Consider the following 72,089-nt stretch of genomic DNA (forward strand, 5'->3'; position numbering starts at 1 on the left):
TAAGCGATGATTATTGACGAATATGTTGAATAAATAGGATTAATATATAGGTATGTTTACCCACTTTCTGATATTGCGATCTACGATGTGTAAATTATTCTACAAATTGAAGCCAATGAGTAAAGAATTGTGTTTAATAACATCCATTTTTTTGCTAAACGATCTGCGATGATATAATTTTCAGAGTGTAATGATCATTAATTTGATGTTGAATAAGCTTCCAGACGAGGAAATTGTTGTATCTTAACGCTTTAATGTTAACCCAAACGTGACAGCAGATTCAATAATATTATATGCATATTTTCCTAATTTTGCGTTTTTATTACATTTTGTGCCATTTTTTAATAAATTAATGTTAATAAAATACTGTATTTTGATCTATTATAAATTGATTTTCATTTATTTATATGAGAAAGATAAATTACATAAATAGTGTTATACATAAACTATATAATCGCTAAATATAAATAACTATTATCTTAATCGTTTGTTAACATCATATAAAATTTAATTACCAACAAAACTTCAGTTATTGTAATTCAATTTATGATTTCTCATTCTAAACATTCGCTATTATTAGAATTTGAAGATTCTTCTATAAAAGATAAAAGTAATTTGTAAGTAGTTTGAAATAATAAACAAATAAAAAATATTTCATTAAATACCTAAATATATCATATCTGATATATTATCACAATTTTCATAATAATTATCAGAATTTTTTGGTTCAGGAAGATTATTAAAATTAAAAGGTCTACTCGTATATATAGCTCCAGGATGCTCCTTATTTGTTAAGGGTAAATTATTAGTAGTTGAAAAATTATAACTAATTTCTATTTCTTTAATTTGTTTAATTAATTCCGTTTTAATTAATTATGGTCGATCATTTCTATAATTAGCAAAATCTGTTGTCCATTCGTGAAAAGTTCTTGAAAGATCCTTTGCACTTGGTCGATTTGATGGATTTACATCTAGACATCTTTTAATTAAATGCACAATTAATTGTGGTACCTTAATATTAAAATTGGGTCTTAGCCCTTCACAGATGTCTATTGCCAAATGTTCATCATGATTAATATTTGGATATGGAGGTGTTTCTGAAATTATTTCATACATAATTATGCCAAAACTATAAATCTTTCCTCCTATAATTTCAGGAGCCATATAAGGTAAAACACCATAAACCTTATTTTCTAATTCCTCATAATTTACCGGTTTACACAATCCCATATCAGTTATACCAATTCCTCTAACAAAACATACTATATTCCCAGTATGTAAATCTCGATGAATTAATCCTTTTTCATGAATTCTTTTAATTCCGCTTGCAATATGCATTAATTTACTACATCTTTTTTTCAACTCACTAAGTTTAATAAAATTTGGTTTATGCTTTATATTCCTTCTATCCAATGAACTTCTTAAACTTCCATTTTCGGCATATTTCATAACCATTACATAATTATTTGTACTTGGATCTTGGCTTATCCCATAACATCTGACAATTTCATTCGTTGTATTTCTATCAATTATTTTTACATGTGATGTGATCTATATTAATAAATAAATTAATTAGCAAATTAAAACATTTATAGATAAAATTTTAATAATAAATCAAATATATACTTCATCGATAAATTCTGATTTAAGTTTTTGTGATTTTTCTAAAACTTTTAGAGCCACACATTTATTTGCATTATTTCTTTGCCATCGATGTTTAATTACATTCCAATGTGATATATAGCCATCCTTCCAGCATGCCTTATATATTTTTCCAAACCCGCCTTTTGTAATATATTTAACTCCATCATGAAACCTATCATAGGGTATCCACTCTAATAATTGATATTTATTTTTTGCTGATAGTTGATTGTTTTGAATAAATTTATCAACGTCATCATTATTACTAGCCCAATTACTAAAATTTTGTCGAAATCTATCTGAATTACAAGGCTGACACCAATTCTGTCCAGTATTTATTTGTTTGCATTTTATGCATATACCAAATTTTCGTGTTCTTAAATTTAAATCACAAGTCTGACACAAGATTGTCGGACCCAAATGTGACTTACACAAGAGCGTATTCATTTGTCTACATTCCATACACCTTCCATATTCTTCTTGTTCTTCCACGCTTGATTGATACATAGTACGAATATCAATTATTACAGTATGGTTCGGAGAAGAATGTTCTTTTATTCTTTTAAAAAAAATATTAAGATCGGCATGATTGACAAATGAGAATGTACGATGTTTGCAAAGAATAGATCATTATCAACCGAAAACAATATGCTAACTTTTATGGAAGGTATGAGAAGTATGAGAAAACTGAAATGATCATTTATTAATGCAATTAATTCTATTTTTAATTATTATCGGCCGAAACGGGAAAACCTTTTTATGGAAAGAATGACCTTTGTCGCATCAATTTACCATTATTTACACCACTAAAAGATTTGTTGGCTGCCGATCGTATTTAAATAGAAAAGCTTAAATCAAAGTTAATATAAGTGTATTATATAATTACAAATAAATACTAAATATGGGAGCATCTTATGTTAACGTTAACGTTAACGTAAACGTAATGTTAACCTGTCATTCCATTTCAAAACGATGACGTAACGGCGTAATGCGCCACCCAGTCACCCACCCCCTAAGAAATTATGGATATGAAAATTAAACAATAATAAATAATGATTTTTCATCAGAACATATCAGCTGATCAGAAAAGCCTCCCATAATTTTATATGTAATGACAATAAGTAACCCATCAGTTATATACACAGGTCAAATGAAGAAAAATCGGATTTTGGCGATTTTTAATAAAGTGTGCCGATATTAGTATAAACACGCCTATCATAAAATATCTATGGATGATATTAATATATGTATGTCGATACATGTATAAACATGCCGATATATTGAACATGCCGATTTACATATCTTTATAAAAATAGTTTATGCCGATTCTAGTATAGCGTGTACCAAATTTAGCCGATATTCATCAAAGCAAATTTTAACATAGTTGCTATTTTGATATACGAAGTACGATATAAATAATTTAATAATTGATTATGATAATTAGAAATTAGGGTTATTTATTTTCATTTATTATATTTATTATTATAAATTTATTATATATGGCATAAATTTAATATAAAAAATATACATTATCTTTACTATACATAAAAAATAATAACTAGTGGTAAGACTTCGAGGTAGTCATTTACACTGGTGATGCTAACCATAATATGCATACTTTGATTGAACCTACCAAGCGAGAGGTCACACCTTCTATATAATCAGAAGTATGATATTCCTCCGTAGCAGGTCCTATTGACCCCTTCTCCTCGGACTGGTGCTATTCACCACCTGTTAGACTTCATCGAAATATCATGTGCTTCTTCTATAAATTTTGCTTCTCTAAACGCAACCCCTATTTACCTATAAAATAAAGTGTAAAGGCAAAGTAAGAGACTTCATCGGAATATCATGTGCTTCTTCTATAAATTTTGCTTCTCTAAACGCAACCCCTATTTACCTATAAAATAAAGTGTAAAGGCAAAGTAAAAGACCTCTGCTTTATAAGCTCTCTTTAAAAATAAATTCTAATTAATATGAGTCCGTCATATCTTCAAGACCGTCTAAACGTCTAAAAAGGTAAAAAAAGAGAAAATTGAAGCGTTAGTAAATATTTTGTTAAAAAAAAACAATTTACCTGACGTCCTACGCCTAAAAAAAAAAAACGAGTAAAAAATTTTTTTTTTTTTTTTCATATCATGGATGTTGATCGATCACCATTTTAAGTAAAATTTGATATCTTGTGATGGGATCAGAGTAACCGAATCGGTACTACAGCATACCAATTTTGTTGCTTTATAAGTCCATACAACGTATGATTTCTATAATCATGCTCGTGTAAGTTGGAAAAATTTAGAAATATGAAATCTTAAATGATGTATAATCAATCTTCGTAATTTTTTTTTTTTTATATATATATAAATATATAGAAAAAGATTTTCTATTCAACATAATTGTGAATGATGGTCTTCCTAAGGGCGTTATACAACTAGTAAAATTTGAGAACCGGAAGTCCTTCGTGGCCACAGTTTGCGAAAGTTTCCAGTCAGGTAACCAGACCTGGCGTACGGAGGACGGCCTACTGTGAACGTCCTTCTCTATTTGGCTATCCTGGATAAGGCGTTGTATAACTGATAGTTATTCATAATTATTTTTTTGAGTTGCGTTGGTACTGACGTCCTCGTCGTGCAACTTGGGTATCAATGTGATTTTCATTGGTAGCAGACAAGTACCATCTTGCATTGAAATGAGCGAACTTTTCTTAGTCGCAACCAAAGATCTTTATTTTAACTAGTGCTTTTTTTTAAATTTTTGATGCTTTTTACTTTCGGTATGTTTCTATTTTTTAACGTTGTTATTTTATTAATTTATGGCATTGACTAACGTTCTTTTTTTTTGTAGGTGCTTAGGTTTAGGTTATTCTTTTCGGCTTTTAACGGCTTTAGATTTCGGCATCAGGCTCCCAGTAAATGGTAAGTTCAAGACGCTTGAATCTTGAAAAATTTGTCTTCTTTAATTAACCATTTTTTCTTCTTTTCTTTTATTGGTTGGGCTTTTCTTTTATTTGCTTTTGGACTTCGCTTTTTGTATTTCATTCTTTCATTTCGTTCTTATTCCCTTTCGTTTCTTTTGTTTTCTCTTTCATTCTTTATCCGTATCTTTCGCTTCTCTTTCATCCTTGATCGCTCCTTTCATCATTATTTCGTCCTTAATCTTTTTTTTCGTTTCCTTTATCGTTTCTTTTGTTCCCTTTTCGTCCTTGATCGTTCCTTTTATCATTATTTCATCCTTGATCGCCCTTTCGTCATCCTTTTGTTCCTTAAAAACTTTATTATAATAAGAACAATTCGGCATCACAAATAAAGATAATATTTGTATTAAAGTTATTTTTTATAAAAAAGATTTTTTTCCGATATTTGTACTTGTTATTGAAATTTTTTCTTTAATTAATTAAAAAAAAATATTGTATTGTAGTTAATACGTAAAATTATATGATTATCGATATCAGTATCACAGGATTAAATGATTGTATCACGTAAAATAGAATTTTAACTAACATCGTTTTAACACGTCGTAAAAGAGTAAAAAAAAAGTTTAAAATTGACGCGTTTAATTTCTACGTTATCTTGAATTGAGATCACGTTATCTTGAATTAAGAATGTAAATTTAAGAAAAGTTCGAACGAACTTTTCTTGAATTGAGATCACGTTATCTTGAATTAAGAATATAAATTTAAGAAAAGTTCGAGCGAAACTTTTCTTGAGTCATGTTATCTTGTATTACGTTAAAGCTGATCCCAGATCAGATTCAAGAAAAGTTTTCGAGCGAATCAAAATCACGTTATCAAATTTGTATTAAAATAAAATTTTAAGAAAAGTTCGCTCGAACTTTTCTTGAATACACAAAAAAAAAATGATATATAAAATATATAAAATTAAAAATTTAAAAATAAAATCACGTTATCAAATTTGTATTACAATAAAATTTTAAGAAAAGTTCGCTCGAACTTTTCTTGAATCAAGTACACAAAAAAATGATATATAAAATATATAAAATTAAAAATTTAAAAAAATTAAAAAAATTTAACTTCTACTTATGAATAAAAAAACTAAATATTATATAAATTTTCTTGAGGAAATTAAGATACCGTCAAAAGAACTATATGAACGCTGTTTTAAATGTCATTCACATCCTCATCCATAGGATCATCAACATCCGGATAATATCTTGGGGAGTCTTCCAATTCTACATCATCCGGATAGTATCTTGGTGAGTTGGAAGAATCATCTTGAATATTCCCTGAAAATTCATCATCATTATTTAATTCATCATCATTATTTACTAATTGATATACTTTTTTAATATTATCTTTTCTTAATTTATTATCATCATCTTTTTTTTTCAAATATATCTTATGACAATCTTCTTCAGAAAGAATTTGATTCGTTTCGACAATCTTCAACCAACACTCAAATGCGATGACACTTATTGATGTTGATCTAAAAAAATTAATATCTAGGTTTGGAACCATATCAATTACTCGCCAATCACCGTTTGAAAGATTTGTTAGTCTTTCTATTCTTTTCGCTGCTTTGATAATGATTTTTAAATCATTATGTTGAATTTTTTGTTGGGAATATTCAACAATTTTATTGCTAACTTGATTTTTTATCGTCTGGCCTTTTATTCTTATCTTATATAAATTGCAATATATTTCTATTTTTCGATAAATTGATAGAAAATTTATGTAATCTCGGAAACTTTTTCGTCTTTTCATTTCTACATCAATATGCTGTTGGAGAACTTTATCGTAAACTATTACTAATTGCGAAACCAAGGTTTTAATGGTTTCTTCTTTAATTTGGCTAAAAGACGATTCACCAAGTTTTAACAGCTCAACCTCCGAAATAACATCACTTTCGTCAATTTCATCTTCATTTTCGTTCGTATACTCAATTTTTAAAAAAATTTTATTGTTTTCTATTTCAGATTCGAATTCTTCTTTTGTGTTTTTTTCAAGAAGTTTACTTAATAATAATTGAATATACGTTTCTTGCTTTTCGATTTCGAATGGATTCATCATTGGAGGATGATCCGAAAGTTTTTCTATATTTGCTAATAATACATATAGAATTTTCGCCATTTTAACATTTTGTTCTGTCAAGAATGGTCGTTTCTTATTATCCAGATTTATAGATAATTTTGATGATGTATCATCATCTTTTGAGACATCATCATCTTCGTTTTCTTTTATGGCATCATTGTTACTGAGGATCACTTTTAACACTCCAAGTTCATTATTTTCCATCATTATTTCTTTTTCGGTAATATTGAGAGTACTGATGCCCAATTCAAACATCATTCTTTTTGTTTTTATTCCAAATTCTAAGAGCTTTTTTTCTATTTGAAAATAATTAATATAAGTTGTAATTAATAATAATTTGTAATAATTAATAATTTTAATAAATCAATTTTACTATTTATTTAATGAATAAGATGATTTACTTAGCGAATTCTCTTGAGATGAAAAGGTGGTCCCTTGAGATGATGAAGTCGTCTCCATTGAAAACAAAATTCACGATATTATATTTAAAAAAAAAATTCACGATATTATATTTGAAAAAAAAATTCACGATATTATATTTGAAAAAAAAATTTACGGTTTTGAGAAAAAATACAAGAAACAGATCGATCTAATTACGCAAGTCATGTAAAATCAAATGATACATTCCCCCCCCCCCCCCCCCCCTCTTTTTTTCTGAAACATGTTAAATTACATTGTTATGTTATTATTATTTTTTGATATTCTCATGAAGGACTTTTTTGTTGATTGATATTCTCACATGTCAATTATTTTTTTATATTATACATTAAGTTAAGAAAAGTTCGCTCGAACTTTTCTTGGACAATCTATTGTAATACAAATTCTATTATTTTAATTTTCATAATCCTCTCTTGGTACAAAATTTGCTTATGGGATAAATATTAATATTTAATTATTTTTATATTATTATTTACTTATATAAATCGAAGCAAAATCAAACAACAAAAAAAAATATTAAAATATTGTAATAATACATAAATTACAGCGAAAGAACTTAAAAATATTTTAAGAGCTGCAAGACGGATCAAGGTACCGACACGCGAATGTCAATTATTTGGAAATTATATCCGAAATTAATTGGGAAGAAGAAGATTACGAATGAATTTTTTTTTTACAAAAATTATAATAAAAAAAATCCAAACAAAATAATGTTTATAGTACGTGATTCAAAAAAAATTTTATTAAAGTTATTAAACAATATATCATTATAAAAATTAATAAAACTCTCCACAAACTCAATCCAAATCTAAACCTAATATTTAAATTTCCATAGTCTCTATCAAGATCTTTAAAATCCCTCCACAACTTTTCATACCACTCTCTTGGTACAAAATTTGTTTGCGAAATATACATATTATTTACTGCATCAGCAAGTGCGTTATCTAAATTTTGATTTTGTTTCTAATAAATGAATAATAATAAAAAATATATAAATGTTTAATAAAAAAATAAACCATTTTTATATTACTAATTAATAATTACCGATTGCTGCTGCTTTTGACGATGCTGATTACGACTAAAATATTTTATGCGTTTGTTTCTTCTTGAAGTGGAAGTCATTATTTAAAATTTTAATCTTTAAATCATCAAGATTACGTTATTAAATCTATTATAATGCAATGATATTATAAAAAGAAAAAGTTCGTTTCGTTCTAACTTACTTAACGTATCCCAGACAAATTAAAACTATGTGATTAAAGGAACTGAATGAAAAGGATTATTATTATTTATTTATCCCACGGTTCCCTAGTTAAAATTCGTGATTTTTTTTTAAAAAGATTTATCAATTTATCTATATTTTTATATGTAATATAACTAATTAAAGAAATTGATAATGTGATTGAATTATGTAGCTAATTCCCTCGATATGGGGGCAAAAAAAATAATACATGTGCTTCTGAACTGAACATCTGCATCTGAAGAATCGATATTTCATAACTATTAATATACATTCTGATTAAGGAATCGATATTTCATAACTATTAATACACATTCTGATTAAGGAAGTCGGCAATGTGAATGTGTGATTGGATCATTGAATTATTTCTCAAAGAATGGGACGTATTGTTTACAACATATTGTTCTTGTGAATATTTATATTATAAATTAATAAAATGTGTCAAATTAATAAAATGTGGCTTATACAATAAAAAATTAAATGTATGAATGATTGATTAGTTCTGATTTTATATAGTTTATATTGTTAAACTCTATTCGTTAAAAATGTCTTTAAGAACGAGAATTAAAGTGCAATGTTTTTGTGATAAGTGTGAAGGTAATAAATTGGTGGATCCAAGAACGAAAATAAAGCATGAAGAATTTATGTCAAGAAAAATTAAGTATCAAAAAGCTAGACTATCTGTGCTACCGGATGATGAAGAAATGTATGATAACGGACAAGAAACCGGGCCATCTGATGAAATGGGCAATATTGAAATGTATGATAACGGACAAGAAACTGGTCCATCTGGGCTACCTGGGCTACCTGATGAAATAATGCGCGAAGAAATGGATGATGAACAAGAAGCTGGTCCATCCGGGCTACCTGGGCTACCTGATGAAATAATGCGCGAAGAAATGGATGATGATGGAATGGAGTTTCCCAAAAGAAATTATAATTTTTTAACAAAAAAGTTGCCTATGCAAAGCGTAAAAAAAGGAAAAATTTCTAATAGAATTCTTGAAAATTTATTGTTGGACGATAATGATCAAAATAGACATTCGGAGGATCCCGAGGATAATGATCAAAATATCGATTCTGAAAACGAAGTAGATTCTGAAAATGATGAATATGAGGAGATTAACTTTGCATCGCCAAATTTTGACGATAAGCCCAAACGTCCTAATACAGTTAATAACCATCATATGCATTATTGTTGGATTATTCTATGGTTATTAGAATACAAACAACGATTTAAATTACCAAATGTTGCTATTGACTCTTTATTTAAATTTTTAAGTCTCTTACTTTCGACAATTGATAAAAATAAATTTTTGTCCTTTCCTTCATCCTTGTACATGGCAAAAAAGGAACTAGGAATACCCACAGATATAATTCAATATGCCGCCTGCAACAAATGCCATAAACTTTATGACATTAACGAGTTACTGGGCAAAACCGAAGTCCAGACATGTAGTTTCATTAATTTTCCAAATCATACCATACAACGTTTTCGACAACCATGTAATAATCCTTTGACCAAAGAAATAAATAATAATAATCAACAAATATATCGCCCGATTATGACGTACCCAATAGGTAATATTAGGCAACAATTAACTCTTCTTTTTGGTCGCAAAGATTTTGAGACATCGTGTCGAGAGTGGGCAAATAGAAAAAATGATACAGAAGCGTTATTCGACATCTATGATGGTATGATTTGGAAGGAGTTTAAGGACGATAACGATGATCTTTTTTTTACAAAGGAACGCGCCGATACAAATCTTGGTTTAATGATAAATATGGATTGGTTCCAACCATTTCTAAGTTCGTCATATTCTGTCGGTGTGGTTTACGCCGTTATATGTAATTTGCCACGCACCGAACGCTACAAGTCACATAATATCCTGACATTGGCGGTGATCCCCGGTCCGAATGAGCCGAAGCTTCATGAGATAAATAATTATTTGTATCCGATAATAAACCAATTAGTTCATTTATGGAATGGTTACAACATAATAACTCATGAAAGCAACAATGATCGTTTTATACGAGGTGCGATAATCGGCTGTTCCAGTGACGTGCCTGCTACCCGAAAGTTATGCGGATTTATTTCTGCACGTATTGCGTGTTATCGGTGTCATAAGTCCGCAAATTTTGTTGGCAACCAACCGAATTTCGGAGGATTTTCGGATTTGGAAGATTGGTTTGTTGATCGAGACATTAAGATAATTAGGGAAAAGGCGAGTGAATGGAAACAATGCCAAACCGAAGAATCACGGAAAGCTCACGTATCCCAACATTATGTTCGTTGGTCCGAAATATATAATTTACATTATTTTAACCCTGTGCGACATTGTGTAGTTGATCCTATGCATTGTCTATTCCTCGGAGTAGCCAAATGGATAGTAATGAAACTTTGGATAGGAGAAGGGATTTTAGATGATGCAAAATTGAAAATAATGCAAAAAAGGGCTGACGAAATTAAGATAGCAAGTGATCTTGGGCGTCGTCCTGCCAGGATAGCCACCGGTGATGGGTTTTCGAATTTTACAGCTGACATGTGGAAAACATTCATCATGATTTTTGCAATACCCATCACATGGGATTTTTTGGATGAAATTGATAAAAAAATCCTTGCATACTTTGTACGTGCCTGCAAAATATTAACTGGTCGGGAACTACAAAAAAAGGAGTTAGATGAAGCGTTTATTAGACTATTTGAAATGAATAAACTAGTCGAACAGAAATACGGCCAAGAGAAAATAAGCCCAAATTTGCATTTGTGTCTTCATATCTGTGAATGCGCATTAGATTATGGCCCTTTATCTTCGTTCTGGTGTTTTAGTTTTGAACGAATGAATGGAATTCTAGGTATAAATTAATTTACTGATTTTTAAACAGCATTGTTTCAAATAACAAATTTATTATTAAAAAAAAATGTAGGTTCCTATCAAAATAGTAAACGTAACATTGAGCCCGAACTTCTAAAAATCATAAACGAAAATTCTTTCCTCAAGTATTTCCTTTCCAATTGTGATGATGAACTCCTGCGCACTTCCTTGGACTTCATAAAACCTCGAAAATCAACTGGCAGCCTGGCTGCACTTGACGACTTTACGAGCGATGAATATCAAGATTTCATAAGACTCGCTCTTATTGAAGATGAATCGGCTATCGGAACAGAGCCTTTTCCCGGAATGTTAATGGACCCATACAAAGAAACATTCCTTCCGACAGATATTTTAAACCTTTTGGTGGAATACTATGAAAATTTGTACAATGATAATTTCATTTCTATCTCGTCTATGATCGATCCAAGTAATAATATTGTAATAAATTCCAATATAAAACAGTATGGCCGATTAAGAATCGGTGCAGACATATACGGTTCCATTCAAGCAGCTCGGCATGAAAAATCGTCATATATATTAGCTCGATTTGTTCAGGATGATGGAACAGTTGACACATATCCTGGACAAATTCAATTCTTTTTTAAACATACTATTTATAAAAGACAATCGTTAGTCCATTCATTAGCACTGGTTAGATGGTACAAACCAGTTCAGGATCACAAAATAAGGTATCATTTTCAAGTGGATAAGGAAGACATAAATTCATGCAACATAGAACTATGGTCTAACGAATTTTATGCCATGAGTAGAGATAGTATCATCCCAATACAAAACATATTAGGAAAATTTATTAAATGTAAATTTTGTGTTGGAAAGAGAAATCCAAAAGAATATATGGCCGTTATTGCATTAAATAAAAAAATTTCTTTTTAAATAAATAAAATTCATTTAATGATAATTATTTCTTAACACTGCTGTGTAACCGTTACGTTTAGGCATATAACGTAAATGTGATCTTCGTGATCAGGAACAATGTGATATACGGAAAGAAAAGTTCATTCGAACTTTTCTTAATTCTCAAAATCTTGTGATTAAAGATCTTCAAGGATAAGGAAGAAAAGTTCATTCGAAGTTCGAACTTTTCTTAATTCTCAAAGTCTTGTGATTAAAGATCTTCAACAATTTAATACAACATTGTATTTTAAATTCATGTCGCCCATCCAAATCATAATGTTTGCCACGTTTAAACCATTCAATGTGATTATTAATAAATAAGGGGTTATATGCAATCAATATCAAAGGAAAAAAAAAAATTTTTTTTTTTTTTCATAATAGATTTTTTGCATTATTATTCAGCAGAAAAGTTAGCAACAATCTTCGGCTGCACAGTCTCCGATATTATGGCTATCAATAGGGAGATCCTAAAATACGATAAGGAAGAAAAGTTCGTTCGAACTTTTCTTAATCGTGATTATTAAATGTGCCGGAGTTTTTTGATTGGTCTAAATGATTTCGACTAATATTACTGGATAAGGAAGAAAAGTTCATTCGAACTTTTCTTAATTCTCAAAGTCTTGTGATTAAAGATCTTCAACGATAAGGAAGAAAAGTTCGTTCGAACTTTTCTTAATCGTGATTATTAAATGTGCCGGAGTTTTTTGATTGGTCTAAATGATTTCGACTAATATTACTATATGAGGAAAGCACAAGTATACGATTACCACGTGAACAAACAAAATCAATTATTTTATTATATAAGCCGAGTGCCTCCTTTATTAGTTATTATACTTTCACATTTCAAAAATACAATTCTGCGTGCTGACACAAACGATGGCACGCCGCAAAATGGTTAGAATTGTTATAAATATTAATATGTCCATGTACGTGTACGTGTGTCTTGCAATACGTGTGTCTCGCAAGTAAGTTTCGTGGTCTCATTTTAAGACGGACGTAAATTTATCATCAAAAATAATGTCTCAAAGGAAGTAAGTGGTTACCATATTATATTTTTTGTTCAATATTCTATTATACCATTCAACATTGAAACCAATTAAATTATACGTAGTAGTAATTCTTCTCGCTCTCGAGATTCTCAACGTTCTCAATCACAAGACTCCCTTCGTTCTCAACGTTCTCAATCACAAGACTCCCTTCGTTCTCAACGTTCTCAATCACAAAACTCTCGTCGTTCTCATACGCGAGACTCTCGTCGTTCTCGTACGCGAGACTCTCGTCATTCTCATACGCGAGACTCTCGTCATTCTCGTACGCGAGACTCTCGTCGTTCTCATACGCGAGACTCTCGTCGTTCTCATACGCGAGACTCTCGTCGTTCTCATACGCAAGACTCTCGTCGTTCTCATACGCAAGACTCTCGTCGTTCTCATACGCAAGACTCTCGTCGTTCTCATACGCGAGACTCTCGCCAATATCGATCTCGTTCTCGAGGTCAATCTCAGAGACGAAACTCCCAACGATATCGTTCTCGAAGTCGGTCCCAATATTATCGATCTCATTCTAGCTCCCCCTCAATAAGAGGGAGACCATTGACAAGAGGTAATAATAAATATTTTCTGGTTAAAATTATATTTAATCTAATTATTAACTTTATATAATCTAATTATTAACTTTATAATATTAATAGGAGATGAATCGAATTTGAATCGTACCTCACGTCACTCCCGCTCTCCCTCGGTGATGAGAAGTAATATAGTAGAATTCTAAGAGATTTTTTTCATCATGTTCATTATGTTCATTAATTTATAATAGGAAATCTTGGACAACAAGAGCAACAACCGCAACAACCAGGGATTCAAGAATTCTTAAATGCGCTGTCGCAGCAACTCCAATCAACCTTTCCAACCTTCCCAACCCTATTATCCAATATCCAATCGTCTGGGATTCCAAATCGATCCAGTGAAGACGTGTCATCACCCGTCTTAAAAAGAAGAAGAAATAGAAAATTATCTCCAATGTCAAACAGTTTCAGAAAAACACTTCACGTGACTATACATTATGAATTCTATCTTTAATCTAATCTTAGCAACTGACATTGTTTCGTTGTATTTAAATAGGATGAAGTTGTTCAAATATACAATAGTTTGAATACTAACTTGCACTTCGATCTTTCGAAAACTTTCGGAAGTCAAAAGAAAACGTTGAACAAAAGACTTCTACCAGCGATTAAGTCCGCCATGAACCCATCTCTGAAAGCTTACGATACAGAGATAATGAAAGTAATCAAGCAATTACATAAGAGCCGGCGAGAGATTTGGAGATTAAGACAGGAAGACGGACGAATTGAGAAACATAACAGAAAACAACATATTGCATCAAGAAGAGATCAGGTATGAAATTTATTACCTAAAATAAAAATGTACACAAATTATTAACTTTTTATTCTTTTTAATAGAAATTAGGGAGGCGTCGGAAAGGACTGCTGCATATGGTCTCAACAAAAGATAAATTGTTGACCGATTGTCACCCTTCGGGTGATATTTCTTGGAGCGAATTTATAAGAGATTGTGAAACGGCTATAAACACTCCTGAACTACATTCAGACGAATGTTCGTCGAATGACGAAGATATTGCGCAAGAAGAGAGAGATCATAGACTAAGACCTGAAAATATACTAAGTACGAATTCAGTGATCAAAATCTATAACAAGGAATGGAGATCGACTAGAGTAAGTAAAGTTTTAGAATTATTTTAAAAACATAACCTTTATATAATAATATATAGCCTTTATGTATTACAATAATAATTTATTAGATTAAAGAGATTTTATATCGAGCCGATGAAATTGGTATAGGAACCGGAACAGGACTAACTCGTGTTCGTCACCGTTCCGATGCTTATATTGACAATAAAAGCAAACCGAACGATAAAATGCCAAGATGGTGGATCTCTTCCGCCTGGGTCCCATCATCAGAATCCGACGACGACGACGACGATGTTAATAATGACATCATTAATGATGATGAACATAATCGTGATGATTAATAAATAAATTCACATTAAATAAATAATATATATTATTATAATATACACATATATAATTAATAAATAATATATATATATATATATCATTACAATTAATATTAAATATATTGTTCATAAATTCAGATAAATCAGCTAACAATATTCTAAAATCGACATATGATTTGCATTTACTATTTTGATATTGACCGTAAATTGTCATATACAATTCACAAATCGTCATTTACTATTTTGATATTGGCCGTAAAATTGTTATATACAATTCACAAATCAATCACAAATCGTCATTTACTATTTTGATATTGACCATAAATTGTCATATACAATTCACAAATCGTCATACCGATTCATACGGAAAAAAGGAATTCCGATTGGTGTCAATTCGCGCCATAAAATCGCCTTTAAATATCCACAAATCGGACGAATATAACCAAAAATCGCCCGGAATATTTGCAAACAGGTTAAGACTATTTTTATTAATTCGACTTGTGATAATGAACCCATCAACTGAGCTTAAATATTAATTGGCTTGATTTTTCCAATCAGCCGATATCTGATATGAATAATTAAACCAAAATGATCAACAATTGTGTTACGAAGTCCCAGTAACTGGTAGATCATTTTGTGTCTAATGAAACGATTTTCATTAACAGTTAATATGTATAGAATTAGTTATTTTTTTTATTATTTTTATTATATTATACTATTTTATATTATTTTATTTTATATAGTTTTTTCATAATATTTAGTTGGAATTTTTTTATTTATTTGATTGATTTTGGAATTCATTATATTATATCGAAATTTTGATCATATTTTTTCCAAATCCGATTTAGCATCTGAATGAAAAATAAAGAGATTAAGAGAATATTTTATTTGTTATAGATGATCTACATGTTAAAGACTTTTTCAGTTTGAAAAGCAGCAGCTTTGACTAAAAACTTTTCATTCAAAACAATAATAATTGGATTAAAAGGTAATGCTAAAGATGTTTCGTTTTAACAAGAAAATTTTCTTTTTTTTTATGTGAAACTAAAAATCTAACTTTTATTAATAAATTTAAAGAAATAAAATGCATATAATACATATAATATACATAAAAAGCAACTTGTCTTCATGAGTATGAAATATTTGTATATAAGAAGCTAATAATTATTTTATTAAACATTAAGTTTTATCAAAAAAAGTTTTGATACAATAAAATTGATTTATATTTACATATGCATTATGTAGCCATGATTAATAGTAAAAAAGTAAATTACGAGATGACTAGCCTTCAAGGAACATTCTGGAAATTATCTTAATAATAGTATTCATATCATACATATATATTGCAATTATTACATGTACTAGAATAACTAGATCAACCATAAATATTTTAAATATGTATATATCAAACGAGTCAAACTTATGAAAGTTGACTCACTTGCTAAACAAATATAAATTAAAATAAAACTCAAAAATTATATTTTGCCATATTTGGCAACATGATTCAATTATTTATCAGTATTTATCAATGTGACAAAAAATAGATTCAACTATTTTCACTTAGATATTTCAATATGTCAATCCAAGTCATATTATATACAAGAGATTTTTTTTATTTAAGACTCTTTTCCCATCACCAACTCATTCAATTCTAAATCACAATTAGTAAATTTACAAAATTTACTAAATTAAAAATAAATCAATTATCTAAATTAAAAAATTAATTATCATTTACTTTGAATTAATATGAGCACATTTGAGAGCTATTTTGGTCAAAATGGTAAGTCTGAGAAATTATATTTTAGATTATCATATTATTAATAACTAATTTTTCTAGCCATTATTTCTTATATTAGAAAGCAGAAAAATAAAGCATCATATTGGGGATTTTTAAACAATTACCATAAAATCATTGTTACTTCAATTTTCTCAGATAATACAATGTTTTCAGATGATTGGAATGAACTTAATAATACTTGGATTGCTCATTTTATAAATGAAGGAAAAATTATCCCTGGTTTTAAAGATAAGGTGCATTCAGTTTTTTTTATTTTGCAAAGGGAGGACATCTTTGGTAACCAATCCAAGGCTCTTAGATTCAGGTGCCTTAACTTTGTTGTTTTATTTGGTGAAGGGTGGAAACTGGATTTGACATCCTTGGTAGCTAATCGCCGACCCAAGGCTCTCAGTTCAGGTGTACTAACTTTGCTGTGATAAAGTCTGCTTGTTCTGGAGGAGGAACTGGCTATGTACCTTCTTTATCACTAATAAAACTAAATAAAAAATTTTTAACGCACTACTAATAATCTTTGTTTATAACAGATAATTACAGAACAATTGCGTTATTCAACAAAATTGCAAACATTTTGGCAAGAAATTATCAAGAAATATAAAAAGAAAAGGAAAATCAAGTATCATCCCATCAAGAAGAATATGAAAAAGAAAAAGAAAATCAAGTAACTGCTATTGCATCCCATTCAAAAAGGATAATTAAAATTCCTGTTAAAGATAAAAACATTAAACTCATTAATTTCTGTTATAATATTCTTCAAGAACTTGATAAAAAGTCTAATACCCATCCATTTTATAAATATGATGAAAAGGAAATTTCAAATAAGATTATAAAAAATCCAATGGATTTATTTACTATAATTTTAAAATTAGAGCATGATCAATATACAAATACAGAAGAATTTGAAAAAGATATTCATCCCATATTTTGCAATTGTTATATATATAATGATGTAGGAAGTGAAATGCATACTTTAGGAGAAGCATTGGAACTTTTAATAAGATTTGGACTGAAAAAATTGTTTCTCAAGTTAAACAAAAAGAAAAATTAAAAAGAGCACGAGATAATAATAGTGATTCTTCTGGTAAATTATAATATTTTCATTCTATTTTTTTGCATTTATTTATTTATTAATTTTTTTGTATATTGTTAACTATTTATTAGAACTTGTTAAACAAAAAGGAAAATTAAAAAGAGTACGAGATAATAATAGTGATTCTTCTGGTAAATTATAATATTTTCATTCTATTTTTTTGCATTTATTTTATTTATTAATTTTTTTGTATATTGTTAACTATTTATTAGGATTTATAACAAAACAAATTCAAATTTTAGAACAAAATAAAGATAAATTAGTATATAGGCAAGTTGTGAATGATGCTACTCTTATTGTTTCAGCATATGAAAATCTTGTTTCTGGAAATATTATACCTTTTATTGAAATTTTAAAAACATTCCTATTAACAAGATCACAAATGTACTTATTTTCTGCAGATGAGCCTGTTCTTCAGGCAATTGTTGAAAGCCTTTTACCATTAAAATATTGTATTCCTGAACTATCACTAGTAATGGATGGTACAAAACCAAAAGGATTTGGTCGATTTGGATATTCAGATATTTTTATTTTAAAGGGAATAGGAAATAATAATGTTAGTTTGGAATTGAAATACATCTCATTAGTTGGTTTAATAAAAAATCAAAAAAAAAAGTTTAATACAAATGATCTGGAAAACCTAGATAAAATTATTGAAAAAGAGGATGAAAAAGTTCTATTAAAAAGATTATATACATACTGGTCAAAAGAACATAATGAAACTAGACAAACAACTATAGAAGATATATTAAATAATGGAGTTAATCAATTAAAATCATATATGAATATCATTTCAAAAGGGAAAACAATTGATTATTATAGTTCAGGAATATTTGATAAACGAATTAAAATAACTAAATCAAATTCTAATAAATTAGAAGGATTTGTTATTTTAGTAATTGGTTTTCGACATATTTTATGGAGATCTGTAGAAGAAATAATAACTAATTATTCATATGATAAGATTTAGAATTTATTATAGTATTAATATTTTATTAGATTAAGATTATATAAAATTTGCATATTGATATATATTACTTTATTTATTTTATAATTAATATATATTACTCTATTAAGTAAAAATAATTAAATATTACTAGTGGTACTGAATATATCAGTAAATAAGGGTCAGTATTAAATATTAATTGTATATTCACACAATTACCAACAGGATTCTTACTCAATACTACCTATCCTGGTATTCCAGTATTGTTTAAGAATCAGCAAGGTAAACAACTACAAAATACGATTAATGATAGTACATGACAGGTAATAAATAAATATATTAATATACAGAAACAACAAGTTAAAATTATCTGATGTATAATGATTAACATAGGGTTATGAGTTTACAACAAAATGATAAAAAGTGATGAAAAGTGATAGAGGTATATTTCTTAAGGGAATATAACTTAATATAACTTCAATATATCTTAATATGATCTGATATAACCTTGTTAACAACGAGTTGGCAGAAGGTATATTTATATCTATTTCTCCATCTCTTTTTCTATCAAATGACATCTAATCTATAGATATCCTATTGACAGTGTTTCATCGTAATATATCTATGTGATTACAATAGTGATATTTTTTAATGTAAGCCATTTTTTAATAGAACACAAATGACAAATTCTATCGGTTAATTACTATTGAGCTAATTATCCTACAATGACTTTAATAAAAATTGTATACATATAAATAATACAAATAAAGAAAATAAATAATATAAAATAATATAAACAATAATAAAAATAACTATACTACTACTACATATGTAAATATAATCAAATAAAATCAATATCTTTCTAAGTTATTAAGCTGGTGTACACAAATCAATAGCTGTATATTGGCGTAAATCGGATGTACACTATAATGCGCCATACTGTTCAAAAATCCCGGGTGGCCACCCTGGATGCATCCAGGGTAGCTACCCGGGATGTATCCAGGATTTACCCTGGATTAACAAACGCCGTACTGTTCAAAAATCCAGGATTTACCCTGGATTGATCCCGGGTAGTTACCCTGGATGCATCCAGGGTGATCACCCGGGATTTTGAAAATTTACCCTGGATGCAAACATTACCCTGGATGATCATTGAATTTCTACACGAGTCGTTACATATTATCTGTCACGTGATATATCACATTGCTCGTCTTAGCCAATGAGGATTCAATTTTTGTGATATCATCATTCTTATATCACCATTAGATTCATCTAAGCAAAAATGAAGCCAATAAGATATAAATTATTGGTTTCTAATTATTAGTTTATAGGATAACTCAAGCAATATTTTGTACAACGCTTTTCATCAATAATAATATAAAAAAATATTTGCAAGATGTTTTTTATATATTAAAACACTTAGAAAAAACGTTTCGCAAACGCTTTTTATTAATAATAATATAAAAATGTGGTAAGAAACGGTTTTTTATATTAAAACACTTAGAAAAAAACGTTTTGCAACGTTTTTTTTCAATAATAATATAAAAAATGTTACGAAACATTTTTTTATATTAAATACTTAGAAAAAAACGTTTCGCAACGTTTTTTATCAATAATAATGTAAGAAAATGTTGCAGGATGTTTTTTCATATTAAAACACTTAGAAAAAAACGTTTTGCAACGTTTTTTATCAATAATAATATAAAAAAATGTTACTAAACGTTTTTTTATATTAAATACTTAGAAAAAAACGTTTCGCAACGTTTTTTATCAAGAAAATGTTGCAGGATGTTTTTTTATATTAAAACACTTAAAAAAACGTTTTGCAACATTTTTTATTAATAATAATATAAAAATATATTAAGAAACGTTTTTTTATATTAAAACACTTAGAAAAAAACGTTTATACTTAGAAAAAAAAACGTTTCGCAACGTTTTTATCAATAATAATATAAAAAATTTTAAGTGTTTAAGTATTTTAATATAAAAAATGTTTCACAACATTTTTTTATATTATTATTGATAAAAAAGATAGCGAAACATTTTTTTAATAACGCCAATAGATCGTTATAGATACAATAAAATATTTCAGAAATTTTCTCTTTTTTTCTAATAACAATAGATTCGTATAATAATAAATAAGGAAATAAAATTTTCTAATAATGTCAATAGATATAACAAAATCTTTCAGACATTTTTTCTAAATTTTTTTTCTAATAAAATTTTCTGATTTATTTTTTTAATAATGCCAATAGATCGCTATAGATCTTTCAGAATTTTTTTTTAAATTTTTTTTTCTAATAATAGGTATAATACGTAAGACAATATTGTATAAATAAAATTTTCCAATTTTTTTTTTAATAATGCCAATAGTTCATTAAAGATCTTTCAGAATTTTTTTTTAAATTTTTTTCTAATCGTAACAATAGATTGATATACATGTATAAACAAAATTTTCCAATAGATCGCTATAGATATAACAAAATCAGAATTTTTTTAAAAGTTTTTTTATTTTCTAATGATAACAGTCGATATAATACATAAGACAGATATTGCATAAATAAAATTTTTTGATTTATTTTTTAATAATATTAATAGATCACTATAGATCTTTTTTAAAATTTTTTTTCTAATGATTGTATAATATATAAGACAAATATTGTATCATAAATAAAATTTTCCAATTTTTTTTTAATGCCAATAGATATAACAAAATCTTATGGAAATTTTTTTTACCTTTTTTTAATAATAAAAATAATGTATATTAGAAACTGATAATTTATATCTCATTGGCCTCATCTTGCTTAAGGGTGATAATATCATAAAAATTGAATTCTTATTGGCTGAGATATTTCAATTTGAAGTTTTAACGACAAATGTGATATATCACGTGACCGATAATATGTAACAACTGGTGTAGAAATTCAATGATCATCCAGGGTAAAATTTGCATCCAGGGTAAATGTTCAAAAATCCCGGGTGATCACCCTGGATGCATCCAGGGTAGCTACCCGGGATCTATCCAGGGTAAATCCTGGATGCATCCAGGGTGATCACCCGGGATGTATCCAGGGTCATCCTGGATTTTTGAACAGTACGGCGTTTGATGATCCAGGGTAAATCCTGGATACATCCCGGGTAGCTACCCTGGATTTTTGATCAGTACGGCGCGTCATAGTACACAAATGTAATTTCACCGGATCATCATACAACATCAGAAATCACGTGCACAAGAAATCGCGTAACACTAGGTAAGATTTTTTTAACCAATAATATGACCAATAAAAATGCTTAATTTTGTATCACATAAAATTTCTCCATTGAATCTTTTTAACGCTTACACAAGTTTGTAAAATATTCTTTTGGAGCAGGAAAGTTATTGTATACTGTTTTTTTTTTACTTATTAGAAAAATTTATTAAAGAACAAAAATTCTGAAATTTTTTTTTTTATTAATTACAAAGCCCATAAAATTAATTATTTTTTTTACTAAATTAATAAATAATTATTAATTATCATTCTCCTATTTAAGTGAGATCCATCCCTTAACATCTATACGTCTATACTACCAATTTACTTTATCCCAAATTTGATTTTGTATCCCCACTCTCACTTGCTTGTCCATCTATAATGTAATAAAAGGAAAGAAATGTTAAAACTGTTTTAGTAATGGTTTCATGAATTTATTTTTTTTTTATTTTATTTCAGAGTGGTGATCAATATCTATTACATTAACAGTTATATGTACATGAAAGAAAACATAGGGAAATTGGAATGCCAACTTTTGTCCCGCATAGCAGGATCTCACCCTTTGAGTGGAACTATTTTAACAGGGGGTCTATGCTATTGAAAAAATTTAATGCACTAGAGAAAGAAAAGGACCTAAGAATAACAAATGAGAAAAAGAATATCTTGTAATAACTCAAAAGGGGTTATATTAGAAATAAAATAAATCTAAGTTGTAAGAGTCTTGAGACTGGTTAAAAGTAACAGAAGACAGGTCTATGTCCAATGATGATAGCCAAGGTAGGTTGTGGAGGAAGTTTGAACTCGTAAGATAGATCCACAAAATAGTGTTTTCCCTTGCATGCCATGAATCTTTGAAATGGTTTATATAGCCAAGGGAATTTTGTAAATCATTATATCTTTAGAGAGTTGAAGCATCAGGAGTGTTTCTAGTCAGTTTATTACGCTGATACATCATGAAAGATGTTTTTGTAAGATTTTTAGATTTTTTTAATTCCTTCCAATGAAGTGAATGTTCATGCCAAATGGTTTCATATACCTCAATGTAAGTCGATGGTTTCATGAATCATATAGCAATATTAAAACTTATTAGCAGTTTAGATTGCTACTGAGATGTCAGGTGGTCTTCTGCGTTGAATAGTGCCGGCCGAGACTAAGTTAATTCCGGCTGGAATTAGGATGGTATCAGTTTATTGCGAATAAATAAGTATGACTGGTTTATGATATTAAACTTCATTATATGTAATATCGCGAAATTTATAATAAGGTCAGTATATAGTGATAAAAAGTTCGTTATGGGCCAAAATCAGTTTATCCCGAATCATTATATCGAGTTATGATTGTATTGAATATATTATAATAAAATTTTAAAACAAATTAGAAAATTACTAAACATCGCCTGGGCGATCATAGCCTTTACCAGCGTTAGGATGGAACTTGAGGTAGAATTAAGAATATGAATGTAACTCCACCCAAAATGCCATCCTAATGCTGGTAAAGGCGATGATCTTCCAGGCGATGTTTAGCAATACCAAATTAGTAAAAGCGAACATTTGCAGATCAGTCAAATGATTTCTGAAGTATTGAGCACATATTGACCATTACAATTATAGCCTGTAAGTGGTTAAGTGCAATTATAGAAAAGGAATGTCAATATAGACAAAGTCTCCCATTTAAATTGGAGTAAGTTATAGCATAGTGAAATCATTTTATTAGAAAAAAGCTCTTAAATAATTTCACGCTTATTACCATATAGTTCCGAAATTAAGCAAACTTTTTTATTATAGAGTTGCTTAATTTTGGGGTAGTTTTTTTTTTGAATAAAAATCTGAAAAATCCGAAAAATCTGAAGAAAACTGTGCATTTAAATGATCAAATATATGATCTGTACAATATTGTGATCTATAAATCAGCCGCGCATTCTTGTTTCTCATGTTTCAGTTAAAATTCACTACATAGTATGCCACAAAAAAAGAGAAGACATATTAGCACCATTAGAGAAATAGTTGTTAAGAGTTACTGTAATTTGGAACAATTTGCATAATTAATGTTTATAATACTTAATAAAATTGTCCATCATTTTGAAGTGTTAAGTGATTTTAGCAATATTAAATGTTTCTTTATTACATTTATTAACTTTTTATTACAGAAGTTCGTGAGTTGCTTATTTACGGAACTATACGGTATATAACATACAATATGTCTCAAAATACTATAATTATACAGAAATACTAACCTTATCTCGATTATAGGTGTTTAATAAAGGAAAAAAGTTATCAAATTGTTGCGCCACTTAATATAATTACAATCACGTTAAAATGAATATATAGAAAGTAAGTAACGAAAGTAAGTAACATAAAGTCACATGATCTATTACGTTACTTTTCTTATTATATAAGGTACGGAACGTAAATTTTTTTGGTAAATACTTTACGTTACTCCTTATATTTGCACATGATCGCGTCATGTTTATTTGTTTATCGAATCTCGTTTTCAATATAGGTTCATTTCCTCAGTTCCTTCCGGTTCTGCAATTAAGGTTCAGTTGTTTTAGTTGTTTTTGACTTTACGTTTCGTTTCTTACTCATTTTTTTATTTTTTTATTTTGTTTCTGTTTCATATTTCGTTTTTCACTAATTTTATTTCATTTTTTTTAGATATTTTAGTTCTTTCAGTTCTAAAATTAATAAAGGTATATTTTTTATTTTTTATTTATTGTTTTTTATTTCGTTTTTATCTTATATTTCGTTTCTTACTAACTTCATGATAGGAGGTTGGGTAATGATAGGAAACCAAGTAAAAAATAAACCATAAAGTAAAAAAAAAATGATCATTTTTTTATTTTTTGTCTCTCATCATTTTTCACCTCATATAACTTCTCATTATTTATTTCTATTACATCTTTTCATTTTCCATTATTTCTTTTTCTCTCCTGTTTACTTCCCATCATTTCTTTTTGTCTCTCATCACTTCTTTTCGTATCCCATCACTCCTCTTTGTCTCACATCACTCCTTTTCATCTCCCATCATTCTTCTTCGTCTCCCATCACTTCTTTTCGCTTCCCATCACTCCTTTTTATCTCCCATCATGTTTTTTGTTTCCTATCACTTCTCATTGCTCTTTTTTACTCCCTTTCATCTTCTATTACTTTCCATTACTCCATTGTTATTTCATTTTTTTATTAGCATCTTTTTCCTTGATCATTATAATTTACTTATCTTTTTTATTTATTGTTATTGTTTTTTTATTTGTATCACTTCATTAAAATAAATATGGTAATTTTTTTCTTTAAAATCAAAAATGTGACTTAAATTTTAATATATGCAAAATAAAATTTCATTAAATAAGATTATTTTGAATTAAATATGTTTGCAAAAAAATTTTTTAAAATATCTTCGCAATAAAATTTAAGTTTAACCGATCAAAAATTAGCTAAGATAAACAATCAGCCATCAGCCGATTAATAAATTTACTCTATATATTGTGCATCATGTGACAATTGTGACATACTTGAAAAAAAAACCCCAGGCGATGATCTCCCAGGTGACCCTTATATTATTTTCTGTAGAGTAACGTAAAGTAAATATAATTGACTTTACGTTCCGACCGTTCCGTGCTTTATATAAGGGGAGTAACGTAAATTGACCTAAAATAGTAATTTTACGTTACTTACTTAGCCAATTTCCGTTACTCACTTACTACCTGCCGCGTTAAAATGGTTAAATTATGAACGTTTTACAATTAAAAATTTTTATAATGTTTATTAAATGTCAATAAATTTAAATTTAAATTTATTGTTTATTTAATTATGTAATCACTTAAAATTTTCATTAACAGTTTTTGGAATGCTCAAGGTATCAAATGCGGCGTATACTATTTAGCCAGCAATCTAGATCGTTCTATGAACACAGGTGCGTCGATCAGTTAACATTCAGCCCATTCAAGCTCTTCAAGCCCTTCAAGCTCTACCGTATATTAAAATATCAATCTTCTAATCATCTACTTCGTGGTGTGACATTTTTATGAATAATTGATTTTCAATTTTGAGAGAAAAAAAGGGAAGTAAAATAAGAGAAATATTTACATTTTCATGAAGGAAATTGGTTTATACCATTTTTGTAAGCAAGCATAAGGATAAATTAAGTATTGTTTAAATCTAATAATTTATGCGTTTCCTTCCCTTTTATGGCAAGAGAATTTCGATCTCGGAAAAATACTAATCAACAATTAATTTACTCTGTTTGCATACATTATTACATACAATAACTTTAACTTTGTTAATTATTTGCATTTATTTGCATCTATTAATATGGTTCCGTGGCGTCAGTTTGTATCACCTTTTTTTTAAAAAAAATAAATAAATAAATAACAATAATAAAAATAATAAATAACTTTCCAGCGTAAAAAAAATAGAAAGAAAAATAATTATAATAATAACTTTACAAAATAAAAAAAGAAAAGAAAAAATCAAAATTAAAAATTAGAGGTTCGTCTTTGATATTTGGTATATACAGTATTGGTAGATAAGAATTTTTTTTTAAAAAAAAAAAAAAAAAAAAAAAAAAATTTGATCGATAAAATTCATATGAGCTCTCACCGTATGAGATCTTAATTTGGTTTGGTCTATGATGTAATTGAGGATCGGTTTTATCCTATTTTACATTGATTTAACGCTTTCGGGAATGCGTGCGAGAGATGTTGAAACGTGGAAAAAACAAATTAGCCAATTTTGTCAATTTAAATAGAGTTGATAATCTTAGCTTTGTTCATAACAATACGCTTAAAATCGATGAGTCACAATATATTTTATTTTTATAATTATTAAAAATATATTCACCAATTATTTCTAGTTATAATACTTTGAAAAGAAAATTATTTATTTATTTATAGATAATAGTTTAAAAAAAATATCCTGTAGGGTATTAACACGAATTTGCCGCAAGAAATTGTCATTTGATCTCGAGTTTGTTTATTCATATGATATTATTTGATTGAAAAAGTTAGCTCGTAGGATTAATCTCTAGCATATAAAGGCAGTCTTTTATCTAAATCACGTGATTTTGAGAATAATAAAAACTATTGTTATAAATATATTTTAATCATGACTTTGGATTGTTAAATATAAATCATTAACCAACAGAATACTTTTATTAATTGCAACAATATTAAAGAAAAATGCTAGCGTTCAATATAAAAGGGGTGTCATTTTTCCAATTTTTTTAGTTTTTTTTCAAGAAATTTCAAAAATTCTCAAAAAAAAAAAAATTATTACTCAAATAACACATATAAGATTCTAATATGTAAGTCCAGTAAGATACGGTATTTTTATTGCAACTTTAAAAATAAAATTTATTCAATAATTATTTTACATAAAACAGAAAAATGTCCTCGCGTGATTCATCATCCAACTATTTTGCCAGAATATCTTCGATTTTAGATGGCCCCCCAACCCTTCCCCCACTATCATGGGTCTTCGAAAATTTAATTAATAATACCAATAATGGAACAAACCATACTCTTTCACCTCTTCGCATACAAAACCATATCAAAATATTACCAACTCTTGAACCCGCTTATAGACCAACTCAAGAACAATTAAATCTTCCATTAACATTATAAATATTTTTTTTTTCCTAGTATCAATAATAATAATATATCACAAGTTTTTGTATTTTACCATTTTTGTATAAATATTTAGCTAATTACATTACCGAATTTTCAATAAATATTTTTGTTTATATTTTGTCAATATAAACTTTTTCCATTTTCCTCATGTTTGATCTTATAAAAAATATATATATATATAAATTTCTTTTTAATCTAAAGTGTATTTTAATGATTCAATTTTCAAATTCCATAAAAGGTAAATAAAAAAAAAGTGAACTCGAATTTAACATATCTCTCACTTGTTAGGTATACAATACGATGCCTATTAGACGACAATGAACACCCTTCACAATATAATCATAAGCTGCCAAAGTACGGATAATTTTGTTTTCGAACTTTAGACTACAATAACGTGTCAATTTTACCAGTAAAATATTGTGTTAAGTAAAATATTGATTAAGCTAAAACAATGATCTAAATTTTACTTACCTTTATAAAAAATTCTTCAAGTATCGTGATGAGTTAGAAAACAGCAAATATCCTCTCATCAACTGTAACCTCGTCCACGTATCAAATTGTCATACAGCCTTTGAAAGTTGGTATGTCGAACCCACAAATCGAAGAGACAATAATAATTCTCTGATTCACAAACCCATTTCTTTTACAATGCTGTACGTCATCAATGTTATAAAAAAAGTTATTATTAACGAATGCATAAGTTTTTACAAAAAGGGTGATTAATTGATTATGCTTACTTCATGGAATGATCCTTAAACAGTAAGTAATAATTGAGGCATCCTGAATGATATTTTGTTCTTTCATGGAAGAACGCTGGAATGAAAAATGATTGTTTCATTTTTTTTTAAAAAAAAAAATGCAATTTTTTACTGTGCGACTCAAATCTACTTATGTAAATTTGCATTTAAACAATATTGGTAAAGTTATGCCTTACGTCTCTTCAAGCTAAAACTTATTTTTATGCGGACTTTCAGAAACTTTTCCTAAAGTATGGACTGTGATACATTGTACACAACCGAATAAACAAGGGTATTTATACATGCGAACGTATACTCTCGCATACTTCTGTAAAAAGGAATATGAACAGAGATAGAAAATGAAAAATAATACAAATTTCTTATAACATATGAATGATTACAAATAGTTCAAAATTGAGAATCTTGGGTGGGTGTCATTAACAACAAACAAAGAAAATTGCTTATCTTAATTCCTCAAGTTTGAAAATTTATGGTAACTTTTTTTGTTGTCTTCACTAAACCAAATTAACTTTATTTAAGTACATAACATATAAATATTTAAATGGAATAATTCGGAGATATAAAATGCCTCTATTTGATTCGTCTCAACAGGACGATCTAGTGATGATGTAAAAGTTTTTTAACCTCCATCTTTCAACAATGAGATTTCTTTAAATGAAAATAGACTTAACATAAATGTTGTAATCATAAAAGAATGGTGATAAGATTTATATTGTTTGTATCATAATCAACACGTCATAATTTCATAATTTCGTTAGCATGTCCAAAAATTATTATGACATATTATATCTGAGAGATCAATGAAAAAAAAGATCTGCATGAACTTCCCTTAATTGGTGTAGCACGACAGCGCCTTTTAAAAATTCAAACATTTTTCTCGTACTAAAATAATTTAATGAGAGTATTTATTAAACGTAAATTTTTACTGAGAGACAAGAATTCAAAATTACCTTTTCATAACAAAAGTTCCGCTGTAATTCACAAAATAAATCTTTTCTATCTTCATTCTACAAGACGCCCATTATTTCATAACCGTCAATCTAGAGATTATCAATTATATAAATTTACGAAATCTTTATAAAATTAATGGATATTGAGATTTTCAAGAAAAATTAATCAGTGGTGAATATGAAGTGAAGGTATTTGTATTTGTATTCTTGAAGATAGTTTGAATATACTACTCCGATATCAATTGCTTGATGTAGTTAATTATGACCATAAATGATACAAACTTACAATGTGAAAAATATTTAATGATATTAATTATTTTTAAATTTATTCAGGTAATAGAGAAGTTTGATTCTCTTTTTTCTTTATTGGAATTGATAGCGAGAGACCTAAATACATTATTAAGTCAAATCCTTTAATGCTTGAAATTATTTATTTAACGGTAAATGAAATCACCGAGATAGATTGACGTATCATAAATATTGTTTTATTCACTTTAATAACAAATTATCTTTTCCATTTATTTCTGTTGCCATTCTTTGATTTCCATATCTAGGTGTACATTTTTGGATCCTAGACATGAAAAGATCAGGTAATTATGCAGACTCTATAGATATTATGGACTCTGATCTCCTAATTCCAAAGGATGGAAACTTCACTATAAGTCTATAACCAAATGGTTTTTTAAGAGTTGATGAACTCAGAAATTTCATGATCCTACATGATTTGTAAAACGGGATTCTTTATTTCCATTATTTTTTAATGTCTTTGCATATTTCTATAAGTCAAAAATTAGTAAAAGTTGCATACGTTGCCTTTAACTAACAGGTTCTTTGATACATCTCAAAAATTTTTAACCGCCAGGGTAAACCGATCGATAGTTAATATAGAGCGGTGGACAGCTAAACATTAATGATCGTCACTAACGGAAATATCTGTATTTTATATGATCACATATGTTGGGTAATTTAGAGTTCAAGAATTAATTATTGGTAAAAATTTTTTAAAATATTTTTATTTTTTATTGTTAAATTATAAAAGTGTAAAATGTACTGAATTTATTGGAAATATTTTTACAGGAGGAGCGGAAGAATTTTTTGGTTACAAATCTCCAAAAATAATTTTAAAGCTAATGGAGAAATAAAAAAATGCAAAAATGAAATGAAAATAAACAAGATCATTAAATGAACCAAATTGAAAACAAGGTTAAAAACAAAGGGGAAAATGAACAAAATCAAAAGTAGAGAAAGTATAGATGAAAAAGATAAAAGAATCAACCAAAAATAGACGAAAAAATGGGAATATAATTAAAAAGAAACCGAAAATGAATACCATAGAAAAGCGTAATAAAACACTTAAATCAAGATATTGACTCAAGAGAAATGAAGTAAAGGGGGTAGACGACGAGTATATCTTTATTGAGTCTGTCTGATGATCTTTCTGAATCCAGTCATATCAATTTTTAGCACAGTCATAAAACTAAATCTACATGACCGATCTACATTTTATTTTTTTTCTTCATGTAGATTTAAATAAACATTTTTTTATACAATAAAATGTTTAAAAACTTATAACAAAAATTAATTGCATCTTAATTTATTGAAACAAGAGGTTTCTAGCAATTTATACTATATCATTTACTAAAACCATTATCTCATTAAATATTTAATAGTAAAAAAAAAAATTTTTTTTTAATAAAGCGAACAGCAAAAAAAAAAATCGTGTAAATCAAGCTTGATAACAAATTGGATTTTAAGCGAATCACTGGACCGATGATCTGGACCAAAATTCACATGACTATGCTAAAATTGTCGTTACTGGACTCTGAAAGATCATTGGACCAGACACCGTAAGGCATAACTTTTTTTAATACATGTAATATTTTTGTGTACAAAATAATATAAATTGGCACATTAATACTAATGAAAAATAATAACCAATTTGTCATGTCAAACTCTCGTAACAGAATACATTACTGTAAAAGCATATAAATATGACTATACCCTTTTTAGCTAAGATTCATTATTTTATTTTACATTGTATGCTGTATGGTATCAATATTTGTTGAATAAAATTGGTAATATGTTACCTAAACCTAGACAGCATCCACACACTATATACTATATATATTTTAATTAACTTTAAAAAAATAAACAAACAAATCAATAATCATTTATTTTTATAGAAGCTTTAGGAGGGAAGAACATGTATTGTGCTAATATCTTGATTTTCCTTAGGTGTAAAGAACGTGAACCGTTCCAAAATTAATTTGTCGATGATTATTATTGACTCAATAATAATAGAGGAGATACAAGGTAATTTTACAAGCATCCTTGTTTGTATTCAAAATATAAAGTGCTATGATTTGGTGCTCTATCTTTAATATCAGAGAATGTTAAAGTTTGATACATTCATGGATCCCTGCTTAAATGGCCCGCACTATGACTTTGACTGACTTTGACTTGAGTTAACTCGTAGAGATAGAAGCTATTATGAACTCATATCCTCACTAGTTTCCATACTATTCCATGCATTAATAGTATATTCAAATTTTAATTTGAAATTCACAATTAAACAAATTCATAATCAAAATATGATTATTATTAGATTCCTTCTTTTCATAATATAATAATGTTTTAAATGGGAAAACAATTACGGCAGCAATTTTTTAGATAATTGTGATACACATTTTATACGATTATAGCATTCAGCAAGAAAAAATTATGTCATTACAACATTACGCCAGATTACACCATAGCAGCCAGGCTATATTTCGATAGTTTCTAATCTCTTAACAATATCATACTTTATAAATCATAAATATACGTACATAAATTCCTGCAAAAGATTTTACTAAATAATGTTCATTTGACATATATATATAATTTAATAAGAATCTCAAAACAATAAGAATTGGAAATTTTAACTTGATTTATCCCATATTATACTTATTATACTTTCTTCAATGAAGCTGGTTCATGATTTCTTAAACTGTCTTCTACGTAATTAAAATAATTCGCTAATTTGCCCGCATCAGCAGTACTAGTAAATTGACATCGTAGAGCATTTTTGGATGATGGATTCTGTGGATGATAAGATTGTGCAATCTCTGCCATTTTGTTTAAAGAGTTACTATGTCGATCACTACCAAATAATACCGTATACAGGTATAACGGAGAACTGAAATTTTCAAAGATTTTTTTAAAAAATAGGGTCATTAAATGAATTTTAATCTAAAAAAAATAAAAAATAACTAATAAACTAATTACCCTTTTTCTTTATTTTGTTTACAAATAGCATTAAGTTGATTTGTTGGAGTTCCGCATTCTCTATCAGATAAGAATATAATGACATTTACTCTAAAATAAAATTATAAATAAATAAGTTATACAAAATAGTTAATGTATTTAACTTATTCAAATGAACGTACTTTGTAGGATCAAAGTGAGTTTCAATCAAAACTCCGGCTTTCTGAATTGCACTATCAAAATTTATTAAACCACAAGCTTCGTATTGGAGCATTGAATTTAACAAATCTTTCAGATTTGTTAAATCTTGATATTCAAATGGGACTATAGTCTAGATTATATCGATGATTAGAGTATATCTTTTGAATAAATATGAGTTCAAATTTAAATATCATTAAGTGTAAAACAGAATACCTTATGGTTGAACAAGACTAATGAAATTCTATCAGTCATAGTGGAATTTCTACGTGCATTCATAAATAAGTATACCTATATTAATAGTAAATCTAGTTAACGAAAACTAAGGTTGGATTGGTTAATTGAATATCATTTAATATTACCGCTTGATAAACTGCGCCAATCCTATTATTATGCTTCTTTGTTAAATCATTATAAATTGGAAAGTCTTGAATCGGTTTAATATCTTGCTTAGTCATAGAACTTGAATAATCCAAAACAAAGATAATGTGAAAAGGAGTATTTGGTTTTTCACAATTAAAATAATGCCCATCTGAAGATACATATCCATAATCATTTGGAGGTTTTGATATTGGGGCATGGAAAAGTTGTAATTCACAAAATGATGATTTAGATTTATGTTTTTTATCGGGACATTGATGATCACATTTTGTAAATTCTTGTTGTTCTTGACAAGTATGAGGGTCTAATGTCAAATAAAACAATTTAAATATACATAAAGCATATTTATTAGGGGGGTACTGATGAACTTTTTATGTATTTTATACCTTTGAAGCCTGTTCGCTCCCAGAAAAGTTTGTGAGAAATAAAATCTTTTGGCTTATCAGGATTAGGCGAAACTTTCACTGATTAAAGAATAACAACGGTAATATGTAAATAAGTTCATTTAATGAAAAAAGAATTATAAATTACCATTGATGTGTTGCATATCCCGGCTCAGTTCGCAATTTTCATCATTTTGGCAATAATCAATATGGCGATGTCTGCCTAAATCTTTACAAAACTAATACAGAGAAAGAAAATTAATATATATTATTATTATTATAAATCTATATTAGTGTAATACTTACTAAATTGCAAAGAACAAACGTTTTTTGATCACTAACTCTTAAATTGTATCAAACAAATAGACATTTTAATTAAAACAAAACATCATATTTACTAGATTTTTCCTTAATGATTTATATACTATACCCTGCATATACAAATTCATCTCCTGTGAATTCAGTTTGTGTCATATTTATACCATGTCTTGTGTCATGAAAATGCGGATGTCCATAAGGTAATGTACACTAATTTCATTTAGTCTTTTTAATATTATATTGTAATCGACAAAAAATGAAATTATATAATTAAACATAAAATCTTGAGATACATACATAATATTCGCAGAACTGACATTTTTTATCACAATAGTGATCTTCATTATGCGTATGTTTTCCAGCATGCTCAAATTCATTCGGAGGAATCATTTTATTACATTTTAATTTCTCACTTAATTGAATATACTATTTTTAATAAATTATCAAAGGCTTAAGAGTTAATACATTTTATCATATTATTAACATTATACATTAAAATTGTACCTTTGTATATGTAATAACAGTTCCTTCGACTCTACCCTTATAAGTTTCTTCTTGCTTTTTAGGTTCAGTCACCACATTACATATACCATCTTCTTCGCATAATTCACGACATTGATGCTCTTTCCTTTAATCAAAAATATTTTTTTAATTAATTAACATTCATTCAGAAAGAAAATAATGAAAATAATTATAAGAGTATAGTACATACCCACAAAAATGATTAACTTGCTGTGAGTCAGAAAAAGCATGAAAGTGATCATCACTTTGACATCTTTCCTTGCAATCTGGAATTGGACATTGAATTGGACAAGTTGTATTTTCACAACGATGAAAATAATGATGTTCTTTATATGATATAGTACATTTATTTGGGCAACGATAATCTCCTTTTGTGTTGTGTATTGATAATGAACAATCTTTTCCACAATAATGATTACGTTTTGATTGACATAAATGTTCGCCATCATCATGTCCAAATTTCTTAGAACAAAATTTTTGACAGTTAAACTTGCCAATAAGGAAACATGTTTTACCACATAAATGAATCATTTTGGCACAAGCATGTTTTCCTTTATGTCCAGCCTTGTGTTTACATTCTGGGGTTGGATTGTCGTTGTGGGCTTCACTAAAGTGACAAGGAAAATGGCACTTATGATCGGTTAAACAGTCATGATTTTCTTTGTGATCATGATTTTTCACGCATTTCAAACCACATTGATAACATGTTAATCCACACAAAGTCCATAGACGTGTAAGTTCATCTATTTTTTGATTCAATGCATATCTTCCATCAGTTATGTCACTATTATCTTGTGGAAATTTGGCAGTATTTTGCAAATACCAATTTTTAACACGTGAAGTTCGACGTTTAATAATATCCTTTAAGAATCTATCAAAGTTAGAAAACCATTCATTATCATCAGATGATTCTTTTCGTGATTGTTTAGTTGTCTCGAAATGGGTTCTTAAATACTCGGAAAGTTGGATGAAAAATTCATCAACATCATCATTGATATCTGGAAACAATTTAATTGGGTTTCCATCATTCAAAAAATCAATTGGGCCATAAATTGGTTCTTCAGAATCATGATTCTATTGGAATGAATAGATTAGATACACATATCTCTCATTAAGAGTTATATACGCTATATTCATTATAACAAAAGAGTGTATTTACCACAAGAGGTATAATAACGGGATCTTTTTGCTCTATACCATAAGATACAGCAATTGGAAGTAATCTTTTTAAAGTTGCAACACGTATATGTATGAGGTTTTCGTTTAATGAACTCCAATCACATATCTAAATTTCAAGATGTAAAAATTAAAGAAAAAGAATACTCATCATTAGACATAGCGCTTACAAACCTTCAATTTAGCCATGATTACTTTCGTATTTTGCAAGAAAGTTTTGGCATTGTCATATTTTGTTTCTTTTCTATCTAGCAGCATTTTAATTTTTGATAGCCTTTCAAACCATGCTACGTCATGAAAATCAGGCAAAGCCATAATATTTAATTCATCTCCATACATTTTTGTAATAAAATTATCTATTCCTTCCTAAAACCTTAAATTAGCTTTTTTAAAGATATACACTGTTTATATAATTTTTATTTTAATTACCTCTGCAATTAATTTCTCCAATTTTAATTGAAGCTCGTTAATAATACCATCCTTATCTGCTTTAGGCACGTCTTTAATGATAATACAGAGTCTTACCTGAAAAATAATAATAAATAATATGCAATGTTTGGGTTTAAATATTTAATTATATCATAATTATGATTTACCTTTGGATCCGACTCAAATAACTTTACGCCAGCTTGTAAGTTTTGAAACATTTTTGCATCTCTATTTATGGTGTATTTATTCTTTTGTAATTAAACAATTTATTGATCATATTAGTAAAAATACAAAGCAAGAGCCAAATAATATAATACAACAGTATAATTAATATAATTACTTTATTATAGAGAACAAGATTTGAAACAACTGTATTAAAGAGTGTTAGAAACATATCTAAGAATTTATTAATTGGCAAAATATAGTTAGATCACGATAAATAAATAGATAATTTGTAGATACACTTTAGCACATGCCTTCTTGTGAAGTTCCTTCAAAAGATCTTAATCCTTCAAAATCGAGCGCGACATAAATACATTCTTTTGTATTAACTATAAATATAAAAAGTTAATAAAATGTATTTTGATGGAGTAAAAAAAAAGTTTAAACCCTACCTAATGACATCCATACTCCTTCAGTACAACGCTAAAACAAGTTAGTAAATATTTAGAATTAATCAAAAAATTTAAAAAATTTAAAAAGATATACTACATACCTTACATACTGTTGCTGGCACATCAAATGTAGTTCCAACAAGATGGTTTAACATAAATGATTTTCCACATGATTGTTCACCCATGCTTGAAATAATTTTTACTTTTTTATTACTAAAATGCTTGAAGATTCCCTCATACCATCCAAAAGATATGTTTTTTGATATAATTTCTACATGACGACGATCATCTCCAAGTTCAATTAGATGGTTTTCATCCGAAGATAATCCATCCTTGAGTGGCTGAAATAAGTTGTTTCTTGCTACAGCAATTTGTATAGGAATTAGACAACAAAGTTGAATAATCCATTCTCCTAACTGATATTCTGATGAAAATTTCTTTTGAAATTCCACATTTTCAATATCAAGTTCTTGAAAAGTCATAACTGATGTAGAAAATTTCTTTAATATATTTGCAGGCTTCTTTGTCAAACGCTTTAAATTGTCAAATATTTTAGTAGTATATTTTTCAAATTTCTCGCCATATTTTTCAATGTTGCCGCTTTCATCAATATCAAGAACTACTTTTAAACTAAGAGGGCGACTTTGTTCAGGATCGATACAGCTATCAATTGGATATTTTTCAAACATTAATTTATAAGGATTGATAAGATCATTTGATTTTGTTCTCTGAAGCGCAAGTGAACGATTTCGCTTGTAATGTTGGAAACGATATATCATCTTCTTATGGACCAATAATAAAGAATTAAAACATCCATTATTTAAATCGAGTGAGATCAAATGAGTTTGTTGGTTATCGATACAGGAAATTTGAAGAAACTCCAAGAATTTAAAATTTAATGGTAAATCAATAACTGAAAAATAAAAGAAAATAAATATTAGTAAATTCATAAACTTTTAATAATACAAAAGAAAATTTAAATTATGAACCTTTATTAACAGGACCTCCATATTCTCCGGAAAAATAAACGTAAACACGATTTATCTCCTTAATACCATTATTATAGTCACGTTGTTTTTTATCATCAGTAGAAATAATTGAATCAAATTCTTCAGATTTATCTTTCAATATTTCTTTCGTAAATGCCACAATATAAGAACCATCTGGGGAACTTAAAACATTCACTAGATTAGACGGAAACTTACAATCTACTCGGAATTGAGGATACATGATATTAAAAATACGTGCTCGACCACAATTCTCGACAAAGCAAAGTTTCTCAGTGTCTTTGATGAACAGAAAATATTTAATGCTCGGTATATTACTATACCATTGCAATAATTGAATATTTGCATAACATCGATTTAACCTTGATCGATTATCGCCAAAAGAAAATACGTCAAGCTAATGTTACATTTTTTATATAAAAAATAAATTAGACGAAAAAATGCATTACAAAATTAAAATAAACTAGGGACTTATATCAAATACCTTAACTTCTTTCGTATTATATATTGCGAGAAGCCCTTTTGGTTCATTAACTGCAATAATAAAATTTTCATCTGTATTCAATAGTTTAAATGGTTTAATAGTCGAATGCGATTTAAAATTTTGTGCTAATTGTCTTGCAGTATTAAAGAATATTTCAATTCTTTTGTTATCTTTATTGTAAAGCATAAGAAGAAATTTACAATTATCAAATTGAGATATTTTTCTATAATTATAAAAATGATATTAGATATTATTTTTTTCTTAAATATCTTATTTTAAGTTACAAAAATTATTCAAATTCTTACTTAAAGTCATAGACTTGAGGAATGCGAAATGATGTACCGTATTGATTAAGTAAAATTGGAGATGGGGTATCTACTTTTAATGATGTTTCATAAATCGTTAATTGCAGTTGATCTGGTTGAAGCTCTTCGATATCATATTCAATCGTGAAAGATTCTTCATTTTCTGAAAAAAATTATATTAAAACCTGATTCGCTAAAAAATTTATTTAAACAAAATAAACACAATAACAGGCATAAACAATTTACTTTTTACATTTAATAGATATAATCGCATGGAACTACAAAAATGAATAAAATCGTAATAATTAGTTAATATAAATAAGGGGCAATTATAAAAGAGAACTTAACTCACCCGCCATCTTTATATTTAGTTTCTATTTCATTACATATTTGTCCAAACATATTTTTCTCAATTATTTTCTTTTCTTCTTCGTATTCTCGCTTTAATTTATTTACTTGATTGTTTTTCCATTTATGATACTCCTCAATAAAAATATTTATAATATTTTCTCTAATTTCTTCATATCCTTCAAATAATTCATATTCCATGAGTTCATCAATAAATTCTTCATCTGACATTTTACTGGTCATTTGTTCTGCCTTATAAATATTCGAAGTTTTAAAAACATTAAAAATACTCCAATTATTTTGTGTATATTTTTCAAGCAATTTGTTTAAGTCAGATTCAATATCAGTGAACATATTATAAAAGGTTTCTATTGCGAATTTTTTCGTTTCATCTGTTTCATCTGTATCATCATCATCTTCTGATTCATTTGTTTTCAATATTTTATTAATAACGATGCATGATAAATTATATTTTGTTTTCATTTTTTCCCAATTTTCTGAGTCAATTTTAATCATTTTTTTAATTTGATATTCTATTCCAGGATACCTCGTTCGAATTCTTTCGAGGTCTACATAATCAAATATATATTTAAATATTGTTTTTCAAAGATTGTAATGATTGACATTATATTTACCCGTATCGCTAATGTTTGTTCGTGATAGACAATTATCCCGAATAATATATTTATCAAAAATACTATATATATATATCATACATAGAAATTTATTTAATGATAACATAAATACATATATAAATTTTAAAGCAAATATTAATTCATATACGCACCTTTCAAAATCATGTAGTTTTATTATTGCCATTTTTTGAATGATTTCGATATCTTTAACGGTAGAAATTGCGTCATACAGTGGAGTTAAAGATTCTTCCATTCCTAATCCGTGTTTAATAAACAATTCTAGTGCATATATATCCATCTTATTACGATCAATACGTAAATATCGACCTTGCAGTTTTGTTTTAAGATGATTTGGAAATTTTTCTACAGAAACTCGCGCAAGGACAATCTTTGAATGCCTAATTCCCTTTATCAATTGTCGAGTGACGAATGATTGATTTGTAGTAGATTCAACAACTAAAAATAAAATGGATATTTTTAACATTTATTAATAATGCAAGCTCAACTTAAGTCAATTTAAAGCGTACCTATTGGATATAACGGGATGTCACCTTCATTTTGATTATTAATTTCGGTCTTAATGTTATTTGGCAAATTCACCTTCATAAGATAAAATTATTATATAAATTATTGTTGACTTTTAAGTTATATAAGATATTTATTTTAAAAAAAAATAAAACCTTAAAGCCGTTATCAATATTAAAATCTTCCTTTTCTTCTTGACTTCTTTTTACTGTAAACTCGTAATCTAAATCATCTGAATCATCTGAATCATCTGTATCATCAATTTTGCCTAAGTTTAAGCCTTTCAAATCTTCATCGCTCATTAAACAGATCTGATGATCGGTGAGTTTTGTTAAATATCTGATTAAAAATTCAAATGAGTAATTAATTATAAAAACCCTAAATTTTCAACTCAAAAAGAAAGAATCAGCACCTATGTAAATTAACCATATTCCTTTTAATCTGGAAAGGAGTAATTAAATAATTTTCATAGCATCCAATTTCAGGCCAATGAATAATTAAACCAAAATTAGAATTCACTTTTAAAAAGTAAATTCCTGGAAGTAGCAAGTTGGAAGTTGTGAGCAATTTATACCTGTAAGAAAAAATTTAGATTAACTATTTTTCGTATATAATAATATTATTACAACGAAAGAAATTTTATATTTACAATTGTTGATCAATTATATTTTTATTCAACAAGAGTTTTGCGATCAAAATGCGATTTCCATAACATCCAATAAGACGAAATGAGATTGAATTTAATTCCGAGTAATTAATTTCAGAAATAGATTTGAAACTTGATTGGACCATATCATTGCATAGCTTCCCTAAATATTCCTTGGAAATAATTATCTTGTCCACTTTAAGATATTAAACATAATGAAAATTAATGTTGCTTTACAGAATGTTCCAGTAATTTGACCTTAACTAAATTTACCAATTCCGCTTGATTCAATATCATTACATAAATCCAACAATCGGTACAATCCATTAATACAATTAGCTAAGTCGCTTGAATCTTCAGTCGTCAAGTCATCCGTATCCTCTTGAACCTCTAAAGAAAGAGTTACAAATAATTAAAGAAAGTACAAATTTGTCATTCGGATAAATTGCACACCACATGATTATTGCTTATTTCATTAAGCAAGAAAATATTGAACTTAAAAGCATACAAATAAATAAATAAAATATTTTATGCACCATTAGAATCGTTAGAAACTTGTTCAAAATCACAATTTTGCATGATGCGTTGCGAAAATTTTAAATATTCTAGAGACATCCTTTTTTATATGTAAATATTTGGAAATATTTGGAATTTTGTTTTTGGAAACAATCGGCTAAATAATTTGCCGATATATTATTAATTCACAAACATGCATGTGACAATCAGATTTTATATAAGGGATCGCTAGCCATATAAGAATACCAATAATCTAATATTGATGAAAAATTCTGGTTTAAAACTTGCAGTTGTATTTACTTTAAAACTGTTGTAATGTGCAACAAGTACGAAGTTGCATTGTTATATTCAAATTAAATTATGACGATATCTCTTTGCTATGCTAACGTAAAGAAATACATGTGTATGTTTTCCGATATGTAAATTTATTCTTAATTGAATAAATAAGAAGATAATATATTAATCACTTTATTCCTTAACAATTACATCTTAATTTTAGGTTCTATATATACTTTATTTATACAAATGTGCCTTCTTTATGCACAATTAATTCATGATTCATTTAAAATTAAAATATTTACAAAAAATACAGACACACAAAATGATTAAGCAATAGAATCTAGGATTAGACACAGACATATATATATATATATATTGAGCCACACGGAAAACTTGAACATTTGCTAATTAAAGTTTAATCAATTGATAAACTGTGTAACCAGTAAACAGATTAAGATGTTAGCTGCGTACTTTAAATTTATTATTTTCTGAGCTTATCTGTTATTAATCTTAAGGTCTTTAAAAAATGAAACAAAATTGACTCCGAACCGACTTCAACGAGCCGGATCGTTCAAATTGAAATTAAAGGTGGTTATTTAAATTTTTTTAGTCGACCAACTTCAGAATAAACGAACCGATCCCACCTCCAAACCGATCAATTTGCGATCAAAAGCTCAACGATCAGTTATACTATTGTGTTTGCATAATATCCATATAAAATGGATGGTTATTGTCGAATGAAAAATAATATTTTTGTTAAAGAATCATTTTTAGTTCACTAGATAATAATCGTAAATTCGTAAACGGTAGCTATAGAACCCATGTAATAGATCCGATTGCTACTCATTTTGTCAAAGAGATTTCTTGTAACCTAGCTTTCGCATGGAGATTGTAGGAAATTTTACGCTTAATTCGTATTGTACCAAAGATATATACATTTATACTCAAAATTTTATGAATTATGAATACAAACATTATTATTTATTATACTAATAATTAAAATTGTTAAATTCTTATTAGTGACACTAATAATTAACTTAATAACGGGAATTGTTAAGATCATATTTAGTATGGGCATTTCATTTTTTTACCTTAGTTTTTACCTACTATGATTTTTTTTTTGAATCTAATCAACTCAATAAAGAATTGTACGAAGAAAATTGTATTATCCTAAAAGTTATTCCAGGGTATATTCAAGAATTTAATAGAAGTATAGAAAACTTAAATCGTATGGTTTGTTGTAATGAACTTTTCACATATTGTTATTTTGGCAACGCATAATTAAGCGATAAAATAATTTTGAAGCGACTGCTGAAACTTTCTGACCAATCAAAATCAGGAGTTTTGCGTTCAAGGTCAGGTGTATTTTTTATATATTAATATATATGGGTTTAAAATTTGTGCGCACCTGCGCATGTGTGCACTCCATGGATATATTATATATAAAAGTCAAAATGACATTCTAAACCCTTCATGGCTCATTAAGTAAAGTTGTAGAATGGGCAAAAATACGCATAGCAAATAAATTTTAAGGCTCCATAGTATGTACGTAAGAGTTGCAGCATGAATATTTAAAAAAATCGGGATTTTACTAAAGTCATGTGATAATTAATGATCGACAAATTTACTATATAAAAATTACCAAAAATGGAGGGTGCGCACATGCGCGGGTGTGCACAAATTTTATTTCCTTAATATATATAATGATGAAAACTATTTTCATATATTGAGATTAGAATGTATTCATAAATCATTTCATAATAACAAGAGTTCATGTATAATATTTATATACACTATTTTATATAATTTTAATAGACCCAACATGGATTTTATGTAAATGTGTAAAATATGTATATGTAGATTTTTTTACTTAAAATTTAAACATATTTCATATAGTTTTAAATAAATATTATTTAATATTATAAATTAATAAATTGTAAATTCAGTTTAATATTTTATAGTTAAACTGTTTTAAAATTAAGTTAATGGGTATAATGATTCTAAATTATAATAAATAATTTTGAAGTTTGAATTCATAAGTTTAAACAAAATACCTAAGTTAATATCAAAAATTTTTGCATGATTTTATTTTTTTATTTTATTTTCCAATTTTGTACTTATTTTGAACATTTTACATGTAATGCAAAAATTATAACCTAATGATGCTGTGCTACATAGAATTTAGGTTTGTTGTAGCATGTGATACAAATTTGTTGATCAAAAGGCGGTGGTACATGAAACTCCGTTCTGAAACCCTTCTTTCCAACAAAATTAAAAGAAATATTTTGTTATGTCTGTTATACGAGAGGAACTAATTAATGTGGCAATTAGTAGAGCGATTGCATTAATAGATTATAATATTCATAATGATATAGACAAACAACATGAATTTATACAACAAACGGTCCTTGCTGATAAATCTTTTACAAATGATGAAAAAAATGAAGCAATAAGAAGAATAATTAAAATTGTTGATAAAAATAAAGTTCTTTTTAATAAAGGGACAAGAAGAATTTGTGAAAATTGTAACCAAGAATGTTTAGCCATATCATATTGTGAATATTGTGTTCGAAATTATTTAAAATTAAATTTTTTAAATTGGACATCTGGAAATAATGATATTGATAATTTAATACAAAAATGTCAAATGGAAACAATTGAACCAGAAAAAATAATTGAATGGATTCCATATGATAATTTGCAAAATATTAAATATCTAACAAAAGGTGGATTCTCGGAAATTTACACAGCAGTTTGGAATGGTGGAAGATATGATGAATTGGATACTATGAAGCAGCAATTAACAAGATTGGGAAATCAAAGAGTAATACTTAAAAGATTAGAAAATGTTGAAAGTGCAGATCAAAGTTGGTTTGAAGAGGTTTGTAACCTAATGAATCAGTAATTGATAATTATCTTATTAGTGATAAATTAATTAATAATTCTTTTTTTTTTTATAGGCAAAATCACATTTAACTATAAGCAATAAACATCCAAATATTGTCCGATGTTATGGCTTAACACAAGATCCATCAAATGAAAATTACATGCTTGTAATAGATATAATGGATTTAAATTTAAGAGAATATTTACAGAAAAACTATAATCAACTTACATGGAAAAGAAAAATTCAATTCGCTTATTACATAACTACTGCACTCAATGAAGTTCATGATGAAAATGCAATCCATAGAGATTTACATTCTGGTAATATATTATTCAAAGAAATTAATCAAAGATTCTTTATTAGTGATCTTGGATTTTGTGGTCCTGCAGACAAATCATCAAAAAGTATATATGGAAATCTTCCTTATATAGCACCTGAGGTTATTGCTGGAAAAGAATATACTTTTAAATCTGATATTTACAGTATTGCAATGCTTATGTGGGAAATTTCATCTGGAAAACCACCTTTTAATAATTATGAGCATGATTATTATCTTGCAATGAATATAATTAATGGTATAAGACCAAGAATAGTATCAGGAACTCCTTTAGAATACAAAAATTTAATGAAACAATGTTGGGAGGCTGATCCATTGAAAAGACCTGACATTGAAACACTTCGGAAAAAAATAAAAGAAATTTATAAAAAATATCTGAATATGCCAAATGAATTAGAAGAAAATAACAATTTAAAAATAAATGAAACAGATAGCTTAGAAGAATCAAAAGAAACAAGCAGCATATTATTTACAAGTAGCAAACTTCATAATTTTGAAAATTTTCCTGAACCAAGGAATGCAACAGAAGGTATGTTATCACATATTAGATACTAATTCAATTACTAATAATTAATATAATATATTTTATTTTTTATTTTTATTTAAAAAACAACAGAAGAACAAGAAGGTATAAATTGAACCATTTTTTATACCAAATTTATTTACAGGTTGTTAACTATTTTTATAAATTTTTAGCATTTCATAGCAAATCTTATGATGAATTTTATATCCCTAATAGCAGTAAGTATTTATTAAATTTGAATTTACAATAAATTTTTTATAGTAGAGCTTTTTAATTAATTTTATTTTTGATTTTTTAGTTAATGATTTTGCCAAATCAAGTAGTAGTAAGAATAACAGTATGTCAAAAAAAATAAGCAGTATTTTTAAAGGTAATTATTAAATTTATTTTATAAATTACATATTAGCGAAAGAATATTAATTATATATTCAAAAATTTATTGTAGTTAATAGTAAAAAATTTTCCAAAATGTTTAAAAAATTGCAAATAAAAAATGGTGAGTAAAATATTTAATATAACATACTAATCATGTTTTATTAAGTACGATTTATTTAATTATTTATTTAGATTCTCGAGAAGATTATAATAATAAAGAAACAATGAAGCATCATTCTTGTATTGATGGTATGGTAAAATTTGCTTTTATATAAATAACATAACAGATAATAATGATTTATGTTCTTATTTTATAGATGAAGATGAAGTACATAATAATCCAAATCTTCATTCAGAAGAACAAGATGAATTAGAAATTCCTGATGGTAAAGAAAAATTTTCTAAATGATGATATTTTAGATATTATTTATTCTTTAAATCTAATTTGTTGATTTTTTTTTAATTTTTTAGATATTTAGATACGAATTATATAAAATATTTTATGATTGATATTAAAAGTATTCTTTACTACTCTAGTCTTAGTGTTTAAAATAATTCAAAAAAATAAAAAAATATAAAGTTATCTTACAAAAGCTTCTTAGTTTGTAATTTTAAATAATTCATTTCATATTTATGTTATAAATTATTCAATTATTATATAAATTATCAAGTTTTGTTTTATAATTAACTATTAATTATGTAATCAAATTAAGATTTAAGTGGATTTATGTTTATAAAACCAAAGTAATGAGAATGAAGCGTATAAACCCACGTCTTAAATACAGTCATCACATTATCGGCATAATTAATTATTTACTATAAACTACATCATCAAAAATTCACAGATGTAGTATAAACTATAAGTGGTTAGAATAAATATTTTAGACGTACTATATAATCATTAATCTTTTCGATACAACTTTTTATATTTAGTACATCTTTTTAATGGACGATCATATCAGGATAAAGTTTGAAAGCGTTCTCAAAAAATTACCTCCAAGAGTATAAGAGAACAAGATTATCAGTTTTACCAACAATTAAGCAACTATATTAAATTATTTTCAATAAAATAATATTATCATAAAAATATTAAATATTCTAATTTTATTAATTTTATTTAACTTTTTACAATTTAATGCAATAATTGTAAAAAAGAAGTATATTTATTTTTATAAAAAAAATTTAATTAAATCATATGAGTCATGTGCTAAATTATTTAAACTACCTAATAAATTCTATACAATCTATATTTAACGGAATATTACTGATAATACGAGGTTTTAAACAAAAATATTTGAATTAATATGGTTAAAAACCCATCTTTTTTTCTTCACCTTTTATAAGATAAAGTGTGTTGTATGAGGAACCTCTTTAACAAGTATTTAAGTGATAAAGGAGGTTCTTATAATACCAAGCACAGATTACGATTTCCAGCAAGGTTAATACTTAATATTGTAATCAACAAACCAACTTTAATAAGCAATTTAACATAATGAACGTAACTATTTATATAACAAGTTAAACCATTATTATTTGGTTACAAATCATCCAACTTACCAAGAAAGAATACCTGTGACGTCATAGTGAATAATAATTCCAATAACCACCTAAAGAAAAAAACTAACTTAAACAATCGTTATTGACAATAGGATAAACTTTAACTACCGAATTTTGTTTTTATTAAAGATAACATTTCATAATTAATGTACTAAAAAATCTTTTTACATTTTTTATTGTCAACTACAATTTTAAATTTCTTTAAATCATCGCAACATAAAGATACTAATTACAACAAAGTTATTAAGTATTCTCTGCAGGATCGTCAAAGTATTACCACCCATTTACGTTAAATAAAAGTGACGATTAAAAAAAATACGTGTATCACGTTAAGGCTAATCTAAAATGATGAACAATTTTATTACAGTTGCGTACCTTACTCGACGTTCTATAGTAAATCCTAATACTATCAAGACACTTAGGAAATAATCATTAAATAGAAAAACTTTTAACCCCTAAAACCCTGAAAAAACTTGCCTTCCTCCCTCCTCAATTTTAAGGCATATTTTTAATGTGATTAAGCGTCAAATTTAACCATGGGTCAATGAATTTTTTTTTAAAAATAGAAAAATTTAGTATTATAATGTAATACTAAGTAAATTAAAGAAGTTTTTTGTTATTGTCCGGAGCGAAGCGAAGGACTATATATGTTTACGCACTATGATGATCTATGGAAATAACGTGTAAATTTTCAATCACGTGAGTTTCTCTGTCCAGGAATTCCAAGGCGTTATGCTGCTAATCAGCAGAAAATTACCGGAATTCCAAGGCGTTATGCTGCTAATCAGCAGAAAATTACCGGAATTCCAAGGCGTTATGCTGCTAATTAGTAGAATATCGCTACATCTTTTATTATTATACCTCGCTCCGGACTTACAACGGTTCCCGTTTCCTAGTAATAATATATATTAATTGACGATAAGATCGGCACTATATATAAACGTATTAATAAAATTTGGGGTAAATTTATTATGAATTTTTATCATTTTGGAATCTGAGCTGCGTATAAAGGTAAGTCATAAATATTAAAATACAATTATTGGTTTATTTTACTGCATAAGTACATATAACAATTAAGTATTTTTTGACCAATTTTCAAAGATTTTCTTAAAATATAAAAGGTCCTATAAGCTCAAAAAATCAATTCTTCGAATTTATAATTATTTCTGTGCACAGTAGATTCAGACTATTGGTAATTTTATTAAGTACCTTATCCCCAAAATCAATTATGCCGATCTTATCCGGATTGCCAATTAATGATTTGACGTTTGAGTATAGAATGAATTCGGATTAATTTAAGGAATTGTGAAAAAATAATTACCAATAAAAATTGATTGATTTTTTAGAAAGTATTTTCGAAAAAAATTTTAATATTATGAAAATACTACAATAATTAAATGTATTAGAATCTATTCATTTCATTTTATTATTATTCTTTTGATACTCATTTTACTCGATAAATTATTAATTTAATTTAAAAACCATTTTGAATTAAAATCTTTATTCAAAAATCTTGAAAAAAAAAATTTTTTTTAAAAAAAATAACAATACGGTCTAAAAAAATAGATCGAAAAAAAATAATATAAAAAAAAATCAGTCTTAAAAGACCGAAACAAATAGGGTTATTTAAAGCAATTTTTCAGTTTGGGTAAAAAAAAATTAAATCTAAACGGGAAATGAATGAGAAAAAGCAAATTTTTCGGTTTGAAAAAAAAAACTAAACCGAAAGAAGAAAAGGGAGAAAAAATTTTTTTCGGAAAAAAAGCCAAAAATATTTGAAAAAAAAATCGGACAAAAAAAAATTAAAAAAAAAAATTCCGATTAATGTAAAATTTTATTACTGTAACGAATATTTGGCATGTCACGATTGTCACGGGTTTTAATCTACTAAAAAAAGAATTTCATCTTAATCTTTTTTTTACATTAAAAATTAATTTGTCAATGAGTTAATTAAATACTTCATAACTTCATATATAGGTTGCGATTTGTATCAACAGACGCAAATAGCGGCTTCATTATATTTGTTATTGGTTATTTCTCCCACTTATAAGCATTTCTTACTGGCCATAAGATTTATACCATCGAGATTTTGTCAAATAAATTTGCTTAATCATATTTATTCTTTCTAATGTGTTATAAATATAATGCATAGAGAAATTTGTGGCGCTGTTAATTTAATATACTGATATTTTTACTATTGATTAGTACTAAATTTCATATAAACTAAACTGAATAATTTATCATGCATAAAACCATATAGGTAAAATCCCAAAAATATTTTTTTATTAATAGCTTTAAGCAAGGCTTTTAATAAGCAAATTAATCTTCTAATCTAATTAAATTTATTTTTTCAGTTAAAGTATAAATAAAAAAATATTATAAAATATGTAAGTCGTTGGTCATCCTATCACATATGAAATAAATATTGTCAGAAAAAATTTTTTGATCAAAACCTTTTAATATACAGTACTAAAGAAGAATGCACCACGCCACCACCTTAGTTTTTTTTCAATATCGAATATGTTATTTATTGATAAATATATAATATTACATATAAATATTATTTTATATAATAAAAAAATTATAAAAAAATTAGCTAAAAAAATTTTTTATGCATAATTTATTTAAATTGTCTTTTTTTTTTAAAAAAAAAAAAGGAAATTTACGTCCATTTCATCTATCAGTCAGATCATTCGATAATTTTTTCAAATTTTTTTTTTATTTTATAAAATAATTTTATTTCATAAAATAATTTTTTTTAAAAAAAAAGTTTGTGATTAATAAAAAATATATCCAAGAAATTTTTATATGCGATTATCAAAAATTATTTTTTCAGTTTTATAAAAAGCCATTTTTCCACTTCTTAAAATCGATCAGTCAGATAATTAGACCAATCAATAATTTTATTTAAATATAGCTATATAAATGTAATAAATGTAAAAACCAATTAAAGTTTTTTCCAGTTTGATAAGAACCGAAAAAAAAGGTATTTGAAAAAAAATAATTTATAAGAATAGAAAAAAGAAGCCCATTATGCTTTAACTGGATAGATTCGGCGATATGATCTGTTGTAGCTGATCACATTAAGACAATTAAACTTTTTTATTAAACTTTATTAACCGGAAATCAGGATGTACGCAGGATCCAAATTTACTAACTATAATAAATACCAGGTGCAGAGTGCAGACATGTTTTCTTTTAAAATGGTTAATTTGGACAACTTTGTCTTGTTTATAATAAAAATATAAAATATTTTAGACGCACAAAAAAAATTTTCCTATCATATATTAAATCATTGATAATGCAATATTCAATATTCAAACAATATTCTTAAAATAAAAAAAGATTTTAAATCACATGTTAAAAGAAAAATTAGGAAAGACATTTCTTTTTTTAGTTAAAAAAAAAAATTTATTGTATGATGATCTCTGCTACGTTCGAAGTTAAATTTAACACAGTGTAATACCTTAACCTTGAAACAAAATCAAAATTTCTTTATTTGGGTCTGAAAATTAGTACTATTTTTTTTCAAAATTAAATCAATTTTGAATTTATTAAAGTTTCTTTAAATATAAAAAAAATAATTATTATTAATCTACATTTTAGTTTTATTGGCCAAAATTAACCATAATTTTCAGTGAATTTTTTTTTACCAGAATTAATGATAATTTTTAGTTACTTTTTTGGGTTGAAAATCTAATTTAGAAGATGGTAATACAAAATTACATTTTTAGTTTTGTTGGCCAAAATTAACCATAATTTTTAGTGAATTTTTTTTACCAGAAAAAATGATAATTTTTAATTACTTTTTTGGGTTAAAAACTAATTTGGAAAGCAGTAATACAAAATTACATTTTTAGTTTTATTGGCCAGTTATATTACTTAAAATATTATATTAAACCTAATTTATAATTATTATAAATAAATAATTAATAATATAGTATAAGTAAATATTTATAAATTAAATCTTTTATAAATTAAAATTTAATAGTAAATCTTATTTCTAAAGATTAAAAAAAAATGGGTATTGCTAAATATTACCAGTGGTAATCGTCACCACACCACTTAATTCTGGCCGAAAATTATAATTTTGGCCAGAGTTAAAAAACACATCATAAATTTTTTTTCAAAAATTTCAATTTAAATAATAAATGTGTAAAACAAACCTGAGTAGATACTAATCACACTAAGATTTTGAAAATTTGACTAAAAAAAATCTTTTTTAAAACAAAAAATTGTATTTTGCTTATAAAATCAAACTTTGCTATTTTGTTCAAAAACTATCTAAACAACAGCCTTTATAATCTAAGGCAAACTTGTTCTACCTATAAATTTACATATAATAATGATATTTATATTATAATTAGAATAATATCTTAGTCAAAAATTTTTGAAAATTCAAAAAATATTTTACATGTAATGATGATCACCACTGGTGATATTTAGCAATACCCAAAAAAAATAATTTAAATAATAAAATACTTATATAAAAATTTTTCATTATTAACAAATAATTTAAATATAACTTTAAATAACTTTAAATAATTATTTTTTCTTTATAATATTACTTTTACTTAAAATATTTCAGTCAAATCAATTTTATTTAATTTTAATATAATAATAATAAAAAAAGTATATAATTTTTAAATTAATTTAATAAATTATTGTATTTGAAAAGTATTTTTATATATATTTATTTAATAATTTTATTTATTAAAAATTAATTTTATTTATTAAAAATTAATTTTATTTATTAAAAATTAATTTTATTTATTTAAATTCTAATATATATATAAAATTAAAAATTATTATTTTAATAATTTTTTATTTGAAGATTTAAAATTATTAGAATTTCAAAAAGTTTAAAATAGTATTATTAAAATTATTTAAATTTAAATTTATAATATTTAAATATTAATTAAGTAATATTAATAAAAGTTTTATATATTTTATTTATTATTTAAAAATTTAAAATTTATTATTTATTAATATTTTGATTATATATATATACTATGTAAAATATTATCTGAATAATTAAGAAATAGTATTTATAATAATATTTTAATAATTTGTAAAAATAAGTAATACAAAGTATAATCTTTTAGCTATTAAAATACAAATAATAGACAAAGTAAAGAAATATATAATTATTTTATAAATGAGGCAAGAATAGTACAAAAGATTTGATTATTAGTAATAAAAGTGAAAGACTGTTCTATATATTTAGCCTAAAATATAGGTACTTGTTGGTTTTTATATAAAAAAAAAATAATAAAATACAACTTTTTGTTTTTTTTTAGATAAATATATTTTAATGTATTAACTGTTAAATATTAAAAAAAATATTATAATGTTAATTTTGGTTTAAAATATAATTGATTAATAAATCATATAAAAGTGAAAAAAAGCATTTAGTTAATAAAATCTATAACAATTATACTATAAATTGTATATAACATTTGTGTAATTATTTCCATTTTATTAAGTATTCTGAAGACAGAATTTTTTTTAATAAATAAAATCCTATTTATCATACATTATATATTTAATTTTTTTAATGCTGAGAAGAGTATCTATTGCTGGTAGTAAATCATAATGTGCCAACATGACAATTTATTGCATTGATATAGAGATATAGAGTTAATAAAATTTCCTTTTGGAAATCACGACCTGAATTATGTATTAGATAAAAAATATAAAAAAAAAGTCTCCAAGCCATTCAAAATCATCCTATCATCCTTTGCCTCCTACTACTATCACCATTACTACTATTTGTATACTACAAAAGAATAATGATCACGCCATATGCCATACAACAACAGAACCCTTATTGAAAATATAAATCCTAACAATGAAGTGATAGTAGATTTACTCTTAAATTGTCGCCAGATTATTGAATAAGAAAGAATGGTAAAGATACCGTACATGGAGATTTGAACAAAAAAAATAATAATAATAATAATCCAATAAAATTAAGTAGAAATTGAGAATATTTATTTTATAATAAATACAATTACAATAAATTCTAATTTACTGTCATCATTAATACCATACCGCTACCAATGTCACCGCCATCACCATCAACAACTCCACTATCACTATTACCAAACTTATCATAACTACTAGCGCAACCGATACATCAGAAGGTAAGCTACGTGTACAGTAAGTAGTTTACACAAAAAAGGTAATCTAGGTAATCCGAAAAAAAAAATTAAAAAAGTTAGCTTAAACGAAAATAAATTCATGTAATATACACTACACACACAAAGGAAAAGGATGTCAACCTTGCTCTCGTCAAAAAAAGAATAAATTATGCAAAAAAATCGGGTAAATTTTTTGAACCATCTTATAATGATTTTAATTATTAATCACTCAAGATGCAAGACGAAATCTAAAAATAAGAAATTAAGATTAGAAATGGAATGGAAGAAAAATAAATGAAAATACAACCAATTTTTACCTTGCAAACGCAGGATAAAATTTTGGGAATTATACTGAATAATAACTGTTAATACTTTTACAACCGATTTAAAAATATCAAGTATTCTACGAGATAAATGAATAACTAATAAGTTAATTTACTTTCTACAAAATAAAATATTCATCACAAAGTCATACAAAATTTACCTAAGTAAAACTTCCAAATGAGAGAAAAAAATAATCTTCAAATTACTAGAAATACTCCAACCAATCTAACGCTAAATAAAAAAAAGAAGAATCATACAAGTGTAGTTTGAAAATAATATTAAAGTCAAAGAATTTAATTTTGATTTTTTGCATTTTACATGAAAACTGATGGAGTAACTACCATTATAAGTTTTTTTCCTCATAATCTGCATATATTTCTGTCATTAAAACATATATTCATCCCCATTTTTACGAAGAACTTATAGACAAAAAATTTGTTGCGAAATTATTGTTAATCTAATCTTTTAAAAAAATCTAATCAGTACAAGATTGCCAGATAACACAATTCTCAATTATCAATTGACGTTTTAAATGATTTTCGTGCTACGATTATAGAGTAGACCCGAAGTGAATTATGTTTTATATGAAAATTTATCGATTTTATGCTAGACCAAACATTTATTCTTATCGTGAATTTATACCAATAATGGTCATTATAGAGCACAATTAGCAGGTGGGATTATCCATTTCGGTTCCTTTGCAGCCTTTAAACAATCTTTCGTCGTACAATTTGTGATGTCGTACACATTTTGCTGTATATTCAGTTACATTCTACGATAACTTTTACATGTAATTTCTTTACTACAGAATAACTATCGAAATATCATTAAAAATTTTTCATTTAATTTTAAAATTTTGGAAGTGTTAATGTTGACTTATTATTAATAATAAAACACAAGAAATTGGCATACATTTACTCTTATTCTGGTGAGGGAAGGTTAGAATTAAGTTAGTTTCTTCCGGACCTAGAACACTCATAAGACATATTCGTTTATACATTTTTCTAGTGACAAGATCTATAGCTTATTGGAACGAGTTTGTGGTATATTCGTTCTATTTTCACTTTATTTATTTTATTTGTTTTAAGTACAACATTAACGTTGTTTTCGTTTATTCTCTTTTTAGGAAACTTCCCAGAATGGGTTTGAGGTAATATATTACGGTCAACTTTATTTTTGAAGTAATTTATTGTTTCACTTTGTTAAACCCAACAAATAAACTTACTCTTCTTATTTTCTTTTTTTCTTGATTCAGGATGTTCAATATTTTACCTCATTTTGGGTAGGATATTTGATTTTTATCTAATATACAAGTTAGAATTCGACATAATGAACCCTTCGATTAAATAAAAAACAATCTTCAAATCAAGGTAAACATGAAATTCATAGTCGTTATATCGAGTTCTGATTGTAATCTTTAATACAATCATTTTTTAACGATCGAATGTTAATTTTTAATAGGTTTGTTATGTAATTTATAAGTTAACTTTAAAAAAGACTGAACTTTGGCACTAAGGATTATGGCCCTACGGTCAAAATCCTGAAGGGAGCCTTATGTCGAAAGCCGTTGGTGCCCAGCAGAGAAAAGTATTGCTTCGAAGTTTTCGATAAATGTCTCTAATTTGAATTGAATGATCCTCAAAATATTCACTTAAGAGTAAGTTTTAATTCATTAGCAAACCAATACAAATTCGATAAAATAAATTTATTGATCAAATTACGTACTTTTTTATTAATAGAGTAACAGGAAAGATTATAAGTCATTAATAGATCTCTATTCGTTACTTCATCGTTAAAATAAATTCGTTGATCAAATTATTTTTTTATTAATAGAGTAACAGAAAGATTGTAAACCATTAATAGAAAAATAATTCAAGGAATCAAATAAAAATAATAATAAAAAAAAAGGAAATAATTTTGATACCAAAAATTAAAGTAATACCTAACAATAATAATAACAATAATAATATTCATCTTAAAATGTGTGCATTTAAAATAAAGGGAGTACTAGATCGGCATAGCCGAGTCATTTGGTCAACGTTATTTAACTTGTTTCTGGTGTGTAGGGAATCACATTTGTGCATTTTATCAGCATCTCAGCATAGGATTTCCACCGATGTGCGTTCGGAAGATGTTCTTAACAAGAAATGACGATGATTTCGATTTAGAATATACAGTAGATATCAAAATTTTATAACATATTTTCAGAGCGTAATTTACCGAATTTAATTTCTAAGAACTAAAAATTAATTCGCCATTTTTTATGCAGTCGTAGTAGCCGCAGCTTCAACGTGATAAATGATTGTCGTGATTATATTTTGTATCACCCTGCAAATTATTTATTTTCATATTAATCTCCGTTCCAACTCTTACATAAGCTCTATCAATCTCCGAAGAGAAGAGTTATCTTAGCGTCATTTAAATAACCTTTTTTTAAAAAAAAGGCTATTTGTTTTTAAAGGTTATTTGTTTTCTTAAAAAGTATTTGTTTTTTTTAAAAAAAAATAAAAAAATTTGTTTTTAAAAAAAATTTTTTTTTTTTACATAGCACAAGAAAAAAGGAAAATTAATAATCATTTTGTAAATATTTATTTATTTAATATTTTCTCTTACCATTTCCCTTTATAGTTAATAAGGTATAACAATGAACACTAATTGATAATCATAAAACGCATTATCTATATTATCTATATTGTCATATGCAAAAAGAGTTTGGTGCATGAACTTCCAAGATGACGCTCCTTTTTTTTTTTTTTTTTTTTTAAAAAAAAAATAAGTTTCCCACGCAAAAATAAAGAACGTCAATGTTTTAATGTCTCAAATAATCTGTAATAACTGGTTGGATATATTACGAAAATGCAGGGGTAACTCACAATATACAAGTATCCGGATATCGGCATTTTTATAATTAGAGTTTTTATACTTTATAAAAAAAAAAATGATTGATGATGAGCAGAGAAATATATAAATTATTAAAATTAAATAATCCTTGAAACTTCCAAATTTGCTTTAACATTGAGATACTGTACATGCACAATGACAACAAATCATTCAACATATTAATTTTAATATGTAACGTGCGTCTAATATTATTTGTGGCGTAATGAGAAATGAACTTCTAAATGTTAAATTATATTGCGTTATATGAATTAGGAATTTCGGATGAAATATGATTTTCATATTCATATGATCCAAATTAAGGTTTGCCCTTTAAAACCCTTTTGTATCTATTATTTTGAATTTTGATAATCTTTAACCTAATTCGGTTTGGTGAATTTGGGGTCCCTCGTGGGAAAATTAACGAACGTACTGTATAATGTATTGTTCTCTTTGAAACATTTAAAAATAGAAAGTGCAACTGAGAATTTAAAATGAAAAATCTTAACTTTGGTTAGGAGGAAATAGTAATGATTAGTCGATTATTGTATAAATAAATATTTTATAAAATTTTTTACAATTAATTTTTTTTTTTTTTTTTTTTTTTGTTTCAAAACCATAATTAAGTCCGTTTTTGGTCAAACCGATTGTCAAATTCGGATCCGTAATAAGTTTATTTATTAATCAGAATGATGTCATTATATAATATAAATAATGATAATAATTCACAATCTCGCGTGGTGTGGCTTGAATGTTTAATATAATAAACTATATTTACATACCTAATATATTTCATTATTTGGTAAATATATTTATATGTTTTTGGGTTTATATTTTCTTTGTTTGACAATTTAGTTATTAATCGGCGAACAATGATCAAGAAAGATATAAGGGGGGGGGCTTCTTTCTTTTTTTTTCCTTCTTTTCTTTTAAAATTTTTTATCATTCAAAAAATTCTTAAATTTTTCTGAAACCACTTTTCAAGATGTCTAATCAATACCTTAAAACTTTTAAAACAGCTCAAGAATCAAAAACACTTTTTGGTGGAACCCCTAAGCAAGAACAGTACGACACTATTTTATTTACTATTTAAAAAAATAAAAATATATTTAATAATTATTATTAATAATATTATTTTTATTATTATTGTTTTTTTTCTTTCTTTTTTTTTTACTTATATTTTAGTAAAATAAATGAGCTAGAAAAAAATGAAAATAAAGCAGGACCTGCCGCTGCTTCCTCTGGCCAAGAAAAGGCACCTTCTAGTTCTCAACCACTTGAAGCTCAAACATACGATAGTGACGGCGGAAAGACATTCCTTCCCATCCCCAATGACCAAGTACATGATTTTTTCTTGGAGGCGCGTGGTAAATTTGAATTTATTTGAAACTTCAGTTTTTTTTAATTAAAGAAACAAGCTTTTATTAACCATTTCTTCTTTTTTTCATAGATTCAAACCTAGAGAATTCCGGACTCTCTAGTCCACCTAATCAAAACGCCAGAATCACTTTAATTTTGAATGATCCTCAAACATACGATAATGGTGATGGTCATCAAACTCATGATGAAAGGACATCCGCTACCATTCCAAATCCTCAATCGCATGATGGAAGGTCATCCGCTACCATTCCAACTCCTCAATCGCATGATGGAAGGTCATCCGCTACCATTCCAACTCCTCAATCGCATGATGGAAGGTCATCCGCTACCATTCCAATTCCTCAATCGCATGATGGAAGGCCATCTAATTATTATGCAAGAATCCCATCGATTTTGAATGGTCCTCAAACGCATTCCCTCTCGCATTACCCCTCTAATTATTATGCAAGAATCTCATCAATTTTGAATGGTCCTCAAACCCTTCCATCACTCCAGTGGGTCTTAAATAATCCTAATGAAAGCAATGATGATATTCTTCCACCTATTTACAATAATCCTACACCTCAACAAATTCATTTACGTACCCTCGAGCCTGACCATGAGCCGGATGTACCAAAATTACAATTTCAGTTGTAAATAGAATCTTCAATCTAGTTCTTCGTAACATTATCTTAGATGCCGCATTTTTTATGCCGTGATCTAAAAATTTTTCAAAAACATGTAAATAAATCATTGAAGATATCATATAAATAATAAAAAAAAAAATGAATTCGAATTTTTCCAAGTGATTAAACTATGAATTGTCACACACGTGCTAATTTAAGTAATATATTAATAATCTAAAATAATGATTGTGATTTTAAAAACTAAATATTTTTTACCTTCAAAAGTATCAGCCGGGAATCAAATATCCATCCACAAATTAAATTGTATCATCCGCGAAGAAAATATTCTTTTTGGTCCACTTTTAATGATACACAAATTATCAATGATCAAAACAAAAACCTTATCGTTAACAAAACGTAAGTTTTATAAAAAGATAATTATGTTTACCTTATGGAATTATCTTTAACAGTAAATAATATTTGAAACATTCCGAACGAAGTCCAGTTTATAAAGTATATCCAGTTATCAATAGTAATGATAAGACTTTCATTGAAAAACGCTAGAATAAAGCCAAAAAAATAATTAATTAGTCCAAGTAAGAGATTATCAGTTAGATTTTTGAAAACAGCGTCAGGAAAAATAATGCATAGCACAGATTCTTTAGAATTTCTGCTATGCAACTCAAGACTACCTCATCCTTGCAAATTAATTAAAAATAATTTTTTTTTATAAAATAGTATTGAGATATAAAAGTCTCTTCAAGCTAAGACACCTCTTTTATGTGACCTTCAGAATCTTTCACACTTAAGTATGGACCTGTGAGACATTGCGCACGGACTGAAAGTGAGTATAGAAAAGGTTATATTCTAACAATTCATATGCGAAGAAGTACTCGTAATCCTCATTAAAAGTGAATAGAAAAAATGTAAAACGGGAAATTTATAATAATGCAAATTTTTTTCTAAGTAACTACGAGTATTTCTAAATTTTGGGAGTTATTGATAAATAATAAGGAAAGCATTAATAAAGAGAAATTAATTTATTTCCAAAATTTGAGAAGTTGTAGATTAAACAAGGTAAGTTTTTATTTAAGTTTGATGCGAGGATGTTCTTCCACGTTGTGTATTACGTTCTTTGAACGAAATCTACATTTTGAACTTCCTTAATTGGTGTTAAGCACGAATAAATTCCCAAAAAACAGTTTTGAAGCTGCGCTTTTTACGTAATTATTAATTTTTACTGGGACAAATTTTTTTTTTTATAGTAGTTCCTTTACAGCTTTACTGTTTTATAAAGTAATTCACAACATAAAATTTTTAACTATTCTGTTTTCACACTTTAGTCATAATCTTGACTATTAAAATCTACGAAATCATTTTAATTATAAATATTGAATTTCAAAAAAATTTAATGAAAACAAAAGAGAAAAAATTAACTACTGGCGGTATTGAAACGAAGAACAAGATTATATATATATATATACATATTTGTACTTTTATGAAAAAAAAGACAAATATTCAATTTCTTCTTAATTTGTCTTATCTAAAGGGTGATGAACATTACTGCATTACTGAAAAGGGACCGTTATACAGTCATAAGTGCCGTAATTGATTAGTGATGTCTGTTTATCTAAAAATGCGTCAATAACGTAACTTCTGATAGTCATGCACTTATAGTACCATCTGATTGAGTACCTTGTCAGTTATTGATATCATTGAAGTTGTTGAACACAATGTTCTGTATTCCTTTAAACAAAGAACAAAAGTTCTTACAAAATTATTTATATACTACTCGATATCGATGACTGCAACGATTAAAACCACAAAATGAGAATTTGCACTATGAAAAAAATGTTATCTTTCGATTTATACAGGTAATAAAAAAAATTTTGACTCTCTATTGGAATTAATAACAAGAAATCTAAAAACATCATTATGTAAAATATTTTAAATGATTAAAATACGTATCAAAAATTGATATTTTGCAGGCTCTATAGATTTGGGACTTAATTTCCCAATTCTAAAATATGTCAACTAGTGATAACTACACAAATGGTTTAAGTATTGATGAACTCAGAAATTTCATCAAATCTACATATTATTTAGCGAAATTTCCAAATGTGAAGAACAAAATTTTGTTTGTTTTCCTTTCCAATATACATATCTGAAGTTATAAATAGTAAGTAAAGAAATTATTTTTTACAAAAGAAAACGCGTAAATGATTAAATGGACTAAGAAATATACTAAGATTTTGTGTTACACTTAACCTATCAGGAGATCAGGAGACAAGACCGGTCTAGAACTTTCCTAATATGATGTAGTATGCATGCCGATTATTGATTAAAGCTTAGAATTTCTTTAAATCGTCACAAGAAATTGGTTTACTCTCAGTTTTGGTGAAGGAATTTTAAAATAAGTTCAGTTTTGGTTCAGTCCGTACTCATACAGTAGGTCATTCTTTTTTTTAGGGACAAATTCTAGTTTATTGTAACGAGTTTGTTGGTATACTTTTCGTTATTCCTTTTTTAGGAACATTTTATATAGATTCTTTGAAGTATGTTCGTTCAACTTCTGATGACTCCCTTTTTTAATGAATTACATTTACATCATTTCGTTTATTTGTTCTCTTTAGGAAGCTTCTTGGAATGGTTTTGAGGTATTATATTTGGTCAACTTAATTTTGAAGTAATTTTTGTTTCATTTGTTAAATCTAACTAACTTTACTTTTCTTTTTTTCTTGAATTAGGATGGATTTCTAGGAACGAGAGATGAAATGTTAGGAGTTCCCTTTTTTAGATATTTTATTTTTGATTTTGTCTTTTTTGGAAGGATATTTGATTCAAGATAATAATGAAATTAATACTTCTCACTATAATATTTAATATAAACCTTTTAACGTTTGAAAGGATAAATCGAATTAAATGTTCCTCAAAATAAGTAACTGACCCCCTGTAATTTTAAAGTTAAGTAACAACTCCCATTAAAATTTTTTGAGATTCAAGTATAATATTAACCCTGATAATGTGTAAAATAACAGACTTATATAATACATAAATCAAAAGTTAGATGATCAGGCAAATTTTGTGTCTTAAAAAAATTATCATCTTTTGCATGAATATTTTCATTCCTTCATTATTTCATTCTCTAACCTTTTAGTATATATATATTGATATATATATTGATATAATAATTTTACACATTTCTCTTTCCTTTCATTTTTCGCAATTTTTGAATGATTTTGAGAATTATTAATTTTATGCAGCATTTACTCTAAGTTTTCTTTGTCAAAAATCTCCCTTTTATAGATACTATGCATAAAATGGGTATTAGGGTTCTGCTGCTGAAAGCAAATTAGCAAATTGGTTTACTAAATCTCAGAGCAAAAATCGTTATAAAATGGATTTTTTGAAAATAGTATTATTTTCTTTTATTATTATTAAGTCTAAATTTTATTTTAGTTCAATCGCACAAAAACTATTTTGGATAATTTATTAGGAAAGATCGACATTTTGCAGCTAAAATTCATCGACCTGATTTATATATTGTGCATATGACTCACCTAATGATCGGAATGACATTCCGATCATCAGGTGAGTCGATCTGCGACCAGGCCTGTACGAGTAAGCCTCAATTCATACATTGTAAAATAATAATAATAATAAATAAAATAAATAATTAAAGTAACACTTAATAATAATACATCTTCTTCTCCTCCCTCTCCTCTACCTCATTCTCTTCTTCTTTCCCTCCTTCTATTCATCTTTCGCAAAAGCAATTCAGCTTCCGAATTAAAATATGGATAACAAAGATTTTATCGTATTTTCAGAGCGCAATTTGCGGAAATATCCGGATTTGTTTTTCAACTCAAGAATTAAATTCGATATTTTATATTTACCGCAGTAGCCGCAGTAACTGCCTCTGCAAAACAACCAATTTTTAATGATCGAGAGGGTCATCTTACCCCGCTGACGAATTCATTGTGGTTCAAAATCAATAAATAATGCCATGTTGTTGTTTAATTTTTCACATAACGGCGGGAAGAATTTTTAAACACTTTCATAAGTTCTATTCTAGCTTGTTTTGACATTATTAAGAAGTTTTTTTTAAAAAAATTTTTTTCTTTTTTAGAAACTGAAGAAATCCTTATTGTAATTGTTATATTTGGAATAGTTTAAAATATAAATAAATAATTAATTGTTTATTATTGTTTTGTAACCAGTTTTTTTTTAAAAAAAAAGAAAAAAAGAAAAAAGAAAAAATTGAGAATGCTTGAATTTTTTTTTCTTTTTTTTTAAAAAAACAATGGTTGAAATTTTTTTTTAAACATTTCCGCTTAAATCGAAATTACGTATATTATTACGTAAATTTTTATTATATATGGCGATATATAAACATGAATTGTTTATTACTATAAGACTATATCTGATATATAATAAACAAATATGCAGGATTCAAAACTAAGAGTGGGGGAAAAATCAGACGTTTTGTACAATGTATTGTGGCGCATTTGCAGCGCTTTAATTGGAACAGTTTATTAGCTTTATTTATTTTTAGAGAAATATTGTGGGCCATGTATCGCTTAAGAAATATTTTGTTAGTATACTGTATACAGTATCGGATTCGCAAAAGAAAATCAAATGACTAATATTTCAAATTAGTATATGATGTTAAGTTCCGTCTTTTCTCCGGAAAAAACCTTTCGCATCTCTAGTATCGTTCACAAAAAATTTTAAATTGTAATTTAAAAATCGATTACTCCCACGCCCCTATTCTTAACAAACAAGTCTAACACCACGTTGACGCATTTTTGTTTCACATTTGTCGAAACATACCGTATTCTTCCGTCGAAATGGATTAAGTCCGTTTTTAGTTAAGACGATTATCAGTAAAGCCTATTATGTCATGAATCATTGTTGTTATGTAAATAATTATGCAAGATTCAAGAGTTTAACTTTAATATCACACAATGCTAATTTAAATCCGTAATATTCATTATGCATATATTTTTAATATAAATCATTTATTGAAAATTGTTAAATTTATATATATTGTATAATTACATTATATATTAGTTTAGAAATCAACAAAGTAAAAACTAAACACAATATTAACTACATTTGATCATTGTTTGTGCAATTTAGGAGCTGCAAACAAAAAAAAAAAAATGACTTATAAAAAAGTTTGTTTTTCATTTTTTTATTTCTCATTTCAAAAAATTTTTTGAAAAAAAAAATCAGCATTTAATAAAAAATTAGAAAACCTACCACTTTTTTAGTAAAAAATGTCGTCACAAAATCAGAACCAACCCTCTCATAGAATTTATAAATCAACTAAAGAACAAAACAAAATCCTTGGTGGAACCCCTAAGCAAGTCCAGTACGATATATATACCATTTTATTTACAACTTTGAGTACAAAAAATATATATCCACAATTTTTTTTTCTTTTTTTAGTAAAATAAATGAACTAGAAAAAGGTGAAAATAAAGCAGGGCCTGCCGCTGCTTCCTCTAGCCAAGAAAAGGCACCTTCTAGCTCTATTGAAGGTGCTACAATCCATAATCTACCACTCGAAGCTCAAACACACGATAGTGACGGTGGAAAGATATTCCCTCCCATCCCCAATGCTCAAGTACATGATTCTGCCTTGGGGGCGCGTGGTAAATTTGAAATTATTTCGAAACTTCAGTTTTTTTTAATTCAAGAAACAAATTTTTATTAACCATTCCTCCTTTTTTTTGTAGATCCAGCCTTACAGAATTCTGGACCCTCTGGACCACCCGACAAAATCACTTCAATCTTGAATCCTCAAACATACGATAATGGTGATGGACATCAAACTCAAGATGGAAGGACATCCGTTACCATCCCTAATCCTCAAACGCATGATGGAAGGTCATCTGCTACCATTCCAAATCCTCAATCGCATGATGGAAGGTCATCCGCTACCATTCCAAATCCTCAAACGCATGATGGAAGGCCATCTAATTATTATGCAAGAATCCCATCGATTTTGAATGGTCCTCCAACCCTTCCATCACTCCAGTGGGTCTTAAATAATCCTAATGAAACCAATGATGTTATTCTTCCACCTATTTACAATAATTCTACACCTCAACAAATTCATTTGCATACCCTCGAGCCTGACCATGAACCGGATGTTCCAAAATTACCATTTCGGTTGTAAGTAGAATCTTCAATCTAGTTCTTCATAACATTATCCTAGATGCCGCATTTTTTATATCGTGATCTAAAAATTTCTCAAAAATATGTAATAAATCAAAAATTTAATTGAAGATAATAATAAAAAAAATATTCATAGGTTAATCACTTGAGTTAACATTTGTCACACACGTGCTAATTTAAGTAATATATTAATAATCCACAATAATGATTGTGATTAAACTAAATATTTTTTACCTTCAAAAGTATCATCCGGACCAAATCAAATATCCCTGATCCACAAATTAAATTGTATTAACCGCGAATCAAAAAGATGGCAATATTCTTTTTGGTCCAATTTTAATGATGAATAAATTATCAATGATCCAAATCGTTAACAAATACGTAAGTTTTATAAAAGGATAATTATGCATACCTTACGGAATTATCCTTAACTGGTAAATAAGTGTCCTGAATGTCATTCAACTTACAAAGGAAGCGTATTCGGTTATCAATAGCAATGATAAGACTTTCATAGAAAAACGCTAAGGTGAAACAAAAAAAATTAATTAGTCCAAGTGAGAGACTATCAGTTTGATTTTTTAAAACAGCATCAGGAAAAATAAAATGCAAAGCATAGATTCTCAAGAAATTCTATTATGCAACTCAAGACTACCTTGGCAAATTAAAAAGTAAACTTTTTTAGACTGAAAGTAAGTATAGACAACTAACAATTACGTGCAAAGAAGTACCGTACCTCTCTCATCAAAAGTAAACAGAGAAGTGTTAAACGGGAAATTTATAATAATGTAAATTTTTTTATAAGTAACTACGAATATTTTTAAATTTTTGGAGTTATTGATAAATAATAAGGAAAGCATTGATAAAGAGAAATTAATTTATTTCCAAAATTTGAGAAAAGTAGACTAAACAAGGTAAGTTTTTATTTAAGTTTGATGCGAAATGTACTTCCACGTTGTGTATTACGTTCTTTGAACGAAATCTACATTTTGAACTTCCTTAATTGGTTTTAAACACCAAAAATTAGTTTTGAGGCTGCACTTTTTACGTAATTATTAATTTTCTGAGACAAAAAATTTTTTTTTCATAATAGTTCCTTTACTTTTTTATAAAGTAATTCACAACATAAAATTCTCACAACTTTAGTCATGATCTTGATTATTATAATCCTGATTATTAAAATCTACGAAAGTATTTAAATTATAGATATTGATTTTCAAAAAAATTTAATGAAAATAAAAGAGAAATATTAACCACTAGCGGGTATTATAGTGATATATATATACATATTTGTACTTTTATAAAAAAAAACAAATATTCAATTTCTTCTTAATTTGTCTTATCTATGGTTACTCTATGGGACCGTTATACAGGTTATACAGTCATAAGTGCCGTAATTGATTTGTGATGTCTGTTTATCTAAAAATGCGTCAATAACGTAACTTTTGATAGTCTTGTCCGTATAGTACCATCTGATTGAGTACCTTGTCAGTGATTGATATCATTGAAGTTGTTGAACACAATGTGCTGTATTCCTTTACACAAAGAATACTACTCGATATCTATGACTGCAACGATTAAACAAGAAATCTAAAAACATCATTATGTAAAATATTTTAAATGATTGAAATGCGTATCAAAAATTGATATTTTGCAGGCTCTATAGATTTGAACTGAGTTTCCTAATTCCAAAATATGTCAACTCCACAATAAGTATTGATGAACTCAGAAATTTCATGTTTTATACATGAAATTATAAATAGTAAGTAAAAAAATTATTTTTTTACAAAAGTCACAAGAAATTGTCATACATTTACTCTTAGTTTTGGTGAAGGAATTATTTTTTTTTTTAGGAACATATTATATAGATTCTTTTAAGTATGTTCGTTCAACTTCTAACTCACTTTTTTAATGAATTACATTTACATCATTTCGTTTATTTGTTCTCTTTAGGAAGCTTCTTGGAATGGTTTTGAGGTATTATATTTGGTCAACTTAATTTTGAAGTAATTTTTGTTTCATTTGTTAAATCTAACTAACTTTACTTTTCTTTTTTTCTTGAATTAGGATGAATTTCTAGGAACGAGAGATAAAATGTTATGAGTTCCCTTTTTTAGATATTTTATTTTTGATTTTATCTTTTTAGGAAGGGTATTTGATTCAAGGTAACAATGAAATTAATATTTCTCGCTGTAATCTTTAATATAAACCTTTAACGTTTGAAAGGTTGAATTGAATTGAATGATTCCTCGTAATATTCACTTACGAGTAAGCCTCAATTCATACCTTTCTAAGATTATCTCATTGTAAAATAATAATAATAATAAATAAATAAATGATCATTTTAAAGTAACAGGAAATTTTTATAGGAAAAGATAATCAAATAATAAAAAAAAATAATTAAAGTCTTAATAATAGTAATACTTTTTTACTTAATGAAGGGAATAGATCGGCGCAGTTGATTTATTCGACCAACATAATTTGGTGTGGAAAATCACGTTTTGAAACGTCTCCCTCTCCTCTTCTCTACTTCTTCTCCTCCCTCCTCCTCTTCTTCTTTCCCTCCTTCTATTCATCTTTCGTAACAGCAATTCAACTTCCGAATTAAAACATGGATAACAAAGATTTTACCGTATTTTCAGAGCGCAATTTACCGGAATAACTGGATTTTTTTTTCAACATAATTAAATTCGATATTTTATATTTTGCCGCAGTAGCCGCAGTAACTGCAGCCTCAGCATAAGTCAAATGATCAAGAGGTTCGCGACAAGCAAAAAAACAAAATTTTTTTATTGAGTTATAGTAAATTCAAACTAAAGAAAACCCATAAAAAAAACTTATAATTTAGGTTGGTTATTCAACTAAATTATAATAACCCCAGGTAAAATAAATAAATAAAGAAAGAACTATATACTGTAATTGTAAATAATGTATCATCTTACCTCGCTGACGGATTCGTTGTCCAAAATCAATGCCATGTTATTGTTTAATTTTTCACATAACAGCGGGAAGAATTTTTAAACACTTTCATAAGTTTTATGATAGTATTATCAACCTCCGGAGTGAAGAGTGCTTGTTTTGATATTTTTATGAATATTTTTTTTTAAATTTTTTTTTTTTTTAGAAACTAAAGAAATCCTTATTGGTAATTACGTATTCTTTGTTTGTTTGTTTGTTTGTTTATACATCTTAGTCGGAAAAATATATTTGGAATAGTTTAAAAAATAAATAAATAAATAATAATATTATGAGTTTAATTATTGTTTTGTAATACAACAGTCTTTTTTTTTAAAAAAAAAGAAAAAAGAAAAAAATAAGAATGCTTGAATTTTTTCTTCTTTTTTTTAAAAAAATTTTTTTTCTTTTATTTAAATTTTTTTTTTTTTTTTTTTTTTAAAAAAAAAAAAACAGAAAAAAAAGGATAAAAAATAAAATGGTTGAATTTTTTTTTTAAAAAAAACATTAGATTTTTTAGAAAAATATTGTGGGCCATGTATCGATTAAGAAATATTTTGTTAGTATACTGTATACAGTTTCGGATTCGCAAAAAAATCAAATGACTAAATATTTCAAATTAGTATATTAAAGTTCCGTCTTTTTCCAGAAAAAACCCGGAGAAACCTTTCGCATCTTCATTCACAAAAAAATTGATTACTCTCACGCCTCCTCTTCTTACAAAACAAGTCTAAAACCTTGATCACGTTGCATTTTTGTTTTGAGACAAATGTTTTTAGTTAAGACGATTATCAGTGAAAAGGTTATCTATTCATTCACATGATGTTATGAAATCATTTGTTGTTATTTAATTTATTTAATAATGTAAATAAATGCAAGATTCAAGAGTTTATCTAATATTACAATGTTACTCTAATTGAATGGTTCGGTCCGACCCGCAACATTCATCATACATAAATTGATAAGTTTATATATTGTATAATACATTATATATTAGTTTAGAAATCAAAAAAGTAAAAACTAAACATAATACTAACTACATTTGATTAGGAACTGTTCAAATTTCATAACAAAAAAAAAAAGACTTATAAAAAAAGGTTTATTTCCATTTTTTATTTCTCATTTCAAAAAATTTTTTGAAGAAAAAAAATCACAATTCAAATAATAATTAAAAAACCTACCACTTTTTTAGTAAAAAATGTCGTCACAAAATCAGAACCAACTCTCTCGTAGAATTTATAAATCAACTCAAGAACAAGAAAAAATCCTTGGTGGAACCCCTAAGCAAGTCCAGTACGTATACTATTTTATTTTACAACTTTGAATACAAAAAATATATATCCAACAATTTTCTTTTCTTTTTTTTAGTAAAATAAATGAACTAGAAAAAGTTGGAAATAAAGTGGGACCTGCCGCTGCTTCCTCTAGTCAATTATATTATGCACCACCGCACCATAGTAGTAAAGAAAAGGCACCTTCTAGATCTATTGGAGGGGCTACAATCTATAATCTATCACTCGAAGCTCAAACACACGATAGTGACGGTGTAAAGACATTCCCTCCCATCCCTAATGCTCAAGTACATGATTTCGCCCTGGAAGCGCGTGGTAAGTTTGAGAAACTCCATTTTTTTTTTAATTAAAGAAACAAGTTTTTATTAACCATTTCTTCTTTTTTTGTAGGTTTCGCCTCGCAAAATTCTGGACACTTGGACTTGAGTGATAAGTATGATGGAAGGCCATCTTCTAGTCCACCTTTCTCCAATCATTACGCAAAAATCACTTCAATTTTGAATGATCCTCAAACATATGATAATGGTGATAGTCATCAAAGTGATCAAACTCATGATGGAAAGGCATCCGCTATCATTCTTAATTTTCGAACGCATGATGGAAGGCCATCTTCTAGTCCACCTTTCTCCAATCATTACGCAAAAATCACTTCAATTTTGAATGATCCTCAAACATATGAAAATTGTGATGGTCATCAAAGTGATCAAACTCATGATGGAAAGGCATCCGCTATCATTCTTAATTTTCAAACGCATGATGGAAGGCCATCTTCTAGTCCACCTTTCTCCGATCATTACGCAAAAATCACTTCAATTTTGAATGATCCCCAAACATATGATAATGGTGATGGTCATCAAAGTGATCAAACTCATGATGAAAAGGCATCCGCTACCATTCCAAATCCTCAAACGCATGATGGGAGAACATCCATTAATCCTCAAACATATGGTAGGTGGGCATCTTCTAGCCCCATCCTCTTGCGTTATTCCTCAAATTATTATGCAAGAATTTCATCAATTTTGAATGGTCTTCAAACTCTTCCGTCGTTCCCGTGGTTCTTAAATAATCCTAATGAAACCAATGATGTTTCCCTTCCACCTATCTATAATAATTCAACACCCCAACAAATTTATTCACGTACCTTTGAGTCCGACCATAAACCGGAGGATTTAGATTACCATTTCGTTTATAAATGAGAGCCCGATCATAAACCGGAAGATTTAGATTACCATTTCGTTTATAAATGAAGTCTTCATTCTTCTTTTTTTATAATATTATTCCTTTTTTTTTTAAATAAAATAAATATTTACATTGGCGTATTTTTAATTCAGAAAAAATTATATTTTTAAAATCTAAAATTTCTTTTAAGTAAATTGTAATTTAACAAGAATATTTCTCCCGTTAATACGCGTGTAAACATCGTGCCTGCGTCATCTGTTTGTAGTATTTCTTGTTATAAGGTTTACTGGTTTAGCAAGTATTGGGATTGTTCGAATAAAATATTCTCTCAGCTAACTTGATCCACGCATCACGGCTTTTGAAGAGTATCCACTAATCGAAGAGGCAACGATTATTCACTGATCCACTTTTTAATGATACATGTGTTATCAATGATATAAATAAAAACCTAATCGTTAACAAATACGTAAGTTTAATAAAAGGATAATTATGCATACCTTATGGAATTATCCTTAACCGATAAATAATATTGAAGCGTCCTTCAACTTACAAAGGAAGCGTATTCGGTTATCAATAGCGATGATAAGACTTTCATAGAAGAACGCTATGGTGAAGCAAAAAAAAAAATAATTATAGTCCAAATGGGAGACTGTCAGTTTGATTTTTAAAACAGCATCAGGAAAAATAAAATGCAACTCAAGACCTACCTTATCTTGGCAAATTAAAAAGTAAACTTTTTTTTTTTTTCTAAAACAGTATTGATATATAAAAGTCTCTTCAAGCTAAGATACTGCTCTTATATAAACCTTCGGAATATTTTATACTAAGTATGGACCTGTGAGACATTGCTCACAGACTGAAAGTACTGTAAGTTTAGACAAGGATATATTCTAACAATTTATATGCGAAGAAGTACCCTACCTCTCATTAAAGTGAACAGAGAAGTGCAAAACGGGAAATTTATAATAATGCAAATTTTTTATAAATAATTATGAGTATTTCTAAATTTTGGGAGTTATTGATAAATACTAAGGAAAGCATTGATAAAGAGAAATTAATTTATTTCTTAAATTTGAGAAGTTGTAGAAACGTAGAAGTTTTTATTTAAGTCTGATGTGAGAATGTACTTTCACGTTGTGTATTACGTTCTTTGAACGAAATCTACATTTTGAACTTCCTTAATTGATGTTAAGCACGAATAAATTCCCAAAAAATAGTTTTTGAGCCCGCACTTTTTACGGTTAAATATGAGAGTAATTATTAATTTATTGAGACAAAATTTTTTTTTATAATAGTTCTTTTACTGTTTATAAAGTAATTCACAATATAAAATTTTTAACTATTTTGATTTTACACTTTAGTTATAAAATTCCGATTATTAAAATCTGCGAAAGCATTTAAATTGTAGATATTGGTTTTTAAAAATTCAATGAAAATAAAAGAGAAAAATTAACTACTGGTGGGTATTGAAATGATATATATATACATATTTGTATTTTTATTAAAAAACAAATATTCAATTGCTTCATATTTCTAATAATGGTCCACATTACTGTTATACAGTCGTAATTGATTTGCAATGTCTGTTTATCAATAAACGCGTCAATAACGTAACTTATGATAGTCATGTTCGTATGTAAGATTTGTGTTACTTCAGGAGACATGACTGGTCTAGAACTTTCCTAATATGATGTAGTATGCGTGCCGATTATTTGATTAAGTTTTAGAATTGGTCATTTGCGAATTTTGGATAAACTTTCTTTTAACTTACTATTGTCACAAAAATTGGCATACATTACTCTTAGTTTAGGTGAAAGGATTTTAAAATAAGTTCAGTTTTAGACCGGTCCATACTCATAAGAC

At 27.0% G+C, this 72,089-nt stretch overlaps 15 protein-coding genes across 15 annotated transcripts; 10 read left to right on the top strand and 5 right to left on the bottom strand.

Annotated features, from left to right (window-relative positions):
* Nucleotides 1-873: 873 nt before the first annotated feature.
* OCT59_011700 (uncharacterized protein) lies at nt 874-2,148 on the bottom strand (the record flags this gene model as incomplete). Its single annotated transcript, XM_066133949.1, has 3 exons — nt 874-1,551; nt 1,627-1,670; nt 2,073-2,148. 3 exons carry the CDS (start codon nt 2,146-2,148, stop codon nt 874-876), a joined length of 798 nt encoding a protein of 265 aa, XP_065989262.1.
* A 3,607-nt stretch (nt 2,149-5,755) lies between these two features.
* Nucleotides 5,756-7,144, bottom strand: OCT59_011701 (uncharacterized protein; the record flags this gene model as incomplete). The annotated part of the gene is made up of 2 exons (XM_066133950.1): nt 5,756-6,981; nt 7,087-7,144. 2 exons carry the CDS (start codon nt 7,142-7,144, stop codon nt 5,756-5,758), a joined length of 1,284 nt encoding a protein of 427 aa, XP_065989263.1.
* Nucleotides 7,145-7,837: 693 nt separating this feature from the next.
* OCT59_011702 (uncharacterized protein) lies at nt 7,838-8,245 on the bottom strand (the record flags this gene model as incomplete). Its single annotated transcript, XM_025325842.2, has 2 exons — nt 7,838-8,086; nt 8,168-8,245. 2 exons carry the CDS (start codon nt 8,243-8,245, stop codon nt 7,838-7,840), a joined length of 327 nt encoding a protein of 108 aa, XP_025179152.2.
* A 4,926-nt stretch (nt 8,246-13,171) lies between these two features.
* Nucleotides 13,172-15,202, top strand: OCT59_011703 (uncharacterized protein; the record flags this gene model as incomplete). The annotated part of the gene is made up of 7 exons (XM_066133951.1): nt 13,172-13,185; nt 13,266-13,756; nt 13,845-13,904; nt 13,970-14,202; nt 14,275-14,547; nt 14,613-14,885; nt 14,972-15,202. 7 exons carry the CDS (start codon nt 13,172-13,174, stop codon nt 15,200-15,202), a joined length of 1,575 nt encoding a protein of 524 aa, XP_065989264.1.
* Nucleotides 15,203-17,128: 1,926 nt separating this feature from the next.
* OCT59_011704 (uncharacterized protein) lies at nt 17,129-19,042 on the top strand (the record flags this gene model as incomplete). The annotated part of the gene is made up of 5 exons (XM_066133952.1): nt 17,129-17,381; nt 17,585-17,938; nt 18,010-18,063; nt 18,144-18,203; nt 18,285-19,042. The coding sequence occupies 5 exons, from the start codon at nt 17,129-17,131 to the stop codon at nt 19,040-19,042; spliced, it is 1,479 nt and encodes a 492-aa protein (XP_065989265.1).
* An 8,604-nt stretch (nt 19,043-27,646) lies between these two features.
* On the top strand, nt 27,647-27,883 carry OCT59_011705 (uncharacterized protein; the record flags this gene model as incomplete). Its single annotated transcript, XM_066133953.1, has 1 exon — nt 27,647-27,883. One exon carries the CDS (start codon nt 27,647-27,649, stop codon nt 27,881-27,883), a length of 237 nt encoding a protein of 78 aa, XP_065989266.1.
* A 1,659-nt stretch (nt 27,884-29,542) lies between these two features.
* Nucleotides 29,543-30,739, top strand: OCT59_011706 (uncharacterized protein; the record flags this gene model as incomplete). Its single annotated transcript, XM_066133954.1, has 7 exons — nt 29,543-29,681; nt 29,755-29,786; nt 29,931-29,941; nt 30,152-30,187; nt 30,460-30,489; nt 30,568-30,587; nt 30,675-30,739. The coding sequence occupies 7 exons, from the start codon at nt 29,543-29,545 to the stop codon at nt 30,737-30,739; spliced, it is 333 nt and encodes a 110-aa protein (XP_065989267.1).
* Nucleotides 30,740-32,369: 1,630 nt separating this feature from the next.
* OCT59_011707 (uncharacterized protein) lies at nt 32,370-41,393 on the bottom strand (the record flags this gene model as incomplete). Its single annotated transcript, XM_066133955.1, has 33 exons — nt 32,370-32,775; nt 32,865-32,954; nt 33,026-33,174; nt 33,258-33,332; nt 33,404-33,726; nt 33,809-33,886; nt 33,954-34,044; nt 34,112-34,148; nt 34,236-34,333; nt 34,421-34,549; nt 34,628-34,751; nt 34,836-35,719; nt 35,805-35,930; nt 35,996-36,187; nt 36,251-36,346; nt 36,418-36,498; nt 36,591-36,646; nt 36,727-36,801; nt 36,865-36,895; nt 36,966-37,777; nt 37,854-38,268; nt 38,356-38,578; nt 38,661-38,814; nt 38,907-38,938; nt 39,013-39,577; nt 39,644-39,705; nt 39,796-40,099; nt 40,171-40,243; nt 40,324-40,507; nt 40,581-40,742; nt 40,818-41,010; nt 41,088-41,204; nt 41,351-41,393. 33 exons carry the CDS (start codon nt 41,391-41,393, stop codon nt 32,547-32,549), a joined length of 6,303 nt encoding a protein of 2,100 aa, XP_065989268.1. The 3' UTR covers nt 32,370-32,546.
* Nucleotides 41,394-45,214: 3,821 nt separating this feature from the next.
* OCT59_011708 (uncharacterized protein) lies at nt 45,215-46,140 on the top strand (the record flags this gene model as incomplete). Its single annotated transcript, XM_066133956.1, has 7 exons — nt 45,215-45,362; nt 45,450-45,461; nt 45,530-45,574; nt 45,655-45,726; nt 45,802-45,852; nt 45,924-45,980; nt 46,049-46,140. The coding sequence occupies 7 exons, from the start codon at nt 45,215-45,217 to the stop codon at nt 46,138-46,140; spliced, it is 477 nt and encodes a 158-aa protein (XP_065989269.1).
* Nucleotides 46,141-53,410: 7,270 nt separating this feature from the next.
* On the bottom strand, nt 53,411-54,099 carry OCT59_011709 (uncharacterized protein; the record flags this gene model as incomplete). The annotated part of the gene is made up of 6 exons (XM_066133957.1): nt 53,411-53,477; nt 53,573-53,578; nt 53,661-53,679; nt 53,749-53,834; nt 53,916-53,980; nt 54,097-54,099. The coding sequence occupies 6 exons, from the start codon at nt 54,097-54,099 to the stop codon at nt 53,411-53,413; spliced, it is 246 nt and encodes an 81-aa protein (XP_065989270.1).
* Nucleotides 54,100-54,330: 231 nt separating this feature from the next.
* Nucleotides 54,331-55,061, top strand: OCT59_011710 (uncharacterized protein; the record flags this gene model as incomplete). Its single annotated transcript, XM_066133958.1, has 5 exons — nt 54,331-54,405; nt 54,656-54,683; nt 54,764-54,798; nt 54,882-54,905; nt 55,011-55,061. The coding sequence occupies 5 exons, from the start codon at nt 54,331-54,333 to the stop codon at nt 55,059-55,061; spliced, it is 213 nt and encodes a 70-aa protein (XP_065989271.1).
* A 2,556-nt stretch (nt 55,062-57,617) lies between these two features.
* On the top strand, nt 57,618-58,648 carry OCT59_011711 (uncharacterized protein; the record flags this gene model as incomplete). Its single annotated transcript, XM_025317025.2, has 3 exons — nt 57,618-57,697; nt 57,818-57,999; nt 58,083-58,648. 3 exons carry the CDS (start codon nt 57,618-57,620, stop codon nt 58,646-58,648), a joined length of 828 nt encoding a protein of 275 aa, XP_025179147.2.
* A 1,996-nt stretch (nt 58,649-60,644) lies between these two features.
* Nucleotides 60,645-61,466, top strand: OCT59_011712 (uncharacterized protein; the record flags this gene model as incomplete). The annotated part of the gene is made up of 4 exons (XM_066133959.1): nt 60,645-60,754; nt 61,041-61,065; nt 61,251-61,274; nt 61,365-61,466. 4 exons carry the CDS (start codon nt 60,645-60,647, stop codon nt 61,464-61,466), a joined length of 261 nt encoding a protein of 86 aa, XP_065989272.1.
* A 2,433-nt stretch (nt 61,467-63,899) lies between these two features.
* On the top strand, nt 63,900-64,804 carry OCT59_011713 (uncharacterized protein; the record flags this gene model as incomplete). Its single annotated transcript, XM_025325840.1, has 3 exons — nt 63,900-63,994; nt 64,072-64,277; nt 64,362-64,804. The coding sequence occupies 3 exons, from the start codon at nt 63,900-63,902 to the stop codon at nt 64,802-64,804; spliced, it is 744 nt and encodes a 247-aa protein (XP_025179146.1).
* Nucleotides 64,805-68,953: 4,149 nt separating this feature from the next.
* On the top strand, nt 68,954-70,243 carry OCT59_011714 (uncharacterized protein; the record flags this gene model as incomplete). Its single annotated transcript, XM_025317024.2, has 3 exons — nt 68,954-69,048; nt 69,124-69,362; nt 69,438-70,243. 3 exons carry the CDS (start codon nt 68,954-68,956, stop codon nt 70,241-70,243), a joined length of 1,140 nt encoding a protein of 379 aa, XP_025179145.2.
* Between the last annotated feature and the right edge of the window lie 1,846 nt (nt 70,244-72,089).

Source organism: Rhizophagus irregularis, chromosome 2 (assembly GCF_026210795.1).
Source record: "Rhizophagus irregularis chromosome 2, complete sequence".
NCBI lineage: Eukaryota > Fungi > Glomeromycota > Glomeromycetes > Glomerales > Glomeraceae > Rhizophagus > Rhizophagus irregularis.